Source organism: Triturus cristatus, chromosome 10 (assembly GCF_964204655.1).
Source record: "Triturus cristatus chromosome 10, aTriCri1.1, whole genome shotgun sequence".
Classification (NCBI taxonomy): domain Eukaryota; kingdom Metazoa; phylum Chordata; class Amphibia; order Caudata; family Salamandridae; genus Triturus; species Triturus cristatus.
The window spans coordinates 471,890,938-471,963,026 of NC_140593.1; positions in this window are offsets into that span (position 1 = coordinate 471,890,938).

A 72,089-nucleotide genomic window follows, 5' to 3' on the forward strand; every position below is an offset into this window, starting at 1 on the left:
ACTCAACTGATGCATAAACATAAATAGATCAGGAAGACAGGCATTCTCTTACAAAGTTCTTAAAGCATGGAATGGCCTCCAACTTTACATCAGAGCATCCATCTCTCTTCTTGAATTCTGCAAGAAGCTGTAAACCTGGCTTTTCAATTAACAAACCTACCATAGGGAGGGCTAGGCACGCAAACCTGTTCATTGTCAGGGTACCCTCGTGGGTGATAGTGTGCTTTGCAGATGCACACAACATAGTATAACAATATACACCTGCCGTCTTCCCTTGGCTGTGTTAACAATCTTACATGTGTTCTTCTATGCTGAGCTTGAGGTGTTACTTTAGTAGCTAGCATCCCTGAGAGATAGAATGGGACCTATTATTTTTTATTTCTGTCTGAGGGCTGATTTTCATTACAGCTGCATTGCATTGTTAGATGTTGCCTTTTGCCACCTGTTAAGTTTTGCTCTAGTGCTTTGAATAGCACTCTCCCCAACAAATGCCACACAGAAAACCTTCATGAAAAAAATGGTTCGGATATATCATACAGATTTGTATCATTGTGGCTCCAACAGCATATCTTGATGTCTCACTCAGATGCGTCCGAAATATCCCAACGTTTAGAGAACCACCGACTGCTGCACATCATTTATTTTCGTCCAAACCTAAGGTATGCTTTCCAGTCAGAAAAGGCATCAAACAACACCTCTCCGACCCTAAAATCATACACACTCAGCTTCATGAGTTAGAACTTGCCACCCAACACAGAGACGAATCAGGGTACACAAAAGCCAGAAGAAACCTTTATAGGGCATCTCAGGCACAGGTGTGCAATGGATGGGAACTTCGCAATCGTGTGGAAGGCACAACATACAGCCATACGAATGACACAGTGCACCCTACACAAACACTTTTGATATAAAAATATTTAAAACAGAAGATAGGCTCTGTTATTTTTTTCTCATATTTAGCTGAATACCCAAATGCATCCTTTAATCAGTTAACTGTTTTACGAGCATTTCAGTCATTTGATTTCTCTTATTTATCTTTAGTCACGTGTTACAGATTACAGAAAAATACAAATTAAAGTCAGATATATGCATATTAAACTCTGAAGAATACCAGAATTGAGACTGTTCAATTTTGACACCACAAATCAATGCAAACAGTGGGCCTCATTCATGAGGATTAGGCATAGGGCAGCACCACAAGTCTTCTTGCTGTGTTACCCTACGCCAATGTGAAAGGGCATGAATGCACCAGATTTATGAAATATGGTGCATTCCTGTCCTTCCCCCCTGCGCTAGCGCACAATTTGCTGCTTAGCGCCAATATAGGCACCATTGTACAAGGGTGCCTTCGTTTTAGGCAGGATGGTTTGTGTGCTGGAAGGGGCACCTTCATGCACAAAAACAATCCTGAGAGGTGTTTCCGTCAATCTATGTGCGCTGCAGAATGCAGCACACGTGGAAGAGGAAAAAACGAGGTTAAATGAAAACATTTCTCCTCATTACGCCTGGTCTGGGGAATCGTAAGGTTTTGGCGATGCCCCAGGTTTACCTGATTTTGTAAATCGGGGGCAGTGTCAAAATCCATGGTAACACTCACCGCAACACCCATGGATTGCATCCTTGACACACAGGCAAGGGAGTGATTTGCGCTGCCTTACTCCATATCGCTGAGGTCACGCAGGGTGGCTTTGCGTTGCCTCATAGATATGATTGAGAAACTTGCGCCACGGAGCATCAAAAAACAGTGACGCTTTGGTGGAGCAGGCCTCTTGTAAATATGCGCCAGTGTTTCGAAAGGACGCTGACTGACAGACTGCGAAATGCACATTTTGACATTTTGCAACAGCATCTTTGTGTAAAGTCAATCCTGCTACAGTTCTAACATGCACAGTTGAATAATATACGTAAGATTCCTAGAATACCACAACTGGCTAAAGAGAAATTCTTGTGGATAAGTAACTCATCACAATCAGGGCTGTCAGTTTATTTTAAAGCGGATTATTTTGGAATGCTGAAATTGTGAAGACCTCTACGCCAAAGGTCTATGTGTAGATATAGGTCGTAAACCCTTTGCAAATGGCAGATACATGAAAGAGTTTTGAGAGCATGACTCATTGCTAACATTCCACCTAAAAGTACAGGAACATGTATAAACATTTTGATAGGGTTCAACAGTGTAGTTAGTACCTTTTACATAGTTTCTTATTAACTACAAAAATGTAGCAAGATCGGAACTTTTTATCTTAGCTGTTGATACACCAGAGTGCGTCATACACAGGCCAGCACAGGAGAATCCAGAAGCCAGGCTGCAGGGCTGTGCACTGGGGAATTCACTTCAGTAGGAGGTTGTTTTCGAGAGATGGATGTCGTAAGAAAACAAACATGGTACAAGCTGGCTTCAGTTCTTACTCTCGTCTGTAATAAAATACCGAGCCTCAATGACACACACACAGAGGTCCAGCGGCCGGGACCAAATGCAATGCCAGAAATCTCCTCTCAAATGTCCAAAGAAAGAGGTTACTGTGGCCGAAGTCAATCCAGGGCTTGTGGGAATCAGTGAAACGTTTTCATGAGAGATAAATTTCCCGATCACCTTGAAATGGCCCTACAGAGAGGAATATTAAATACAAAGATGAATGGAATGTTAGTGAAAGTAATGTGTTTAACGTGGACTCTCCCTGTTGACATGGGATCAACCTTTTAGAATTTTTGGAACTTCCCTGCAATGATACAAATTAATTAATAAAGCAACTTCTATCCCAAGCTTAATTACCATTGGCTCAGATTGATTCATGCATTTCATTTTATCGCATTTGTGCTGTCTTAGAACTCAGTTGCAGCCATGCGTTAACACAAAATAGAGAATGGCTTCTGCTTTTATCAGGGTTTGCCGTAGTATTCTGAGAAGTTAATTCTCTATATGGACTCTCCAAAGATATGCCTTATTTCCAGGGCTTTGAATTTCCACTGCTGATGCTTCCTCTGTGGACTCTATCAAGCACCGGGCAGAAGCATGTCTAAGAAACATCTGTGCTGTGATAGTTTTCACTCTGTATGCTACATACAGCCTATTTTTCCTACATCACAGAGTATCACTTGGGCGCACACAAACCTTTCCACTTGGTTATTGTACGGAATTGGGTTGCTGTTTGAGGGAGGTGAAACCCTACTCAAGTAGTAACCACAATACTTGTCAGGATGAAGACACAAGCAAACCCTAAATTAACCTGTGCTCAACCCTTGGGTAGCTTGGCAAAGAGCAGTCAGGCTTAGCTCAGAGTCAATGTCGAATGTATTTGTGCAACACTTCAAACAGTAACACAGTGAAAACACACCCTAAAAAGGATCCCACACAAGATTAGAAAAAATAGAATGCATTTTTTATCAAATCAAACATGTCCAAAATGACAAAAGTCAAATCAGTGGAACCGGAGATATGCAGGTTTAAAGATTTAAGTGAAAATAGAAACAAAAAGCACAAAGTGCCAACTGTGGATATCTAATCGTGCCAGACCAGAAGAAAATGAGGCACGCTGAACAGGAGCACTTTAAATCCTCGTTACGGAGCATTGCGAAGTCCTTCGTCAATGATGCATCGCACAGTTTAGGCGAGGAGCAGAAAGGCTGCAATGTAAGTCCTGCGTCACTGTTGAGGATCCTGTTAATGGTTGCTTGCGATGCAAAGTCTGACACAGAGAATACCTCATACAGCTGAGACGATGCATCAGTTCAGAGGAGTTGCGAGGCTGCGATGAGAGGTCCTGCATCATCGTCGAGGATCTCATTGACTTGGGCTTGTGATGCAAAGTCTGGAGTCAAGGATGTGCTGCACAGTCGAAGCTATGCGTCAGTTCCAAGGGACTGCAAGGCTGTGATGCGGAGTCCTGGCGCTGGGAAAAATCCATACAGTAGAGGCAATGTGTTGGTTCTGCTCGGCGTTGTACCGCGCAGCAGAGGAGATGTGTAGGCATGCCTGGATCCACAGGCGGGCTGAGAGAGCAGCTTAAGGCCCACTTCTAAGGGTCCAGGCCTGGGGTGGCACTGCTTGGCAGTCTAAGTCTCACAGTTGCAGAGTCCAGGTGCTTGTTACAAGAGACTTTGCCCTTGGAGTCACTCTGGTGGTCCTGGTTACAGTTTTCAGGTCCAGTCCTTCTCACCCAGGCAGGAGGGCAGCAGGTCAGCACAGCAGGGCAGGCAGTCCTTCAGCGAAGCATTCCAGCAGCAGAGAGCCAGTCCTTGCAGTAGCACTTCTTTCTAGCAGAGTCTTACTTAGCTCCAGAAGTATACTGAGAAGTCGGATCTAAGGGTCCAACATTTATGCCTGGTGCCTACTTTGAATTGGAGGAAGCTTCTAGAGGTTTTCACCCCCTGGAGTGTCAGGCATCCTTTTTCTCCCTGTCCTGGCCACAGCTTGTCAGGGGTCACAAAGGACAGGTGGCAAACCTGTTGTGAGGTATTCAGGCAGAGCTTTTGTGATGTGCAACTGTGGCAGGTGACAGCACTTCCCGCTTGTTAACTCAGAATGTATGATCCTGGCAAACCCTATTTTCCCTTTGCCTCACTGTCACCAACTGCCAACTACACCTAGTCATGCGACCCAGGATCAGGTTACATGCACCAAATGGGTAGGACAAGAAAATGCCAACTTAACAAAAGTGGCATTTTCAGAACTGTGATAAAAATTCTACTTTACCATTAAAAAAGGCTGTTAATCACAATTCTCTAGACACCAAACTAGATCGGTCTGCCTGCTCCCAAATAGAAATTACAGCTTGCTAAGTGTAATTACGTAACTCCAATGTTATCCTATTGAAAAGGTAGGTCTTACAGTTGTGACAAACAAGTTTAGGACTTTTTCACTACCTGGACATGTAAACTTTATGAGTACATGTCCTGCTTTTTAAGTACACTGTACCCTGCCCTTTATGCTGCTCAGTCCTACCCTAGGGGTGACTTATATGTATTAAAAGGGAAGGTTTAGGCCTGATAAAAAGTTCAGTTCGTCAGATTGAAATGGCAGTGTAAAACAGGCTACAATGGCAGGCCTGAGAAATGTGTAATGAGCAACTTAAGTGGATGCCTCAATCACTGCTGCTGTTCCACTAGTAGCATTTAAGTTACAGGCTGGGTACATGCAGTACCACTTTCCTAGGGACTCACAAGTAAATTAAATGTGCCAATTGGGTGTAAGCCAATGCTATCATGTTTTAAGGAGAGAGTATAAGCACTTTAGCACTGGCTAGCAGTGGTAAAGTGCACAGAACTTGTAAATGCCAACAAAAGCGGGTTCAGAAAACTGGAGTATGAAGGCAAAACATTTGGGATGACCCTGCAGGAAGAGTCAAGTCCAACAGTTACTATTGAAAACCTGATACAATTAATGTCTAATATTCCTTTTTACAGTTTAAGGCTGATTGCCTTTTCGTATGGGTTGGCAGGGCATCTCACTGTAAGTTATGGTATTAAAATTAGAAGGCTGACATCTCACCAGGGATAGTGCTATTGAAAATTCCTTTTCTAATTCAGAAGGTCTTTGGAACTGGCCTAAAGAAACTAGTGAACCAACTGGCTGAAGATAGTAAGATAACCTTTCCCTTCAGGTTAAGAGAGACCTGCTGGCCTATGCTAGAGGAAGCTGACAACCAAAATCCCTTTGGCCTATGCTGGAGGAAGCTGTTGCCTAATATATCGCTCTCCCTTTATCTTCACTCACGTGAGCTAGACTAAAATATTAGGAGAAGAATAGAGATTTGGTCCAGTGGTGGCTAGTAAATTCTGTAAGTGGTGAAGCAGAACCCTTACATTGGAGCGATGCAGAATGGAAGAGGTGCAAAAATATTCTTTAAATTGTGTGCTCTTATAGGGCAATTTATAGCATAAATTTGTAGAAAATGTTCAACATTTTAAAAACAAAGAATCAAATAGTTCATTTAGAGCAACAACGACAAAAATTCTCTTTAGATTAAAGCCAAATGAAACCCCACGCACAGTATCTAACTGGCCTGTTTGCAAAATGCGTTACAACCCCCAGGCCAAGTGCAAATCCATCCAAACAGACACAAAGACTAATTCCTACTTCTCTGTCTCCTTACTGCACCAGGTGATCAAGGTCAAGACTAGTGGCCTTGTTCCTGGTGGTCATCTACAGGGTTTCTTACATGTCTTTAGGGCACTATTACCTCTGCTGTATTTTACATGGACAGTGTGACCAAACAACCCAAAATGTCCAATCACATTTCCATTGCAGCTATTTATTTCACCAAAGCGTGGGTGCACAAGCCAATGGCACTTATGTGCACATTTTTAGTGAGGAAAGCAGGATCTATAACTTCACTTTACCAATCAGCTCTGAATAGTCAAGTCAACCCCCTCCTTCATCCCTCTTCAGTCGACGTATACTTTACATACAGTTTCACGGGACACTTCTACCCTGGTAAGCCCCATAAATACAAACTGTTATTTACAGTGCCCCTGTTATTTACAGTGCCCAAAGCCACAGAAATAAGGCATGGACCACCATCGGGAAATTCCACCAATTAGATAGCATTTCAGGCAACACTTCTGCTAAGTCCTGTACATAACATCTGTTATTTCCTAAATACGCTACTTGATGTACCTCTGTTGGTAAAATGGCAGAATGACAACTCAATAGAGCCAACACAAAATACGACCCAGATTCATACAAGCAGACTATAGACAATAAGCACATAACATATTTAATAGGGAGAATGGGCTAATGGATACTAATAGCCCAATTTAGAAAAGCTTATTACACTTCTTTTTTTGACTCCATTAATGCCAGTTTTTGTAAAAAGCATCATAGAACACTTTATTTTCAGTAACATATTAAATTTGGAACTATATCGTTAGAACCCTTTTTTGATATTGTTTATTAAATAAGGAGCAGATATTATTTAAATGTGATTCTTTTCAAAATGGTATGCTACATCAAAATATATTTTACATCGCTTCATGTCGTACTTAGTATGACGTGTTCTTGATGGTGCTTAGAACAGTAAAAATTTGGCATGATCAGCTGTACTACTGATTATCTATCCCCAGAATATTGTGTGTCGAGGAACAAAATGGAAACATAAGTGCACATAGGGAAGTATAGATTTACTATTCCTAACTCCACATCTACATTCCTTGAAGCTTTTTATAATGCATAGGTACACGTATGTGGAGTTAGGTGTGGAAAATCTAGATTTAATTACCAGTTGATATTTTATTTTCAATATTCTGTCCTCCACATTATATTGCATCAATATTTTGGTTTCGATTTCATGGTGCACACCACTAAAATGCACATCCTATTATAGAACTCCCATGAGGAGCATGGAGATGGGGGGTTTGGGAGCTATAGCCAAGTGAAGAGACCCATAGGTGACAGAAGAAAGGTAGGAGAGGCAAGGAGCTGAGAGAAGACCAGAGACACCAGTACAGTAGGGAGGAGGTAGAAAATGGACATAACACTAGACATTTACTGATAGGCTAATGTTGTAGCCGGTTGTACCCATAATCAGCAGTCTAGGTGATTCCGTGGAAAAAAAAGCCAGACCACAGCAGCAGTGAGTGGCAGGGGTCAGAAAATGGGCACTCTGGCAGAAGGTTGAAAACATGCAGTGGGAATGTCAGACTTAAGCATTGCCCCCTGCATTGCTTAGTAGGCTAAGATATCTATTTTCTAGTTTTCTCCCACTGTGCCTGTATTGTACTCCATTCCACTGACTGCTGATGACACCAGGCAAAAGAGAAGCCAAGCTGCAGCAGCAGTAGTAGTGGAGGCTAGATCTAAACCATGAAACTGGCAATAGATGGATGACTAAGAGGGAGACAGGAGCTGACAATATTTGGGCATGGTAAGGAGACAGAAAATGAGTGCTATGTAGAACATGTGATTGGTGCATGGAGGTTCGCATGACAGTAGGAGACCCCCATTCAAGCACTAGGGAGAGGAGGGCACACATGACCACCTGGAAGAACATCAACCTGGAAAAAGTGCTGGAGAGACACAAAGTGGCATGAATGGACAAGAAAACAGGCCACACCAGGAGAAGACTGGAAAAGAAAATTAACAAGACTAACGGTTGAGTTTGACACTGCACTTGCTATAAGTCCTGCTGCCTATTACCCAATCCTCTCCTGCTTTGCGTGTTTACTGCTTTATGTCCCTGGCGGCTGCTGCAGCATGGCCTCTCTTCTGCCCCATTCCAAATCACAGTGACAGAGGGGTCCCAAGTACAAAGGAGAGTCCAGGCTGAAGCAAAAGTAGTGGTGGGATAGAGGCCTGCATTAGACTGCGTGCAGATGGTGACTACAGAAATTAGTGTTTCGGGATGTAGGAAAAAGTAGAGTGAGGGGCTGAAGGCTGCTAACTGCAGTAGTCCTCCGGCATTCTAGGTCCACAAGACCTGACAGCACCATGGAGAAAACTATAAAGGGCAAACCTATTGATCAGAATGGAAGGAGCACCACTAGTGGACTGGAGCACGCAGTCCAGCCATACTTGCGTCTCTGCAGCATACTTGCATGTAGCACTCATATGGTGAACAGCAGTCTGTGAGTCATCCTAGAGGTGGCTTCTGTGAGCTCCTCCCCTCCTTCACCTACTTCAGCATTCAGCCTATTTTTCTGCTGGCAAACTGTAATGATGACTCTGCCCAGGGATATAGCCATCAGCGTCCCATAGCAAACATATCCAGCCCATCCACAAAAGGCCATATCCACTGTTCCGACATCACTGTGCGAGTAAAACCTCACCCAGCACATGCACAGTTGGTCTCCTGCCTCCCCCCCCCAAAAAAAGAATATTTGATTTCATCACCTAGATAGAAAACAGTTAAGAGTTGTTTTGGGTGAATTCCTTCTCCTTCCTCCTCCCCATGAATGTACTGTGGCAACAAATGAAGGATGGAATGCTGAATGAATCAAACATTCACCCCCAGTCAAAAGATCTGGGTTGAAACCATCATTGTTTGCTCACTACGTCACCCCAGTACGGACCCAGCCATATGCAAATCAGTCTTGACCCTGCTCCCCTTTGGGAACAGTCCAGCCTGAACTGCCAAGCCAGGTCCGCCCTGGACCAGAAACAAGCATCCTGGGACTGGTTTTGGGGTAGCACTATCTTGAATCCAGTGGCACAGCGAGCAAGGGACCCATGTCAGGGCATTCCCATCCCACTTAGGGCGAAAAATGCTGGGGCAACAAATGATGGATGGAATGCTGAATGAATCAAACATTCACCTCCAGTCAGGAGATCTGGGTTGAATCCATCATTCTTTTGCTCACAACGCCGACCCATTCATATGCAAATCAGTCTTGAACCTGCTCCATATGGGAACAGTCCAGTCCGAATTGCCAAGTCGGGTCCTCCCTGGACTAGAAACAAGCATCCTGGGACTGGTTTCAAGGTAACACCCCTCATCAGACAGGCTAGCTTGAATCCAGTGGCATAGCGAGCAAAGGACCAACGTCTGGGCATGCCCATACCCACGTCTGGTGTACCCATTGGGTAGGCCAGATGTGGGTCCCATGCTCTCCATGGAACTGGAGTGAAGCTAGCCTGGCTGATGAGGGGTGAAACCCCAAAAACAATTCCAGGATGCTTGCTTCTGTTCCAGGGAGGACCTGGCTTAGCAGTTTCGGCTGAACTGTTCTCATGGCGACCATGTTCAAGACTGATTTGCATATGGCTGAGTTTAAACTGAAAAGACATGGGGAGCAAATAAACAATGGGTTTAGGGCCAGATCGTTGCACTGGGGTGAATGTTTGACATTCTTCATTATTCTGTCCATCAATTGTTCTTTTGTTTGTTCTTTTTGCATTTTCACCTTGAGTGGGACGGGTATGCCAAGACGTGGCTCAAGTGCTCTCCATGCTACTAGAGTCAAGCTAGTCTGGCTGAAAAGGGGTGAAACCCCGAAACCGGTCCTAGGGACGACCTGGCCTTGCAGTTCAACAGCAGCTGCTCAACCTTAGGGGGCACCAATGCGGTGCCCCCCTCACAGAACACTCACCTCCTCCAAATACTTGCTCGATGTCTTTCAGCTTTTTACAGGTAGAAAAAAGCATCTTATTGATCATCTGTTTTCATGTAAAAAGCTGCTACATCATGTTAGCATCAGAGGGGCTCCATTGTGCCTATTGCTGCTGTGCATACGTGAGGGCTTTGGCTCTTACAGCCTAGCTTCATGCATTCACATCCCATAGCTGAAATGCTTCACAAAGCTCGGGCTGTGCAGCTTGTCAGCTAATGGAGCTTTGGTGGGGGTTGTCTCTCTTATGCCCTATCAGAAGCCGGGCTAGAGAAGGAGGGTCGACCTCCAACCCTATCCTGGCTTCTGATCGAGCAGAGAGCATATGAATAAAAAAACTGAAGCTTGCTTTCAGTTTCCAGGTTGTCTTACTTTGTTGGATAGCTTCCAAAGCAGGTAGCATGAAATTCAGGCCTGCCAGCCAAGCAGGAGTTGCAACTTGGTGCACGTCAGAGGAGGTAAGTTCCAATGTATGTATCTTTATTTGCAGGTGTGGTGTGTATCTGAGAGTATGCCTGTGAGTGGATTTACAAGTCTGTAGTTTGTAGTTTCTTTGTTAATAGAACAAAAACAAATGTGAGTGCATTATTATTCATACACATTTTTAAGCGAGCCCTGAAATGTTTGCCATATAAATCATACAACAAAACATCACGTAAATATGATAACATGTTCTCAAAATTCAAAAAAGTTTATGTCTTTAACATGTGGAAGCATTGTCATCATTAATACATCTCATTATAGGACTACACAGAGAAACACTTATTAAAAGTTTTTAAACATGAAACATGAACTATTAGTGAACTTAGAGGGAAGACAGTAGTCATGTATATCCTGTACCTGGTCCAGATAATTATTATAGTCTATTAAATCAAGCACAATAGGTTTTTGTATAACTGATATTCAGAACTCACATATTTTAAAATGTTTGCATACGTGAAAATGAAGAAAAACAAGTTTTGGTGAAATAAATTACGTGCCTAAGATCACACAATTTAAGCAAAGAAGCCGTGATTTATCCAGGTTTTGTAGTTTCACTGAGTACAAATCTGTCACTCAATGTGTACCACCTATTTGCTGTTCTTTTTTTATGTTAACACTTTGTTTTTACCTTTTTGTGCCTTTTCTTTGTAGTTTTTATATAGCACAAACTTAACTCGAGGGTATTGGAGTGCTTTAGTGAGCACCACTTACAACACACAAGTTCACATTAATGTTTTAAGGATACATGGAGATTCAGGGTCAGATTACTGGCATTTGAGGCAGTGCAACACAACAAGGCAACTTGCTGAGCTGCATCAAATTGATAGGTCAGAAATGCACTGTACCTAGGAAAATATGGGGCATTTATGCTCTCTCTCCGCTCTGCCACACTACTGGCTGCCAAGTGCCAATGCAGGCACCCTTGCACCGTTGTGCAAGGGTGCCGGTGTTGTAGGCCAGATTGTTTTTGTGCACAAAGGGACACCTTCCTGCACAAAAACAATCTTCTGAGGCTTTTTCCTTTTTTTATGTGTTCTGCAGAATGCAGCGCATGTAAAAAAAGGAAAAAATGAGGAGGAGAAAACATATTACTCCTTATTATCTCTCCCCTGGGAAGGGATTGCATTGTGATACATTTCTAGGATTTATATCGTTAGTAAATCTGAGAATACACCAAAAACCATGGGTGGATGCATGGGAACCCCCATGCTCGACCCATGGAACACCTTCCCAGGGCAGAGTAACGCAATACTGCAACTTACACTGTCTTGCATTACTCCAGTTTTTATACCACGCAGAGTTAATCAAGGTGGTTAGGCATGGCATTGTAAATCTCACTTAAGTGCATGCAGTGCCCATCCATTACCTTTCGTGATGCAAGGGCAATGCAAGCACTTAGTAAATCGTGACAAAGTGATTTGCCATAATGTTACATCCTTGGCAGACGGAGAGTGGCAGATAGGATCCAATTCAATCCCCTTGAAACCTTGGCTTGTCATGGGCTTAAGTTTTCAACAGGACCTCAAGTTAAGCCAGGCTTCAGACTCTAACTTTCAGTTGAGATGTATTCTATCTATCATGATGTTCACTTCTTCTCGCAATCCAACATCCAAACAAACCCATTGGTTTCAACCAATAGAGGGGTCTTCCTACTTTCTAATCCTGCATGGTGCTATGATAGTCATATGGATGTGATAAACAAACCTGTGCATCAGCCTTTAATGTTGTCATGGTTAAATATCAAGAAAGGTTGAAAGAAACAGGGTACAGGTCTAAGTTTGTTTGCAGCTGTGAGACCACGATTTCTGTCACCATGCACTGGCTCTTAAGCACTGATAATTGTTTTGAGGATGTTTCTGAACCTTGGGCATCTTCCCAAAGTAACTGAAAATACATTCCACTGCTGACTGTTGTTTACAATGATTTGATTTTGTTTTATTGTTGCACTGGGAATGTTTGAATTTGCCTGCAGTCGATTTTACCTGCATTTGTGTTACTGTTGACTTCAAGGTGTGCTTCTGTGAGTGCTAGCTCCAGCTATTCTGGCTAAGCCTTTCCAAGCAGAAATTAATTCATGCATAGGACCACGATTCGCTTTGTTAAGAAAAAGATGGAAAAATGTGTATTTTAATAAATGAGGGGTCTTATCATATGGCGTTGCCATTTGTAACTCCCTGTATTATATATAGAGCTCTTTACCTAGTTTTTAAGGAAAAACCTACTATTTTACCTCAATTGTTTCACAGTTGTCTTAGGGAAGTTGATCAGCAAAACCCTGGAAGGGAGTAGTTGTTGCCTGCAACCCATAAAAAGCACTGGGATATTTCATTCAGCACCTTTGGATTCTTAACCAATTTACATCAAATTTGTACAGTAAAATACCCCATTTGGCATTGTATTTTTGATATGTTCTTACAGGATAGAATCCGCACCTGAACCCTTACTTAGAATGTCAGCCTTGCTTGCTTGCTCGGATTCCAGGTACATATGTACGCTTCACCTCTTTCAAAGTTCACATGCCGCCACTGCAGTTCAGACTGGACAATTCCCATGGGGAGCTGGGTCAAGACTGATTTGCATATGACTGGGTTTAAACTGGAATGCCATGGGGAGCACAAAAACAATGGATTTAAGCCCAGATCTCTGTACTGGGGTGAATGTTTGACATTGTTCAGCATTCTTTCCATCAATTGCTCTTTTTGCATTTGTTACCCCCAGTCTGATGTGTATGCCCAGACATGGGTCCAGTGCTCTCCATGTCACTGGAGTCAAGCTAGCCTGGTTGATGAGGGGTGAAACCACAAAACGGGTCCCAGGATGCTAGTTTCTGGTCCAGAGAGGACCTAGCCTGGCAGTTCGGGCCTGAATGTTCCCAAAGGGAGCAGGGTCAAGAATGATTTGCATATGGCTTGGTTTAGCCTAGAATGGCATGGGGAACCAAAAAAAGATGGATTTAGACCCAGATCTCTGTGCTGGGGTGAACATTTGGCATTGTTCAGGATTCTGTCCATCAATTGTTATTTTTGCACTCCCCCATGAATGACATGGCAACACCTCTAACATCTGTTGGCACCAACTGCCCCTGTTACACCCAGCCTGCCTGCAAAATGATATTCTTCTCACTCATCTGCTACAGCAGTCCCCTGTGAATACATAAATCCCACTCCTTTTTTCATGCAAGCAGATATTTTTTGGTTTGGGACTGGTTATTTCCTCTAGGTCTAAGAAAAGGACGTGTGTGATTAATGTTTCATAGATTATGTTCAAGTCATATTTATATTATTTTCATTTGGGTTTCAGAAGGATCTGACATATATTTCACTACATGGCTGAATGACCCTTTGCATATCAGGTGGTCACGCTGGGCATTTATGATCTTCTGGAGAATGGTGTTATCATCTCTATTGCAAGAAGGTAGTAGGGCATGGCTCTTCTCAATAGTGTTTTTGGTTTTCCCTTCTGGTGAACTTGGCCCCAGTATAGCGCTCTAACTTGTCAACAAGTATGTTGAGACTGCTCCTTTAAGGATATTGACCCTGCTGGGCATCAGTCTTCAGTAATATAATGAATGTTTTTGACTTGTCCTTATAGGTGCTTGTTAGACCTGTCATCCTTAGGGTGGTGGTCTTTCCCCCAACCTTTTGCCTTTTGCCTCCCAGTTTTGCTGATGATTTTTGTTGACCTTAGGACCCTGAGCACTTTACCACTGCTAACTAATGCTATAGTGCAGGTGCTTCTCCCCTAAATATGATGACATTGGTGTATATCTGATTGGCATATTTTTTGTACGGGTAAGTCCCTAGTAAAGTGATATGCCATATACTCAGGGCCTGTACTTGAAATGCTACTAGTAGGCTACAGCACTGACTGTGCCACTCACAGAAATAGCCTTTCAAACCTATCTCAGGCCTGCCACTGTAGTGCCCATATGTGTAGTGTACTGCCACTATGACTTTCCATTTAAAACTACTTGCCAATCTTAAACTCCCCTGTTATTACATATAAGTCACCCCCAAGGTACGCTCTAAGTAACCGTAAGGGCAGGGTGTTATGTAAGTAAATGGTAGGACATGTACTTGTATGTCTTGCATGTCCTGGTACTAACACCCTATTTTGTTTTTCAGTATTGTGAGGCCTACCCCTCATAGGCCAGCATTGGGAATTCCTTAATACACTTTGAATCTGTAATTCTTGATCAGAAAGGAGTCGTTTTTTTCATGTTTGATATGTTTGGAATGGGAATGATAAATCCTCCTTAATGGTGAAGTTGGATTTCACATTACTGTTATAGAAATGCTGCTTTCAGAAAGTGAACTGTACTTACTGCTCTTTGTGTCTGACAGCCTGTCTCCAGTACACATCTGGTTTGGGTGAGAGCTACACTTTGTGCATTCCCTTTAGACAGCCATAAACCCAGGAAAGTAAGACTCACCTACATTCTGAGCACTCATCTGCATTCTGATGGGTCTTCCTGGGCAGGAAGGGGGAGAGGTGGCTCACACCTACAGATGAATAGGCTGTGTCCTGTCCTCACACAAAGCATTGATGTGCCCCCAGGGTTAGCCTGGCAGACAGTACTGGGCTGAAAGAGATCATTGTGCACTTCAAAGAGTTGTTTTGCAGCTAACTCCTACATCAAAGGCATTTTTGAGTATAAGTACATGGTCTCTGACCCCCATGAATCAGACACTTCTGTATCTTGAACTGATACTCTGTCAGAAGGTCTGCTGTTCTGCTTAAAGGACTCAACTGGACTGCTTTTCTGAAAGGACTGCTTTTCTGCTTGTTACCCTGTTGCCTGTTGCTCCCTGACTCTGCTGGAAGGAGAGCCGGACTCTGCCTTCCCAAGTGATCTCCAAGGGCTTGCTGGCTTGCCTCCTGTTTTCTGAAGTCTCAGGGACAGTAAAGATTTCCTACAATTTTGCTAGTTCTACTGGACTTTGTCTTCTGTGAGTCCCACCCTTGCCTGAGGTGCCTTCTCCAAGCTCTTGCCCTTCAGAAGTGTGTTCTGCAGCTGCCATCATCACCTACAGCTCCAGGGCCCCCGAAATAAAGCTTTGTAGGTCTTAATGACTGTGAATTGTCCCGTTTGCACTAGAACTGTGCCGCTTGCAGAATCAGCATGAGCTGCCACAGCATAGTGTACTCGCACAGCAAGCATTGCTGCTCATGTAAGCGAAGCCCCTTCTGCAATGCCTGGCTGACTCTTTGCACTAGCCGGATCTTCACTAGCGATGCTCTACTTTCTCCTGGTGACCGTCACCACTGCGAACAGGGCAGCTCTCTCAGCTTGAGAAGGTAAAATTTCAGCCGGACCTGTTTGAATCTGTATCCGACCTGCACTTCATCACGGTCAGCCTAAACTGTGGATTTACCCCGGTGTAGCGTGACATGAGGGTACCCTTTTAGCGCAATTGACTTCTAAGCACTGTTTTTGGTTTATTGTTTAAACATTCATAACTTCGGTTCTACTTATTGGAGTTTAGTTGTGGACTTGTTTTATTCATAAAAATATAATCTTTGTTTTAAACCTGTGTGAGATCTTTGTTGTTTATTCATTGCATTGCTGTGTGTGTGTGCTGCACAACTACTTTACACATTGCCTTTGTAGATAAGCATGATTGCTTTGTGCCAAGCTATTAGCGGGTGAGCACAGGTTATATTAATGTGTATCTAGCTTACTCTGACTAGAGTGGTGGTTCCTGCCTGACCTGGGTGCCCACCTCAGGCAACCAGGGATACCATCCCTAACAGTGCAACTTTTCACACCCCTAGCATCCAAGCACACTAAAAATGTGGTTTTCTGTCTCTGGTAGTAAGGTCCAGTTCAGGGTACACCCTCCAAGTTAATATCTGCCCAAAAATTATTTACCAAAGGTTATGTCCCTCTCGTTCGATCTCCTTTACACAGTAGGTGTCATTTCCACCTCTACATTGTCAATTGACAAATAAATGGAGTCACAGAGTCTCCAATTTATTTCAAAGTCACGGGCTGCTTAATCTCTAGGTACAACCTTTTGGCATCTATTTAAATACAAGACATCGTCAGTACCCGTTTTTTCACTGCATGTTCAAGGAATACCTTTTATCTTCCTTGGGAATGGAGACATCACACTTGTCTCTGTACTCTACTGTGAGGATATGCTCTGCTCTGGGCTATCTTCAGGACCAGTGGGACTTAGCCATCCATTTATTCCTAGCACCAAAGGGCAGGATGAACATAAACTCACTTGTCACGTATTGCCTGTTTTGTGGTGTTTTTATTATCTGGAACTTGATCAAATGAAACCTCTGTACTTATTAAACTCTAACATCTTTAACATCTGGAGGTTGGGCTGGTAATGGATAATCTCTCCAGAGAGATAGACCTTGCCAACTTTTAGCCTCCGTAGATGATGACAAATGCTATCATAAAAAGTGAAGAGCAACTGTACAGTCATCCATTTCAAAGGGGTTTCTGGTCTCCAATAGCTATGAAAAAAGTGGTACAAACTCATGCCCCTTTCTAGGAAACAGTGATTGTTTCTGAAGTCCTAAAGGGGCAAACACTGTTGGTAAAAATGTAATATGAGGTTGAAGGCAGATGAGAACTCCTTAGGGAGGGAGAGAGGAACTTTGTTCAGCGCCCTGGTGGAGGCCATCCACTATTTGTCTGGGTAGATGTCAACCTCCACTCAATCTGTGTATCCTACTCCGTGCAGTTGGAGAATGTTCTTGTGGCCACTCTGAGCAGGTTTTATTTCTTCCTTTCTTGATACTTTCCTGTTGATGGATTATTTGCTCAGAATTTGGCAGAGTATCAAAATACCTTCGTTGGACATTTTTATATCCAGGGAGAATGATCTCCTTCCAGCCTAATTTTGTAGGCCTTCAGATACTTGGCAAAGGAGAATGGATGCTTAGTCTCCCTTTTTGGCTAACATGCCTCTTTTCATATTGACCAATTGACCATAATTGTAACTCTCCTCTGCAAGTTAAAGTAATAGAATTTGATGATTTGGATAGTGTTCTTTTTGGTCAAGAAGTTGTGCTTGCCACTACTCTAAGAGATGCGAATGGGAAAAAATGGATCCTAGCTCTACAAGTGGGTGTTTTGCTGGCTGAACAATTCTATCATCTTAGAAAATCCTCTGCCAGAGGATAAAATGGTTCATTCAGGTAGTTGAAGCCTTATAGCAGGCAAAGTAGTGAACTAAATATGTGATCAGATTCTCATCACATAATGGTGTTTTCCTGCTGGCGACAGGTCAAATGCTCCCCTCTTTAATGTTATGTCCTGCAATGTTTAATTTGCTTGAGGAGTTGGTTCCAGTGTGGCTCTCCTCACCTGCTCTGATGGGGGTCGAGTGGCTGTGATCAGAGCCTTCATAGTGAACGGAGCCAGGACAACCTCTCTCAGATATTATGCAAATCACCACTTGTAGAAATTTGACCTTGCCAAGACCAAGACTAAAGAGAGATGGCTTCCACAGGAAAGTTTTCTCAAATTATCTAATCATTACAGGAGTTATTTTGGCATGACGTTTGTAGGAATTTTATGCCTTGCTGCATCCATACCTCTATTTGTATCTCTATAGGGCAAATGCTCTACAACTCTGTTGTATGCATGCAGATGATCTGAAAGCCTTTTGCCTAACCCAGGATATCATCTTGTCCTCTTTCTGCCAGGACTTGGTAACTTTCACTGCAGTTCATGTTTGGTAGGAGGGTAAATACATGTATTTACCCTATTTTTTCTACTTCTTTTTGGCAGTCTATTTCCAGCCATGAGCACTTGCTACAACTGTAACAATTTGTGCTGACATATAGGCAGATACAGACAATACCAGCTACTGCAGTCAAGTAGAGCTCTTGGGTCCCCCAAAAATTAATTTGAGGTTTTGAATCTGATATGGGTGACCCTTCTACCACCTATAGTATAATAGTCCTTAATTTGGACAGGATATCTTTCATTGAACTCTCTGTATGTCAACATGTTGTCGGGCTCCTCAACTCCTAAGTATCAGAACGATGTTCATTAATGGTCCACCTCTCAATAGCTTCAAGTCTGAGTGCTGTAATAGCGCAGAACAGTGAAGCGATCAAGCGAGGGAAGAAAAGGGAGGGAACAGCAGGGAAGGAGACCTGAAACGAAACAAAAGCAAAGCACACAATCAATATCCCTGGACATACTCTGTTCTTCCCCCCCTGTAGAAGGGCATAGTGGTACAACAAGTAACTACCTGTAAAGAAAAAGAAAGACGTGCGTTTTCCTAGTTGATCCAGCTCAACTTGTGCCTCTCCAAGAACAGGAGGCCGGTAAGAGCCCTACAGAGAAGAAAATAACACACTATTTAGGTACATAAGGTTTGCGTATTTTCCTCTCTATATGTAACATATTTTCATATCTACCAAACTTGAAGGGACACGTACCCAGAATCCCCTCTGGCCTCGTTTCACAGAGGTGTATGAGACCTAACTTGGCTCATCCACAAGCCCCTGCTAAATGGATACAAAATAAAAAAAACAAAGTTAGAGAAAAAACTCAAAGCCTTAAGTTTTAACCGGTATTTTCTTAAGGGTATGGTCTATTAGATTTGAATGTACACTCTCACCCAACCTGACTACGTGGCACCAGGTAACAGTCCTTTGTAAACATAAAAGTTTGTTGATCACCACAGAAGTGCTCCTCCACTTGGATCACAGGAAGCCATGGACTCCCCGACGCGAAGGAAAAGCACTCTACCACTCCTGGTGGTACTCTCAACATGTATTAACAACCTGTCTGTAGGATAATAGTATCGCTCCTAATATACACTCCAGCACGGGTATCCCTTCTACTCGCAAGAGACCACAAACGTATGTCTCACCAACGAGGAGGAACACCTAGTGCCATGGGATGTTACTGCAATTCAAGCAAGACGCTTCTCCAAAGCGCAGAATTTAAGGGATGTTAGTCCTGACATGAATTCCCCAAATATCAATATGCACACTCTCTCTCTCACACTATTAGGGCAGGTATCAGTGGTGGTACAGCAGCACCCTTACCGGACTCGCACTTGTGTCTGCTCTTTGTTGTCCAGGACCGGTTCCCTCACCGGGGCTCTGACAGTGGAGCTCCTCAAACAGCAGTTCCCAAAGGCGGCTCTGCTCCGAGGCGCCAGCCGCTGGGCTCCCCGTACAAATCAAGAACCAAGAGAAAAAAGCACCAGAGCCCCAAAAGCAGCATCTTCGTGCTCCGAACATAGAATACTCGGCAACGCCGCAGGGGTGGAAATGCACTCATATGCCTTCCGCTGCTCTGCGTGCAGGCTGCCGCCAGTGCTCATGGGACTTGAAGTCTTTTGAGCAGTTTCAGCGCCGATCCACGCAAAACAGGACAGGGCTCATTACGAGACCTGACAGTACAACCCCTTTACGAGGAGCCCTGTCATGTTTTCTACTGCGGATGTTTTCTGTGGAATGCGGCAAGCTACAGAGGAGCATGTATGCCACTTGCGGGTTCCCACCAGTTTTCTTCTGGCCCGTATCCCTTCCAGGCAATCAAATACCACCTTTTACTGCCTCTCGTTTTGGTGTCTAGGATTTTTGCGACTTCATATTTTTTCTCACTGTTAACCCATATAGGACTAGGTCTTTTCTTGACAGGTGTAATGGAGGGTTTCAGTAACGACACTTGGAACACAGGATGTATACGCAAGGAGGCTGGCAGGGCTAATTTCACGGCCACGGGATTGATACGTTTAATGATTTTATAGGGTTCGATGTATTTGAGGTTGAACACTGAGTTTCTTTTGAACTGGATATTCTTGGTGGACAACCACACTACATCCCCTATCTTGTAAGCAGGGCCTGATCTATGTTTTTTGTCTGCCCCTCGTTTGTATCTTTCTTTTGCTATTTGTAACTGTTTTTGTGTTTCCTTTAATGTCTCCTGAATGTGCGTAACTATATTATTTACTTCCGGTAAGTTTATCTCTGCACAAGGATGCAAAAAGGGAAGAAATCTGGGATGAAACCCATACGTGTTGTAGAAGGGTGCAATTCCTATGGAACTGTGTTTGGCGTTGTTAAACCATTTCCGCTAAACATAAGTGATCCACCCATGCCTCCGTATTGGAATCAACATAACAGCGCAAATACTGCTTAAGTGTTTGGTTGACTCTTTCGGTCTGCCCATCAGTTTGAGGGTGGAGGCTCGTAGAAAGAGCCACCTGGATCTTTAGAGCAGAACACCACACCTTCCAAAACTGTGCAGTGAATTGAGTGCACCTGTTGGACACGATTTTTCTCGGGAGGCCATGCAACCTGACTACATGGAGCAATAACAATCTTGCTAGTTTACCTGCTGTGGGTATTTGGTGACATGTGATGAAATGCCCCAGCTTAGTAAGGTAATCGACCACTACCATGACTGTGGTACAACCCTGATCTTTGGGGAGTCCTACAATGAAATGTATGGAAATGTTCTCCCATGGGACTGTGGGTGTAGGTAAAGGCTGAAGCAACCGTTGTGGTTTAGCATGGTTCGTTTTCATTTGCATGCAGATTTTGCATGCTTTAATCCATCTGGTGATGTCTTTCCTGATGCTAGGCCACCAAAACTGTCTTTCAGCCCGTTCCAAGGTTTTATCTAGTCCATTGTGCCCAGCGCTGGGTATTTCATGACACCAAATGATAACCTGCTTCTGTAAGATTTCCGAGGGTATCAACATCATATGTCCCTTGACAAAAATGCCCTGTTTGCTTTTCCATTCTCTGTGATATTTTAGACAAGTTCTCCATTTGCAGGTCCGCATTCCGTTCGCGACTTTCTGTAAGAAGTAACTTGTTTGTATGGCACATACAACTTTCTGCAGAGGAATGATGGCATGTTCCTGATGTTCTTCTTCCTCTCTGATAGACTCCTGTCTGGTGAGCGCGTCCGCCTTTTTATTCTCCTTGTCTGGTCTGAAAGTTACGATGAAATCGAATTCTTCAAAAAACAGCATCCAGCATAGTTGACTAGGTGTAAGGTGCCTGTCTGCTGAGCGCATAAACTGTAAATTCGGATGATCAGTGTATACAGTCACCGTTTCTTTGGCTCCTCGCAGGAAATGATGCCACTCGGAAAAAGTCGCTTTGAAAACCAGCAACTCCTTTTCGGGTATGGTGTAATTCTTCTCCGCTTCGTTCAGCTTCCGAGACATAAAGGCAGTGCTTAATTTGTGCAGGTGCTTTCCGGTGCTCAGCACTGGCACTTAATTGCCAGCGCCGGGGCTAATGACTGTCTGCTACATGGTAGTGGTGTCTGCCAATTCAGGTACGTGAACAACAACTTCTGTTTATTATTTCAATTGAAGTTGCAATTATTAGTATTTGCCTCCAAAGCCATTCTCATAGCTTTGGGGGCCTGTAATAGTATGAATTTTTACACTTTTAAGAGTGTGATGATTAGTAGTGTGTTGGTCCTGTCACTGGCAATGCTGCCAGGGGCAACGGATGGTGCATGCTCTAGACTGTCCTCCTGTCGAGAGCCCCAGCACTACGATTTTTACAAATTAAGCACTGCATAAAGGCTATAGGATGCATTTGTCCTGTGATTTCGTTTCTTTGAGACAAAACAGCCACGATGGCCACTTCAGAGGCATCTGCCTCAACTATGTAGGGTTTGTCGGGATTGGGGTGTACCAATACCGGAGCAGTTATGAAGGCGTTCTTTAATTCTTCAAAAGCGAGTTGGGCCTCTTCCGACCAGAAGAACTTATTCTTTTCACGTAACGGCTTGGTAATAGGGCTCACTGTTTTTGAAAATTGGTTGATAAATCTTCTGTAGAAATTTGCGAACCCCAAAAAACATTGAAGGTCTCGTACATTCTGAGGTTCTGGCCATTCCATCACGGCTTGGACATTCCTTTCTGCCATCACCTGCCCTCTAGGCGTGAGCATAACTCCCAAAACTCGACAATATCGACATGAAATTCACAGTTGCTCAGCTTGCAGTATAAGCTGTTGTTTCTCAATGCCTGTGCTGACGTGATGTATATGTTGTTCTTCCGAGGACGAATAGACCAATATATCTTCTATATAGACGAACACATATTTGTCCATGAATTCACGTAACACTTCATTGAGAAAGAACTGAAACGCCGCGGGGGCGGTACAGAGGCCAAAAGGTATCACCAGGTATTCATACAGCCCATATCTAATCTTGAAGGCTGTTTTCCATTTGTCTCCTGTTCTCATCCTTACCAGATGATATGCCCCCTTGAGATCAAGCTTGGTGTATATCACCGCCTTCTTTACTTGTTCCAATAGTACTGGTATCAATGGAAGAGGGTATCGGTTCTTAACCGTGATGTCGTTTAATGCCCTGAAGTCGATACAAGAACGGAGCTCCCAGTTAGCCTTCGGAATGAAAAACAGATGGGAAGCTGCAGGTGACTTCGAGGTATGAACCCCAGCTCCAAGTATTTGTCCAAGTATTGCCAGAGGTGTTCATTCTCTCTTTCGGTAAGAGCGTAAATCCTTCCACAAGGCACCATGGCTCCTGGGATGAGGTCTATTTGACAATCGTTTTGTCGATGAGGTGGCAAGGTCTCAGCCTGTACTTCGTTAAAAACATCCTGATATTTGGAGTATTGGTCAGGTAACACTATGTCTTTCTCAGCAGTGGTGGCAATCAAATGCCGTGAAGATAAAGCTTGTGAGGGTAGCTCAGGCTGGCCAAAACAATGGGTACTGCAATATTCAGAGTCGAAACGTAGCGTCTTGTTTCTCCCGTCTATCTGCGGGTTATGCTTTTGTAGCCCCGGGAGACCCAAAATAATCCCATGTTGAGGTGAATGGATGACGTTGAATTCCATGAACTCCCAATGATTCTGGTTATGCCGGACTTCCAACTGGTCGGATACATAATGAATAGGTCCGGAATCCAAAGCACAGCCATCCACTGCTAGTACGGTTTCGGGAACGGCTTTCTTGAGTAGCTCCATTCCCATCGTCTTGGCTACTATTTCATCGATGAAGGTACCCGTCGCTCCAGAATCAACCAAAGCCTGGGACTCCTTCCACTCTCCTCCGATCTTTATCATGATAGAGATATAAAAGAAGCGTTTCTTATCTACAGCACTTAAGGAGGGGTAGAAAGGTGTTGCTTGAGGGTTCCCCTCCGATTGCTCTCGAGCCTCCTAGTTTTCCGTATCCTTTTTAATGGGGTTGCTCACCCCTTTTCTGAATCCTGCTCTGGTGGTTTGGGGATTTTGTAAGCAGTCTCTAACAAAATGTCCCCTTTTTCCACAATAGAGACATAGCCCGTTCTTCTTCTGCATTTCTCTCTCTTCGGAAGTCAGTGTCGCTCTCACCCTCCCAATCTCCATTGGTTCCGGATTGGTTTGCAGGGTTTCCCCTGTACATGAGCGTTCGAACCTTGGGGGTAACCACTCTTTCCTCCGGATATCACTTTTCCTGTCGCTCACCCGATGTTACAATCTCAACGTCAGATTGATGAGCTCGGTACAAGAAGTCGGTTGTGGATCAATTTGTGCTATAATATCCTTTAGCTCATCTCTCAGCCCCTGATAATATATCGCAAACTGCTTTTCCTCAGGCCATTTGGTTTCTGCTATCAACCGTCTGAAAGTGGTGAGGTATACCACCAGTTCTTTATTCCCTTGCCGAAGCTCAAGTAATTCACGGTCTGCGGAAAGGGTGTAGGATCTACGATCAAAGATGTTCTCAAATTCTTCCCGGAATGAGTACCAATCGTAAATGAGAGGATCATCTTTCTGCACTAACGGGACTGCCCACAGAGCTGCATCCCCCGCCAGATAAGAAATGAGGAACACCACCCGTGCCTGATTAGTGGTGAATGCCTTGGCCTTGCAATTAAAGTGCCACATGACTTGCGTAAGAAACACTTGTATCTTATTTGAATCGCCATAATTCCTTTCAGGGGGTGCTAAAGTGATAGGAGTGGGTACTTCTACCGTAACAGGGTGAGATTGGTAAAGTGAGGCCCCCCCGATATCGAGTGGGTTTCTCTGTAGACGATCCACCTTAGCTTGTAAGTTCGCGGTTTCTAATCTAGAGGCGGACAATTCTTGTTGAACCACCTGTAGTGTGGCCAACACATCCTCAAGGGTAGCCATGTCCGAGCAGAGACTTCGATCAGGAGGAGTTAAATCCGTGGGCCGATTATTCTGTCGAGCTCCTCAACTCCTCAGGATCGGAACAATGCTCATTAATGGTCCACCTCTCGATAGCTTCAAGTCTGAGTGCTGTTATAGCGCAGAACAATGAAGCGATCAAGCGAGGGAAGGAAAAAGAGGGAACAGCAGGGAAGGAGACCTGAAACAACATGAAAACAAAGCACACAATCAACATCCCTGGACAAACTCTGTTCTTCCCCCCTGTAGAAGGGTTGGTACAACAAGTAACTACCTGTAAAGAAAAAGAAAGACGTGTGTCGTCCTAGTTGATCCAGCACAACTTGTGCCTCTCCAAGAACAGGAGGCCGGTAAGAGCACTACAGAGAAGAAAACAACACACTATTTTGGTACATAAGGTTTGCGTGTTCTCCTCTCTATATGCAAAATATTTTCATATCTACCAAACGTTTCACAGAGGTGTATGAGACCTAACTTGGCTCATCCACAATCCACTGCTAAATGGATACACAATATAAAAACAAAGTTAGAGAAAAGACTCAAAGCCTTAAGTTTTTAACAGTATTTTCTTAAGGGTATGGTCTATTAGATTCGAATGTACACTCTCACCCAGCATGACTAAGTGGCGCCAGGTAACAGTCCTTTGTAAACATAAAAGTTTGTTGATCAACACAGACGTGCTCCTCCACTTGGATCACAGGAAGCCATGGACTCCCCGACGCGAAGAAAAAGCACTCTACCACTCCTGGTGGTACTATCAACATGTATTAACAATCAGTCTGTAGGATAATGGTATCACTCCTACCATGCACCCCAGCACGGGTATCCCTTCTACTCACAAGAGACCACAAACGTGTGTCTCACCAACGAGGAGGAACACCTAGTGCCATGGCATTTCAAGCAAGACGCTTCTCCAAAGTGCAGAATTTAAGGGATGTTAGTCCTGACATGAATTCCCCAAATATCAATATGCACACTCTCTCTCACTCTCACACTATTACGGCCGGTTTCAGTGGTGGTGCAGCAGCACCCTTACCGGACCCACACTTGTGTCTGCTCTTTGTTGTCCAGGACCGGTACCCTCACCGGGGCTCTGACAGCAAATCCCAAAGTCGGCTCTGCTCCGAGGTGCCAGCCACTGGGCTCCCCGTAGAAATCAAGAACCAAGAGAAAAAAAGCACCAATGCCCCAAAAAGCAGCCTCTTCGTGCTCCGAACGTAGGATACTCGGCAACGCCGCAGGGGCGAAAGTGCGCTCATATGCCTTCCGTTGCTCTGCGTGCGTGGCGCGCTGCTGCCAGTGCTCATGGGACTTAAAGTCTTGTGAGTAGTTTCACCGCCGATCCACGCCAAACAGGACAGGGCTCGTTACGACACCTGACACATGTAGAGGAGCTGCAGCATTTAGACTCAGTGACAACAATCATCAGAATGGCTGTTTCTGCTTTCTACATCCAGAAGGTACTCAGACTTTGATGAGGAAGATGGACAGTATTGGAATGTCCTGAATGTCCCCTTCACCGGTGCCATTTTGACAGCCTAGCGCCGATGAAGGCACCTTTGAACCATGGTGCCAGGGTGTCTGCAGAGTAAGGAGAATTTTTTTTTTAGCAGGATGGGGAACCTTTCTGCACAAAAAACAGCTCCCTGAGGCGTTTTCCTCTTTCTACATGTGCTGCTGATTCAGCACACATAGGAAGCGGAAAAAACGAAGAGGGATAAACATATTTATCCTTGTTCCACCTCACCTGCGGAGGCATAGGTTTTTGGCGCATTCCTAGGTCTCCCACTTCTGGTAAATCTGGGAATGCGTCAAAATCCATGGATGTTGCATGGATAAACCCATGCAATGACCAGGGAAATGTCTCCCTGGCACAGAGCAATGCAACACATTGATTTGCGCTGCATTACATTACATGAGATTTATGAAGTCACTCAGGGCCACGTAGCCTGCCTTAAGTGGCCACATTGCGTGGTGCAAGAGAGTCACAAAGGGGCTTGTTAACATGTTCCTAAGAATAGTGCAGAATACTTCCATTGGCTGACAAATTAACAAGGCGTGCTGGCTGGTAATCAACACATAATTGTGCCTCTGCTGCAACCTTCAGTATTCCCCACGCAGTGGATGGCCATATAAATAGTTGATGCTGAGAAACATCAAATTGAGGACAAGCCTGCATTACCTCAGATACAATCTATTCAATTGCACTCAGATTGAAATCAACAGTTCAACCTATAGTAATGTAAGGTTTCCATTTATATCAGTATTCGAAAGATTATCTGTTAGCCTGATCTTTGTGCACTGCAAAAATACTGAAGTACAATTAAATGGAATTTTGTCTACTGATCTATAAAATCATTAGGAGATAGAGAAGAAACTGATATTAACATGGCGTACAGTTTTGCTAAGAAGGCATCGGTGATAATCAGGCTTCTTTTATGGATTTCTGTCGCTTTTTACATTAGAACTTGAGTGTTTGGCAATCATACAGACACCTTTATGTGGGATTAGTGTGGGTAGTGACTGCTGTTTCCTTCAAACTAATTTGTGGAAACCCATTTGTTGGACAGCTATTCAGGAATCATCTCTGCAACTACCCTTTACAAAAGTGAAATGAAAATGAGTTATTAACTTATGGAAGATGCCAGGAAACAAAACAGTTGTGTGAATTGAGTGACTATTCAAATGTTTATTTAATGGACAAATTAAAACTATGTCTTTGAAGATAAGCAGCAGTCCTAAAAATGACAAGTTTTGTAATGCTTGAAACGATGTTTACAAAGTGCATTTTCATTCTTTCCCCCATGCAATTGCCACAGAATTGTTTGTGCAAAGAACCAGCTGTTAGCCTGACAACAGATAAAATATTCTTTACTTTGCATAATACAGTAGCTTTCCAACCAACTAGCACAGTTCAAGCAGCATAATAAAACTTTAAACTTTAAATGGTTTGGAAGAAAATATATGCAATGTGGGCAGTCTGTGCTGTTGGATCATCTTAATTGGACTTGGCCCGTTCTGCAGGGTCATCCCCAAAACTTTGCCTTCAGCCTCCTATTTTTCTGAATTCGTTTTTTCTGGCATTGGTACTCTGTGTACTCTACCACTGCAAACTAGTGATGAAGTGCTTGTGCTCACTCCCTAAAAGATAGTAAAATTGGCTCACATCTGACTGGCATATTTAATTTACTTATAATCCTTAGTAAAGTATTATACCATATACCCAGGGCCTGTAAACTAAATGCTACTATTGGGCCTGCAGAACGTATTGTGCCACCCATTTAAGCAGTCTTTTAAAACATGCCCAGGTCAGCCATTGCAGCCTGTATGCAGTTCTAATTTGCCATTTCGACTTGGCAATATAACCCCCATGCCAAGTCTTAAACTCACTTTTTATTACATACACATTACCCCAAGATAGGCCCTAGGCAGCTCATAGGGCTGGGCGCACTGCAATTAAAAGGCTGGACATGACCGTTTAACTTTTTCATGTCCTGGTGGTGAACAACTCATGAAATAAAGTTTTTCACTAGTGTGAGGCCTACCTCTCCCATTGGCTTACATTGGGCAGCCGCATTGTATTTAATAAGTGCTAAAGTATGATTGGGAACAGGTAGGAAAGTAATATTTGGTGACTGAGTAATTGTCATTTAAAACTCTCTTTAATGCTAAAAGCAGATTTTAAGTTACAGTTTTGAAAATACCACTTTTAGAAAGTTGGCACCACAAATAAGCCACCCTGGGTCGGACTAGTAACAACGGAGTGCAAGGTGGTCCCTTTTTAAAGGTCGAATTCCCTCACCCACCTGCGGGTGGTATGCTTCATCATCCTCCCACTGTGAACCTGGTCACGGGCTACAACCCCCTCACTGTGAGGGAGGAGCTCATGGATGTTTTTGTTTGTGATGGTAAGGTGGTATACTACAACTTTCAGATGAGCTAGGCGAGGATGGAGTGTGTGAAGAGAGTAACAGTGCAAATAAAACTGACTCCCTGGTGTGTTAAAGATTACTTTTAATGGGGTACCCAGGGGTCATGATTAAAAACTATGAATGTGGGCTATGGCAGAAAAATTCAACCTAACTTGGTCTCTAAGTGGTCAGATGGTCAACATGTTTCAGCCTCAATGCTCTCTGCAGAGGTGCTGTGGCAATCTTCAGGACCAGGTGAAATGTGAGACAGTGTGAGTGTGTAAGTCTAGCCACCAATCCAAGTGTGGTGGTGGAAAAAAGGATACGACCAACTGATGGGTTGGTGCATTAATCGAAGGATACTGCTGTTCAGAGTCGTCCCTGTAAAGAGACAAGTGTTGTAAACAAAGATTTAGTACACGTATCTATACACACTCCTTAGAAATTGTGCCACATGTAATTGTAATGTTGTAACACTATGGTGTGGCAATATAGTCTACTCCGCCTTCTCTGTCCCCCCCCCCCCTTTTTTTACTTAGGTTTTGGAGGCCACCTCGAGGGCATGCGCTGAGGGTGAGTTAGCCATTTGCACTCCCGACAATGCGGGTAAGCACCTAAATGATGATCTGTTTGTCATTCTATATTGAATAAAGGTTGAATTTTCCTGCCATGGCCCACATTCATAGTTTTTAATCCTGAGTTTTAAACCCTCAGAGACCTGCCCTGCTGCTTAAGCCCTGTTCAACTTCTTAAACCCAGGACTACCAGAGCATGAGAAGTATATGGTGCTCACTTATGTAGATGTAAAAAACAACAGTTGATGGACAGAATGCAGAACAATGTCATACATTCACCCCTGTACAGAGATCTGGGCCTAAATCCATCGTTTTTGTGCTCACCATGCCATTCCAATTTGAACCCAGCTATATGCAAATCAGTCTTGACCCTGTGCCTCATTGGAACAGTCCAGACCGAACTGCCAAGCCATGTCCTCCCTGGGCTGGAAACAAGCATCAATTGTGTGTCTTTCACTTATGTAAGTGTTGCACGCTGTACTAATCTAGACAACCCTTATGGTGATGTTAGTGTTCTTAGACAACCTTAGAAAGTTATCTAAGTGGTAGCTGTGGAGAACAGCCTTCAGGCTCAGTCCAGAAGGAGTGTAAAGCTGCTTGTTTTACCATTACTTAATCTTATGGTATAGGTTAAGTGAAAAAGAATCACACAGTGTAGTTATAAAAATAGGTATTTTATTACAAACACTCACTAACACATTGTATTATCTCCTACCCAGGGATACAAACACAATACACACAACACTTAGGAAATAGAGCACGTAAGTAGCACAAATACACAAAGGTCTCGAGGGGGAGACCAAACCATATACTAAAATAGTGGAATGCAAGTCACGACTCAAGACAAGAGTGGACCCATAAGACATAGAAGAGCTGGGATCCAAGGAACCACCCAAGGTGAGTAGCTAGGAACCCCGCAGAGGTTTGTGCAGCGTGGGAACCCAACAGTGTGCTCAAAGTTAGTCAATGAGTAAGTTGTGGTTGCAGTTTTAAAGGAAAAGAACCCTTCCCAGTGGATCCTGAAGACACCCCGTGGAAGATGGAAGGTTGGAGAGTGGCCCTACCCTTGGATACCCCAGGTACCATGATACCTACACCAGGGAAGCCGGGTGCATGGGTGTGAAGTAATGCCAGAAACGGCCATAGACCTCAATGGAGGACTTCAGGAAAGATGCTGCTGGAGACGTTTTTTGTCTGCCCCTCGTTTGTATCTTTCTTTTGCTATTTGTAACTGTTTTTGTGTTTCCTTTAATGTCTCCTGAATGTGCGTAACTATATTATTTACTTCCGGTAAGTTAACCTCTGCACAAGGATGCAAAAAGGGAAGAAATCTGGGATGAAACCCATACGTGTTGTAGAAGGGTGCAATTCCTATGGAACTGTGTTTGGCGTTGTTAAACCATTTCCACTAAACATAAGTGATCCACCCATGCCTCCGTATTGGAATCAACATAACAGCGCAAATACTGCTTAAGTGTTTGGTTGACTCTTTCGGTCTGCCCATCAGTTTGAGGGTGGAGGCTCGTAGAAAGAGCCAGCTGGATCTTTAGAGCAGAACACCACACCTTCCAAAACTGTGCAGTGAATTGAGTGCCCCTGTTGGACACGATTTTTCTCGGGAGGCCATGCAACCTGACTACATGGAGCAATAACAATCTTGCTAGTAGACCTGCTGTGGGTATTTGGTGACATGTGATGAAATGCCCCAGCTTAGTAAGGTAATCGACCACTACCATGACTGTGGTACAACCCTGATCTTTGGGGAGTCCTACAATGAAATCTATGGAAATGTTCTCCCATGGGACTGTGGGTGTAGGTAAAGGCTGAAGCAACCGTTGTGGTTTAGCATGGTTCGTTTTCATTTGCATGCAGATTTTGCACGCTTTAATCCATCTGGTGATGTCTTTCCTGATGCTAGGCCACCAAAACTGTCTTTCAGCCCGTTCCAAGGTTTTATCTAGTCCATTGTGCCCAGCGCTGGGTATTTCATGACACCAACTGATAACCTGCTTCTGTAAGATTTCCGAGGGTATCAACATCATATGTCCCTTGACAAAAATGCCCTGTTTGCTTTTCCATTCTCTGTGATATTTTAGACAAGTTCTCCATTTGCAGGTCCGCATTCCGTTCGCGACTTTCTGTAAGAAGTCACTTGTTTGTATGGCACATACAACTTTCTGCAGAGGAATGATGGCATGTTCCTGATGTTCTTCTTCCTCTCTGATAGACTCCTGTCTGGTGAGCGCGTCCGCCTTTTTATTCTCCTTGTCTGGTCTGAAAGTTACGATGAAATCGAATTCTTCAAAAAACAGCATCCAGCGTAGTTGTCTAGGTGTAAGGTGCCTGTCTGCTGAGCGCATAAACTGTAAATTCGGATGATCAGTGTATACAGTCACCGTTTCTTTGGCTCCTAGCAGGAAATGATGCCACTCGGAAAAAGTCGCTTTGAAAACCAGCAACTCCTTTTCGGGTATGGTGTAATTCTTCTCCGCTTCGTTCAGCTTCAGAGACATCAAGGCAGTGCTTAATTTGTGCAGGTGCTTTCCGGTGCTCAGCACTGGCACTTAATTGCCAGCGCCGGGGCTAATGACTGTCTGCTACATGGTAGTGGTGTCTGCCAATTCAGGTACGTGCACAACAACTTCTGTTTATTATTTCAATTGAATTTGCAATTATTAGTATTTGCCTCCAAAGCCATTCTCATAGCTTTGGGGGCCTGTAATAGTATGAATTTTTACACTTTTAAGAGTGTGATGATTAGTAGTGTGTTGGTCCTGTCACTGGCAATGCTGCCAGGGGCAACGGATGGTGCATGCTCTAGACTGTCCTCCTGTCGAGAGCCCCAGCACTACGATTTTTACAAATTAAGCATTGCATAAAGGCTATAGGATGCATTTGTCCTGTGATTTCGTTTCTTTGAGACAAAACAGCCACGATGGCCACTTCAGAGGCATCTGCCTCAACTATGTAGGGTTTGTCGGGATTGGGGTGTACCAATACCGGAGCAGTTATGAAGGCGTTCTTTAATTCTTCAAAAGCGAGTTGGGCCTCTTCCGACCAGAAGAACTTATTCTATTCACGTAACGGCTTGGTAATAGGGCTCACTGTTTTTGAAAATTGGTTGATAAATCTTCTGTAGAAATTTGCGAACCCCAAAAAACATTGAACGTCTCGTACATTCTGAGGTTCTGGCCATTCCATCACGGCTGGACATTCCTTTCTGCCATCACCTGCCCTCTAGGCGTGAGCATAACTCCCAAAACTCGACAATATCGACATGAAATTCACAGTTGCTCAGCTTTCAGTATAAGCTGTTGTTTCTCAATGCCTGTGCTGACGTGATGTATATGTTGTTCTTCCGAGGACGAATAGACCAATATATCTTCTATATAGACGAACACATATTTGTCCATGAATTCACGTAACACTTCATTGAGAAAGAACTGAAACGCCGCGGGGGCGGTACAGAGGCCAAAAGGTATCACCAGGTATTCATACAGCCCATATCTAATCTTGAAGGCTGCTTTCCATTTGTCTCCTGTTCTCATCCTTACCAGATGATATGCCCCCTTGAGATCAAGCTTGGTGTATATCACCGCCTTCTTTACTTGCTCCAATAGTACTGGTATCAATGGAAGAGGGTATCGGTTCTTAACCGTGATGTTGTTTAATGCCCTGAAGTCGATACAAGAACGGAGCTCCCAGTTAGCCTTCGGAATGAAAAACAGATGGGAAGCAGCAGGTGACTTCGAGGTATGAACCCCAGCTCCAAGTATTTGTCCAAGTATTGCCAGAGGTGTTCATTCTCTCTTTCGGTAAGAGCGTAAATCCTTCCACAAGGCACCATGGCTCCTGGGATGAGGTCTATTTGACAATCGTTTTGTCGATGAGGTGGCAAGGTCTCAGCCTGTACTTCGTTAAAAACATCCTGATATTTGGAGTATTAGTCAGGTAACACTATGTCTTTCTCAGCAGTGGTGGCAATCAAATGCCGTGAAGATAAAGCTTGTGAGGGTAGCTCAGGCTGGCCAAAACAATGGGTACTGCAATATTCAGAGTCGAAACGTAGCGTCTTGTTTCTCCCGTCTGTCTGCGGGTTATGCTTTTGTAGCCACGGGAGACCCAAAATAATCCCATGTTGAGGTGAATGGATGACGTTGAATTCCATGAACGCCCAATGATTCTGGTTATGCCGGACTTCCAACTGGTCGGATACATAATGAATAGGTCCGGAATCCAAAGCACAGCCATCCACTGCTAGTACGGTTTCGGGAACGGCTTTCTTGAGTAGCTCCATTCCCATCGTCTTGGCTACTATTTCATCGATGAAGGTACCCGTCGCTCCAGAATCAACCAAAGCCTGGGACTCCTTCCACTCTCCTCCGATCTTTATCATGATAGAGATATAAAAGAAGCGTTTCTTATCTACAGCACTTAAGGAGGGGTAGAAAGGTGTTGCTCGAGGGTTCCCCTCCGATTGCTCTCGAGCCTCCTAGTTTTCCGTATCCTTTTTAATGGGGTTGCTCACCCCTTTTCTGAATCCTGCTCTGGTGGTTTGGGGATTTTGTAAGCAGTCTCTAACAAAATGTCCCCTTTTTCCACAATAGAGACATAGCCCGTTCTTCTTCTGCATTTCTCTCTCTTCGGAAGTCAGTGTCGCTCTCACCCTCCCAATCTCCATTGGTTCCGGATTGGTTTGCAGGGTTTCCCCTGTACATGAGCGTTCGAACCTTGGGGGTAACCACTCTTTCCTCCGGATATCACTTTTCCTGTCGCTCACCCGATGTTACAATCTCAACGTCAGATTGATGAGCTCGGTACAAGAAGTCGGTTGTGGATCAATTTGTGCTATAATATCCTTTAGCTCATCTCTCAGCCCCTGATAATATATCGCAAACTGCTTTTCCTCAGGCCATTTGGTTTCTGCTATCAACCGTCTGAAAGTGGTGAGGTATACCACCAGTTCTTTATTCCCTTGCCGAAGCTCAAGTAATTCACGGTCTGCGGAAAGGGTGTAGGATCTACGATCAAAGATGTTCTCAAATTCTTCCCGGAATGAGTACCAATCGTAAATGAGAGGATCATCTTTCTGCACTAACGGGACTGCCCACAGAGCTGCATCCCCCGCCAGATAAGAAATGAGGAACACCACCCGTGCCTGATTAGTGGTGAATGCCTTGGCCTTGCAATTAAAGTGCCACATGACTTGCGTAAGAAACACTTGTATCTTATTTGAATCGCCATAATTCCTTTCAGGGGGTGCTAAAGGGATAGGAGTGGGTACTTCTACCGTAATGGGGTGAGATTTGTAAAGTGAGGCCCCCCCGATATCGAGTGGGTTTCTCTGTAGACGATCCACCTTAGCTTGTAAGTTCGCGGTTTCTAATCTAGAGGCGGACAATTCTTGTTGAACCACCTGTAGTGTGGCCAACACATCCTCAAGGGTAGCCATGTCCGAGCAGAGACTTCAATCAGGAGGAGTTAAATCCGTGGGCCGATTATTCTGTCGAGCTCCTCAACTCCTCAGGATCGGAACAATGCTCATTAATGGTCCACCTCTCGATAGCTTCAAGTCTGAGTGCTGTTATAGCGCAGAACAATGAAGCGATCAAGCGAGGGAAGGAAAAAGAGGGAACAGCAGGGAAGGAGACCTGAAACAACATGAAAACAAAGCACACAATCAACATCCCTGGACAAACTCTGTTCTTCCCCCCTGTAGAAGGGTTGGTACAACAAGTAACTACCTGTAAAGAAAAAGAAAGACGTGTGTCGTCCTAGTTGATCCAGCACAACTTGTGCCTCTCCAAGAACAGGAGGCCGGTAAGAGCACTACAGAGAAGAAAACAACACACTATTTTGGTACATAAGGTTTGCGTGTTCTCCTCTCTATATGCAAAATATTTTCATATCTACCAAACGTTTCACAGAGGTGTATGAGACCTAACTTGGCTCATCCACAATGCACTACTAAATGGATACACAATATAAAAACAACGTTAGAGAAAAAACTCAAAGCCTTAAGTTTTTAACAGTATTTTCTTAAGGGTATGGTCTATTAGATTCGAATGTACACTCTCACCCAGCCTGACTAAGTGGCGCCAGGTAACAGTCCTTTGTAAACATAAAAGTTTGTTGATCAACACAGAAGTGCTCCTCCACTTGGATCACAGGAAGCCATGGACTCCCCGACGCGAAGAAAAAGCACTCTACCACTCCTGGTGGTACTATCAACATGTATTAACAATCAGTCTGTAGGATAATGGTATCACTCCTACCATGCACCCCAGCATGGGTATCCCTTCTACTCGCAAGAGACCACAAACGTGTGTCTCACCAACGAGGAGGAACACCTAGTGCCATGGCATTTCAATCAAGACGCTTCTCCAAAGTGCAGAATTTAAGGGATGTTAGTCCCGACATGAATTCCCCAAATATCAATATGCACACTCTCTCTCTCTCTCACACTATTACGGCCGGTATCAGTGGTGGTGCAGCAGCACCCTTACCGGACCCACACTCGTGTCTGCTCTTTGTTGTCCAGGACCGGTACCCTCACCGGGGCTCTGACAGCAAATCCCAAAGTCGGCTCTGCTCCGAGGTGCCAGCCACTGGGCTCCCCGTAGAAATCAAGAACCAAGAGAAAAAAAGCACCAACGCCCCAAAAGCAGCCTCTTCGTGCTCCGAACGTAGGATACTCGGCAACGCCGCAGGGGCGAAAGTGCGCTCATATGCCTTCCTTTGCTCTGCGTGCGTGGCGCGCTGCCGCCAGTGCTCATGGGACTTAAAGTCTTGTGAGTAGTTTCACCGCCGATCCACGCCAAACAGGACAGGGCTCGTTACGACACCTGACACATGTAGAGGAGCTGCAGCATTTAGACTCAGTGACAACAATCATCAGAATGGCTGTTTCTGCTTTCTACATCCAGAAGGTACTCAGACTTTGATGAGGAAGATGGACAGTATTGGAATGTCCTGAATGTCCCCTTCACCGGTGCCATTTTGACTGCCTAGCGCCGATGAAGGCACCTTTGAACCATGGTGCCAGGGTGTCTGCAGAGTAAGGAGAATTTTTTTTTAGCAGGATGGGGAACCTTTCTGCACAAAAAACAGCTCCCTGAGGCGTTTTCCTCTTTCTACATGTGCTGCTGATTCAGCACACATAGGAAGCGGAAAAAACATATTCATCCTTGTTCCACCTCACCTGCGGAGGCATAGGTTTTTGGCGCATTCCTAGGTCTCCCACTTCTGGTAAATCTGGGAATGCGTCAAAATCCATGGATGTTGCATGGATAAACCCATGCAATGACCAGGGAAATGTCTCCCTGGCGCAGAGCAATGCAACACATTGATTTGCGCTGCATTACATTACATGAGATTTATGAAGTCACTCAGGGCCACGTAGCCTGCCTTAAGTGGCCACATTGCGTGGTGCAAGAGAGTCACAAAGGGGCTTGTTAACATGTTCCTAAGAATAGTGCAGAATACTTCCATTGGCTGACAAATTAACAAGGCGTGCTGGCTGGTAATCAACACATAATTGTGCCTCTGCTGCAACCTTCAGTATTCCCCACGCAGTGGATGGCCATATAAATAGTTGATGCTGAGAAACATCAAATTGAGGACAAGCCTGCATTACCTCAGATACTATCTATTCAATTGCACTCAGATTGAAATCAACAGTTCACCCTATAGTAATGTAAGGTTTCCATTTATATCATTATTCGAAAGATTATCTGTTAGCCTGATCTTCGTGCACTGCAAAAATACTGAAGTACAATTAAATGGAATTTTGTCTACTGATCTATAAAATCATTAGGAGATAGAGAAGAAACTGATATTAACATGGCGTACAGTTTTGCTAAGAAGGCAGGGGTGATAATCAGGCTTCTTTTATGGATTTCTGTCGCTTTTTACATTAGAACTTGAGTGTTTGGCAATCATACAGGCACCTTTATGTGGGATTAGTGTGGGTAGTGACTGCTGTTTCCTTCAAACTAATTTGTGGAAACCCAGTTGTTGGACAGCTATTCAGGAATCATCTCTGCAACTACCCTTTACAAAAGTGAAATGAAAATGAGTTATTAACTTATGGAAGCTGCCAGGAAACAAAACAGTTGTGTGAAATGAGTGACTATTCAAATGTTTATTTAATGGACAAATTAAAACTATGTCTTTGAAGATAAGCAGCAGTCCTAAAAATGACAAGTTTTGTAATGCTTGAAACGATGTTTACAAAGTGCATTTTCATTCTTTCCCCCATGCAATTGTCACAGAATTGTTTGTGCAAAGAACCTGCTGTTAGCCTGACAATAGACAAAATATTCTTTACTTTGCATAATACAGTAGCTTTCCAACCAACTAGCACAGTTCAAGCAGCATAATAAAACTTTAAACTTTAAATGGTTTGGAAGAAAATATATGCAATGTGGGCAGTCTGTGCTGTTGGATCATCTTAATTGGACTTGGCCCGTTCTGCAGGGTCATCCCCAAAACTTTGCCTTCAGCCTCCTATTTTTCTGAATTCGTTTTTTCTGGCCTTGGTACTCTGTGTACTCTACCACTGCAAACCAGTGATGAAGTGCTTGTGCTCACTCCCTAAAAGATAGTAAAATTGGCTCACATCTGACTGGCATATTTAATTTACTTATAAGTCCTTAGTAAAGTATTATACCATATACGCAGGGCCTGTAAACTAAATGCTACTATTGGGCCTGCAGAAAGTATTGTGCCACCCATTTAAGAAGTCCTTTAAAACATGCCTAGGGCAGCCATTGCAGCCTGTATGCAGTTCTAATTTGTCATTTCGACTCGGCACTATAACCCCCATGCCAAGTCTTAAACTCACTTTTTATTACATACACATAACCCCAAGATAGGCCCTAGGGAGTTCATAGGGCTGGGTGCACTGCAATTAAAAGGCTGGACATGTACGTTTATCTTTTTCATGTCCTGGTAGTGAACAACTCATGAAATAGATAGTTTTTCACTAGTGTGAGGCCTACCTCTCCCATTGGCTAACAGTGGGCAACCGTATTGTATTTAATAAGTGCTAAAGTATGATTGGGAACAGGTAGGAAAGAAATATTTGGTGACTGAGTAATTGTCATTTAAAACTCTATTTAATGCTAAAAGCAGATTTTAAGATACAGTTTAGAAAATGCCACTTTTAGAAAGTTGACAACACAAACAAGCCACCCTGGGTCAGACTAGTAACAACTGAGTGCAAGAGGGTCCCTTTTTAAAGGATGAATTCCCTCACTTACCTGCGGGTGGTATGCTTCGTCATCGGGAATCTCCTCGCACTGTGAACCTGGTCACAGGCTACAACACCCTCACTGTGAGGGAGGAGCTCCGGGATGTTTTTGCTTGTGATGGTAAGGAGGTATACTACAACTTTCAGATGAGCTAGGCGAGGATGGAGTGTATGAAGAGAGTAACAGTGCAAATAAATCTGACTCCCTGGTGTGTTAAAGATTACTTTTAATGGGGCACCCAGGGGTCAGGATTAAATACTATGAATGTGGGCTATAGCAGGAAAATTCAACCTAACTTGGTCTCTAAGTGGTCAGTTGGTCGACATGTTTCAGCCTCAATGCTCTCTGCAGAGGTGCCGTGGCTTTCTTCAGGACCAGGTGAAATGTCAGACAATGTGAGTTTGTAAGTCTAGCCACCAATCCAAGTGTGGTGGTGGAAAAAAGGATACAACCAACTGATGGGTTGGTGCATCAATTGAAGGATACTGCTGTTCAAAGTCGTCCCTGTAAAGAGACAAGTGTTGTAAACAAAGATTTAGTACACGTATCTACATACACTCCTTAGAAAGTGTGCTTCATGTAATTGTAATGTTGTAACACTATGGTGTGGCAATATAGTCTACTCCGCCTTCTCTGTCCCCCCTCTTTTTTACTTTGTTGGAAGCCACCTGGAGTGCGTGCGCCGAGGGTGAGTTAGCCATTTGCACTCCCGACAATGCGGGTAAGCACCTAAATGATGATCTGTTTGTCATTCTATATTTCATATAGGTTGAATTTTCCTGCCATTCATAGCTTTTAATCCTGAGTTTTAAACCCTCAGAGACCTGCCCTGCTTCTTGAGCCCTGTTCTACTTCTTGAACCCAGGACTACCAGAGCGTGAGAGGCTGGCTTAGTATATGGTGCTCACTTATGTAAGTGTAACCAAAGGGGATGATGGACATAGTGTTGAACATTGCAAGCACTCACCCCCAGTCAACTGATCTAGGTTTAATCCATCATCATTCTTTAGCTCACTCCGCCACCCCAGTTCAGACATGGCCATATGCAAATTAGTCTGACCCTGTGCCTCATGGGAACAGTCCAGCCCGAACTGCCAAGCCATGTCTTCCCTGGACCAGAAACAAGAATCCTGGGACCGGAGTCTGGCTAATCAGCCCCCATGAGCCAGGCTAGCTTGAATCCAGTGGCAAAGTGAGCAAGGGACCCACGTCTGGGCATACCCTGCCAACTTAGGGCAAACAAAGCAAAACCAAAGGGGATGATGGACGGAGTGTTGAACATTGCAAGCACATGGAAATTGCAAGCAATCACCCCCAGTCAACTGATCTGTGTTTAATCCATGTGCTTGCAATGTTCAACATTCCGTCCATCATCCCCTTTGGTTTTACTTTGTTTGCCCTAAGTTGGTAAGATATGTCCAGAGGTGGGTCCCTAGCTCACTGGAAATAGAGCACGTAAGTAGCACACATACAGACAGGTCTCCAGGGGGAGACCAAACCATATACTTAAATAGTGGAATGCAAGCCACGGCTCAAGACAAGAGTTGACCCACAAGACATAGAAGAGCTGGGACCCAAGGAACCACCCAAGGTGAGTATCTAGGAACCCCACAGAGGTCTGTGCAGAGTGGGAACACAAAAGCAGGCTCAATGTTAGTCAATGGGTAAATTGCAGTTGCAGTTTTAAAGGAAAAGAACCCTTCCCAGCGGATCCTGAAGACACCCCTTGGAAGATGGAAGTTTAGAGAGTGGCCCCACCCGTGGATACCCCTGGAACCATGATACCTACACCAGGGAAGCCAGGTGCATGGGTGTCAAGTGATGCCGAAAACGGCCATAGACCTCAATGGAGGACTTCAGGAAAGATGCTGCTGGAGAAGAAGACTAAGGAGTCCGGTGGAACCCAAAGGTGGATTCAAGATGAGAAGAACCTGCAAGCAAAGAGGACAGAGTCTGTGCCACTCAGGAGTGACCAGGAGGCACATGAGATTAATGCCCACTGATGTCGAGGATACAGGAGAGGTTGACGGTGCCCTTGAAGTTGCAGCTGTGCGGACCAGGCGACACTGTGGAAGACCAGGAGCCATTTATGTGCTCTCCCATGTTGGATGCTGAGAGCCAGGGGGTCAGTGTCCGGCACGGGCACCAACAAGCCTTGTCAAGCAGCAAAAAACATAGTCGACAAACAGGTGCAGGGTCGGGACCAGCAAGGTCCAAGTGACTCACCATGAACAGGTAAGTCAAAGCAGGCCCTGAGCAAGTCGCAAGAGGATGCCAAAGTCACTGAGAAGATTGTCAGCACCCAGCTGACCAACTTCATCAAAGGGAACTCCATCCTCGACCCCTCCCAATCCGGCTTCCACAGCAATCACAGCACTGAGACTGCCCTCCTCGCCGCAACTGATGACATCCACACGTTTCTCAACCAAGGCCACACTGCAGCCCTCATCCTACTTGACCTCACCGCAGCCTTCAACATCATCTCATTCCGCACCCTTGCAGCCAGACTCCACGGCGCCGGAATACAGAGAAATGCCCTCAACTCGCTCCACTCCTTCCTCGCCAGCAGAATCCAAAGGATCAGACTGCGGCTGTTTCTCTCCGAACCCACAGAGATCAACTGCGGAGTACCACAAGGATCTTCTCTCAGTCCCACGCTCTTCAACATCTACATGGCCCCCCTCACCACCATATTTAGACAGCATGGACTCAGCATTGTATCCTACACCGATGACACCCAGCTCATCCTCTCCCTCACGAAGAACCCCGAAACCACCAGACTCAGCTTCCATGAAGCAATGAAAGATGTTGCAGCTTGGCTGAGCAGCAGCTGTCTGAAACTCAATTCGGAGAAGACAGAAGACCTAGTCCTCAGACCCTCCCCTTCCACGTGGGACAACTCCTGGTGGCCCTCTGCCCTCAGCTTCCCCCACCCCCATGGACTATGCCCGAAACCTCTGCATCATACTTAACTCCTCCCTCACCATGACCCGACAGATCAACGCAGTTGCCTTCACCTGATTCTACGCCCACAGCATCCTCTGCAAGACCTTCAAGTGGATCCCCCCAAGGCCAGAAAGGCTATCAGCCATGCACTCATTAAAAACAGACTGGACCACGGAAACACCATCTATGCCGGAATCAACAAATCCCTGCTATGCAAACTCCAGACCATCCAGAACACAGTGGCCAGACTCGTCCTTGGCATCCCACGACATGAGCACATCACCCAACACATGTGAGACCTCCACTGACTCCCCGTCGAGGAGAGAGTAACCTTCAAGCTACTCACCCATGCCTACAAAGCCCTCGACAACAGCAGACCCAAATTCCTCATCGAAAGAGTCCCCTTCCACATACCCAAACAGAACCTCAGCTCTGCCGACCTCGCTCTAGCAGAAACCCTGCGCATCTGCAGAACCAGAGCAGGTGGAAGAGCCTTCTCCTACATCGCAGCCGCTCCCCCACTCTACACACCTTCAGGAGGAGCCTCATGACCTGGCTCTTCAGCTGATACAGAGCTGCACCCCCAGCGCCTTGAAAACCTCACAAGTGAGTAGCGCGCTTTAAACCCCCTGATTGATAGATTGACTGACCTTGAGCGGCTCACCAATGAAGAAGGCCCACGCTGCAGAGGATGTGGTAAGGGAAAACATCTTGGCTGCAGGAGTTGCTTGAAGTTGGAGCTTCTTGGAGCCCGAAGATCTCTGGAAGAGTCAACAAGCCATGGCAACGGCAAGTCAATGCGATGCACAAGGGTTCTGTTCCAGCAGTTCCGAAGAGGGATAGTGGCATCAAACTCAGTATGAAGACAGTGCAGGCCTTGGGGAAGTTGCAGAACCACCACCGGTGTTGCTGAGCCTTTCGGGGTCAGTGGGAGCCCAGGATCAGCGGACCAATCAGCTGTGTTGCAGTGCCTGCAGATGCAGGGGAGTGACTCCTTCACTCCAAGAGAGATTCCTTCAGGTGTTTTGGATGTCCACAGGCCTGGTGAAGAACCTGTATGGAGCACGGGCACAGACATTGCAGAAGACCATCAGGACGACAAGACCAGGAGCAGCAGGAATTTTCCCCATTGCAGTCTCGGTTCCCAAAGTGAAATCCAGAGTGTCCAGATGATCGAAGTTGAAGTGGTGTATGATCTGAATCTTGTCCCATGATGAATCTAGTGACCCACCCACTGGTAAGCCCTTAAGTACTCTTAGGAAAGGGTTGGGACGAGTCAGGGGTCCCTCCTAGAGGAGGGGCTGGACAGTGGGGAGGATACTCTCATGTCCTTTGTCCAGTTTTGTGTCAGAGCGGGAGCCAACGGCTCCCTGAACTGGTTTGAACTGGAGTATGCAAGGAGCGTACCAATGTGCCCTTCAAGCAGACTCACTGGCACTGGCAAGCACCCACAACCTGCCCCAATACACTAAAACCTGTCTGGGAGGTGGTCACACCTCCCTGTGACAGAATATATTTTGTTCTGCCTTCTCCTGCTCGAGCTCGGGTCAGCAGCAGGAGGGCAGAAACATGTCTCTGGTCGGCAGCAGCCCTAGCTTGCTGTCTGGTTCTGGAGGACTGGTACCGGGAGCACTGACAGCCTCCCGGAGGAGCTTGAAAGTACATGGAATCATACCTCCCACACCGTTTACAGTGTGGGAGTATGATTCCAACATAATGACGCATTGCCACTCTATATGTCATAATAGCTGATGCACTTACCACCCGGGAGAATGGATGCCAAAGGTTGTGGTGGTGGCCTGCTCATGCAGGGACACCCTCCCACTTAGGACCCAGCACCCTGCCTCCAGGATTGAAAAGCCTACTTTATGGGTGGTTTTAAGTGTAGTGACCTCAGATATAGGGAAACCTATATCTGTCGTAAGTGGTGCTTGCAACAGCTTACAGAGGCTGCAATGGCAGGCCTGGAGCCACAATTTGTGTGGTCTCCCATGGGTGGCATAATACATGGTTCAGCCCATGGGAGACCCCTGGTGTACCTATGCCTTGGGTACCTTAGTACCATATACTAGGGACTTACAGGGGTACACCAGTAGCCAATCTGGAGTGTACTTAAGTACTTGCAATGCCCATTTTAGGGAGGAAGCACAGAGACTGGGGACTGGATTAGCAGGATCTCAGTCAGACTAGTCAAAAAATCATAATGACACCAGCAAAAAGTGGGGGTGACCATTGAAAGCAGATCCTACTTTCCTACGCAGAGTGACTCCAAGGGCTAGTTGGCTGGCCTTCTGATCAGAGCCTCAGCAACAGAAAAGGCTCTGACCCTCTTGAACCCACCCCATGAGCAAGCCTGAGTTAGTCCGAACCCTCCAAGCTCTCTCTAGTCCTGGACCATTGGAAGTTTTGCTAAAGGAGTCCAGCTAGACAAAATCCCAAACTTGGGAATTAAACACATATTGGCTAAAAAGTGCTCCGATACAGAGATGAGACATGGTCCTATCTGTTCATCGATCCGCTCAAGGTGCATCGCCGGTCAACCTGACTTTGCAGCAGCTCGGGCTACGTCCTTTTAAGCAGCACCAAATCCTGTTCGTCGGTCGTTCGCAGAACGAGTATGTGGTCTCGTGGAGTTCTCACCAGCTACAGCATACAGCTTCATCCCGCTGGAGATTTTCGACTTCCCAAAAAGAGACTAAGTCCAAACATAGAAATCTTCACCATGACTTTGCCCTGCTGTTCCCCGATGATGACGCCTCCTCCTCAGACACTGCCTGCAGTCTTACCCTGCTGAAATTTTCCTTCTCAGACATTTTCCTCAGAAATTTCTTATAAGTCCAAAAGTAAGTGCCAAATGGTTTATGTGCTACATGAATACATTACGCATTGCCATTAAGATAATCCTGCCTGCTTTTGTGCCCAGTTACCAGAGAGTTAAATACAGGTTAATTTAGTGAATTTTGTGGTTCACCCTGGTAATTCAGTGGGTTCTGTACTCCTCAAATCTGATTGTTCAAAAGCCGAAATGCCTCAATTGTTAGCACTGGTATCTGAAACTTCATTGATGTAACCACCAGGGACCTTCTTCTCTCTTTCCAGCTCTGGGAGTGTGTTGGAGTCAGATCCTGAAAATCTTGAGAAGGCCGGTCTGGCTGCACCTATGACCCTGTCTTAAAATCATCATTCAGGAGGTCGGGAAACCCTGAAAGGAAAAGGTCACGAGGTGACTGATCCTTGTACTTTGGCCTGAATATTAAGGATCTCCTCACCAAAGTCTTTGCGAGGGGATCATTGGATCCTGAGATAACAACAGAGGAAGAATTATTGTGGGGACCCGATGGCCTTGAACGTACTCCAACTAATCCTTTTCCTCCATCTACAGATCTCACTTATTTACTTGCACCGGGGAGTACTGGAGGCCCACTCAGCACCTCATCCTTCCGCCTTCTTATTCACCTGTGGGGCCCCCTTAGAATCCCCTACTTTGGTCGCCATCTATAATCTTCTATTGCACAATGGGAAGACTACCGCAAAGATTCATTGGCACATAAAAACCCTCACTTAAAGACTCAAGTGGTCCTGAGAAAGCTATCAAGGACTATGCATTCTCTCAACTCATGACTCTGGAAAGTCAAGAAGGTGCTGGGAAGCCTCCCAATGACTGCTGGAGCACTCAAAACCCAGATCACACACAGGAAGTTCAGATGATCAAGCTCTCAGTTAGATTTGAAGACCTTGATAATTGGTCCCATCAGAATAATCTTAGGGTATTGGGGATCCTGAAGGGGGCGGAGTCGGACGATCTCAGAGGATATGTAGTTCATCTGTTCAGGGAAGCCTCTGCCACCTTGGAGGACTGGGACATGGACTGCATGATCCAAAGAGCCCATGGCTATCCTTTTCGGCCTCCTCATGAGTGATCACATCCTCACTATTTACGGACAATCTAGATAAATGTGAGGGACTTCCTGCTTCGATAGGAGATATACAGAGCTGTTTGTTCAAGGTTATCAGTGCAAGTGGCTGTAGTGGATTTCTTTGTTTTATCTGATTTCTCTCACAAGACTGCGGTTCAGCATTGGCATCTGACAGACCACCTCCGGGACCTTCAAAAGCCTGGAGCTTTGATTTAATTACTGTAGCCCGAAATTTTGTTCATGTGTTGATGCTCCAAAGGTTGAGGAGCTCTTGACCAAGAGGCAGAGGGGAAATAAGGAGTCTAACGGATCTGGTTAATTTAGCCATGCTTTATTATTTTCTCTCTTCATCCTTATAGGAAGCAATAGAGTGGTTCATTTAGTCTTTCTGGACTGCCTTTCTTTTGTCTTTTCTTACCTTTTGTTGCTTATTTCTCTTTCCTCTATCTTGTAAAGTTTGGGGAAATCTGGGATCTTTTGGGCAGTTTTAGCTCCATCATTCTTGTTTTGCTTTTTTTCTATGTTTTGTAAGAATTTTTTTCTACAATCTTGCCCTCGGTCTGGGGGTCTCGAGAGAGGGCTTTGGCACTTATGACTACTGCAGTGCTAGTGATCTTTCTTTGACCGGGGTGGTAGTTAGCCCGTCCTTCGGTATGGGAGGGATGGATTTGGTCAGAGATCTGTGGTGAGTGGCCATATGTTATGCTTTGTGCTTAGAAAAGCTGGGACCAAGAAAGATTCTGTGAGACTGGTGTCTATTAGGTTGTGCTGGATGTCCAGTTATGAATGTCAAGTTTTAGCCAGGTGGGTGGTCTTGACCAGTGCATCCATATTCCTGTTGGAATGTAAATGGACTGAAGGCATCCCAAAAACCCAAGATCAGAAAAGAGGATCTATATAATCTTAATCTCCATTTAGTTGGCCTACATGAGGCTCTTCTCCTGATTACACAGACCTCTCTTCTTGATGTTCTGGGCAATCAAGTTCTGGTTTCAGCCTGCTTTTCTTCATCCCAGAGAGGGATTTCTCTATTGGCTCAAGACAAGAGCTGGGTACTCATTGATTATTGCATAGATTGGGCCGACAATGGCTCATCGCTACGGTTAAGAGGGGCCATCTCCAAATTGAGTTATGCATACTTTCTGGGGTCAACACAGATGATCCTGTAGTCTTTAATGGTCTTCAATGCTACTCTTAATCCACAGAATGACTCCCACCATGGTCGGGGCTAAACCCCTATCCAGTAACTACATGTAGCTCAAAGAAATGGGCCACGGCGGCTCTGCTGCAACTGATTGAATTCTATGCTTTGTGGATGTTTAGTGGCATTCTCGGATGAGAGAACACTGCTTTACTTACTTCTCTACTTCTCATAAATCTTTCTCTTTAATAGATATGTTTCTTGCACTCCTAGCTCCTGTGTCTTAGCTTAGCATCTCCCTGAACCCTAGGATAATATCAGATCACCACTCCTTGCCTCTTTTCCTTCGGGTTGAGGGTTCCCTATTAAATTTAAAATCACGTCCTTGGACATTCGGCTGGCAACTTCTCTTAGAGGATGCTTTTATTCATTCTATGGACAAAGAACAAAGCTTTTTTTGGAGTGAAACTTGGGTTTGGCATCTATGCTTATTGTTTGGGATGTTTTCAAAGCTTTTTGTAGGGGTCACGCTATAGTTCCTTTCATAGGAAGAAAACTGCTCAGGTTGATGCTAATGCTTGGCTTACTCTTAATCATCTAGACTCTCTTATGGTTAGATCTGCAATTGCTCAAGACTGGGGATCCTTTGCTTCCTTGATGGATCAGTTCATATTTGCCCAAGCCTGCCTTAATAAACATATTCTTGATAACATTATCAAAAAGGCTTGGGCAAAACAAATAAAATAACTTTTAAATAGCGAAAAAATGGGCCACGTTATATCTTTCCGGGTTCTCGACAGAGCCATGCTTTGGCTCTCTCTGGCATTAAGAACCCTCAAGGGGATATAGTGACCGATCCTGCCCTCAGCCACAATGAGTTTAACTGTTTTTACCAGAAACTATATGAGGAGAAATTGGTCTCCTCCATGAATCAAACTGTTCAGTTTCTTTGGAATTACCATCATCAGAAATTGTCTGTGGCATAACAGTATAGGCTAGAAGCTCAAATATTGACTTTGGAGGTTGAAGCCGCTATTGACCAGTTGGCACGAGGTAAGGCTTGTGGCCCCGATCAACTTCCACCGGAATTTTATGCTAGACTGTTGCATCTCAGAAACCAATATTGTTATCTTCCCTAAGAAAGGGAAAGATCACCCTCATTGTGGCTCATATAGGCCCAGCTCGTTGATCAATGTTAACTCTGAGATTTATAATCATATTTTAGCAAACAGGCTTGCAATGGTCATCCCTGATTTAGTCGACGAGAATCAACATGGCTTTGCTCCAGTGCAGGATACTACAGCCCACGTTAATACAGTTATCACTGCTCTAGAAGCGGGTTGTGCTCAGGGAAAACCGGTTGGAGTAATAATGTTTGACTCTGAAACTGCCTTCGACTGGGTTTTATGGCCTTTTCTCTGGGCCAATATGGTCACTTCAGGACTTGGACCGTGTTTTATTACTTGGGTTCAGCAGCTATACAAGAATCTTAAGGCTAGAGTTCTGTCTTCAGGTTCTTCCACTGACCATATTCAGATTAATTGTGGCACCCAACAGGAATGTCCACTTTCACCTTTGTTCTTTGCACTTTACATAGATTCCTACATTCAAGCACTCAAGTGTTTAAGGGACATCGCTTTGTTGCGGATCCACCCAAAGTGCTCGCCTATGCAAATGATATTCCTCTTGACCTCTTCCCCGAAGGATTACCTAGCTGCTACTGAAAGAATGGAGTACTAGGCTCTGTCTGGGTATAAACTTAACCTTAATAAGACCTTAAGTTTAGCTAATACTGCTTCTTTTGGGGATTATAGATGTTGGGTCAAATCGGCAACTTACTTGGGGGTTGAAATTTCCCTGAAAAATGAGGATGTAATTGAACTAAACTATGGCGCACTAAACAGTAGAACTCAGGAGATTTTCAGTAAATGGCATAGTTAACATATTGGTCTAATAAGGCGATGCAACTTAATTAAATGATCATTCTTCCTCGCAATTTACACCTCTTTCGATGTATACCCTTGTATCTTGTTAAAGGTTTTTTGTACCGATAAATCAGTCTGGCAAAATTAATTTGGGCGTATAAGAAGCTGAGGGCAAACATATGGATATTGCAGAGGCCACGTATGGTGGGTGGACTTTCGCTACTAGATCTATGGGCCTTCTTTTTAGCAGCATTCATGTCCCAACTCAGCAAAGTACTAGGGTGTTAACCTTGGGGCCTAGGAGAGCTGTTCTCAGAACAGCTCCCTTTGGAGCCTGATATCACCCCACATTCCAGTATTATCAATACTGTCCATTTCAAGCGGAATTGATTAAAGACAGTTAATTTCTTTGATTCTATTTGGGCCTTTCTGAAGATGCAGATTTCGGGGATTACATTATTTAACGCATATTCTTTTGTAGGTTATAATCACAATTTTTCCTGTCAAATCCATGAGAGCTTCATTAACTGTTGGCAGGCATCTAACTTATTTAATTTGGGCTCTTTCTTTGACTGCGATTGTCTTCTCTTGTTTGAGATATTATCCTAGCGATTCTCTCTTCCTCAATTGAGTTTTTCCGCTATCTTCAAATCCGGCATTTCATAAAGGGTTTGAAAGCGGAAGACATTGATTGCTCTTCCAATGCCTTTCTTGAATATCTGTGGCGGGGCTCACATAAAAAGGGCATCAGTCAAGGTTATCGGATGATTCTGGTGGCGAAGAGCCAACATCAGCCTGATATTTTCCAGACTTTAGTGGAAAAATTGAGCCAACAACTCGGGATCAAGTAAATCCGGCCGAAATTATACATACAAATGTCTTTTCATACACAGTCTTGAATGTCTCCCGGGTTAAAACCCATCAGTCAAAATTCATCAAAGATTTTTATTATTCTTCACATCACTTATTTATCATGAATCTGAGGGAGGACTCTATGGGGCATATTTTCAATCCCCTTTCACCACCGGTGCATCACTTTTTTGACGCTCCAGTAGCATAGTGCCATTTCACATATTTACAAGGTGGGGCTAAGCCACATAATGTGATTTAACGCCACCTTGTAAATATGCCCTTTCAACCGCAGTCCTCTGTAGCAAAGGAGTGTGCAATGGGTATTGCAGTGGGTGTTCCACCGCAACACCCATTACTTTTTAACACTGCCTCAGATTCAAAAGGCAGAGGCAGCTCCAAAAACGTATGCCTGGTCTTAGTATGGTGATATGAGGAGAATTTATTAATTTCTCTTCATACTTTGCTCTTTCCAATTGCACTGCATTCTGCAGCACACATGGAAAGAGCAAATCGCTTTCAATTATTGTTTATGTGCAGGAAGATGTCCCTTCCTCCGCATAAATAACCGCCCCTGCAGCGCAGGCACCATTGCAACATGGCGGCAAGGTGCCTGCGCCAGCGCTAGGCAGCTTTTTAAGCACCAGCGCTAGGGAAAACTCAGGGGTGTGCCATATTCTTGTGAATATGGAGCATCCCTGCATTTTAATAATTTTGAAGCGTGGCATAGCCAAATTTAGCATAACACTGCACTCTTTAGTAAATATGCCCCCAAGTGTTTTTCGATGCTCCGCCAACCGGGCTGATTCAGTTCATATTTTTACACCTGATCTGCCATTTTCCACTATTGGCAGACAGTATTCGGTAAGTAAAAATATGCTCTGTCCAGCTATTGAATGGTGGGACCCTACATTAATTGTAATGGGCCATTTACCTGTTATACCCGTTCATTTAGGTGGAATTTTTTCTGTGCTATCGCCCTAGCTTGACTTATTTTGGTTCGACATTGGTTATTGGCTTAGGCTCCCAATACTATGCCTGGTGGCATGAATTTATCAGTATAGGCCTGTTGGAGCGCCTGATTTTAATGATCAGCGGGCTCGGTTTAGGAAGATATAGGCACAATGTGTGAGCTGCTTTGATGCAACTGCAGTCTGGTCATGACCACTTATTTTCATAGTCCTCTATTTCTGCTTTTTTCTTCTTCCTAGATGTACTATTCTTTGTTTTCTTTTTTTATGCATTCAGATCCACCCTGTTAGTGATTGCTTGACTGTAATATCTTACTCTTTTAGCACTGCTAATTGATGGAATTTGTTTTGCTTCATAAATTTGATAGTGTGTCATGTATGACCTCAATAAAAAATATTAACCAAAAAAGAAAATATACTTGCAGCTTCGCCTGTGGGAAGGACATTGTATGCACAACCGGCAACCCCTTCAAGAATTCTGTTTGGTCAGACATTGCATCAGACTCTAGATGCTATTATGCAATACCAGTTACCACCCACAGCTCGTTACAGCACAGATCTTTGTGGTCGAAATAAAGTTATGATGATGAAAGGAATTACCTAATCTTACCCGTGTTAAAAGAGGGGCTGCAAGCGAGGCACAGAAGGCACTAAAAACTACCAACACTTAGATTCACCGGAATATCCATTTTTTAGTTGTGAGCTGTGAAATGTGAATGCACTCGTAGACTTCGGTGACCTCTACTTTACCACTGAGCACCCCCATAACTAGGCAGTTGGGTAAAAGAGGGCATTCAGCATGGTGAATGTGAATGGTTGCCCTGAATCACTGGGAGTATCACCAGTGGTGACTCCTATGCTGAGGTGGAGAAGCGTCGCCCCACTGCTCAACAAGCAGTGAAAAAAGGCGAAACAAATGATAATAATGTGACATTATTATCATTTTCTTTTTCCTACTGCAGTGGCTCCATTCTTTCCTGGGGTCGGGCTGGGCCCTGTGATGCCAGAGCACTGCATGGGGAGGAATGGTGACACTCCAAGTGTGCATGACATTTTGACTGGTCTTTTCGGGCCACCCAAAACAGTCATGCGCACTTGCCATGTTCTCCATCCAAGCTGCATTACAGCCTGAGTGGAGAACATGCCCCAGGCTCCCAAGTTTAGTCTGAATGCCAAAATACAGCGCTCAGACCAATCACAACGCTGCATTGCAGCGTTGTGATTGGTAAGGGGAGCTTGAGATCCAGGGTGCTTCCTGCTGCCGGACTCCAGACTGGAAGAAGACAAGAAGATGGAGTGGATTAGAGGAGAGTCGACGGCCACACCGGGCGTAGCCAGGTAAGTGTTATTTTTTAATTTTAACTTTTTAATTTCCCGAATCCCACCCCCCTCCCCACCACCTGAGTCCGGTAGCAGCCTCTACTGAGTAAGACTGGCATGAAATTGAGACTTTATGCACATAAGTTGTCTCGGGTACCCCACAATTTGCCCATAATTTTAAGTACAGCAGGACATACATTGTTCTGCATGTATTTCACAGCTTCATGGTCGAGGTTGATCCCTGCTAAAGAATTACAACCTTAAATAGCTAACTCCTACAACAGAAACCATTGGATCCATTGGACCCTAACAACAATGGTAAAAAAACTCATAACAGATAGTATTCAAAAATTAGCAAAACACTGTGGATAGTACCAAAAAATATGGGGTATTAATGGTGGTATCTGTGTAGGGAAAACTCTGTCATGGGCAAGGTAAATTAGCACTCAAAATAGAAATGCCCACAAAAAAACATGAAACATGGAAATTAGTAACCCAAAAACAACAGAGGGGAGGAGGGTAGCAAGAAAACCAGCTACCCCCTCCACAAGAGTAATATGAGTTACATTGGGCAAGGGTAGTAGAAGTAAATGTTTTCATTCAAAGGGGCAAAACAACAATTCATAAAAGTAGCTGTGTGACTGGTAGAACTAAAAGGAATGTATTGAAGTCTTTAAACTCATCTCCTCTTGTAAAATCAATAAAAGACTTTGTTGGAAACCAATTCAAGGATAAAAGGAGCCAATTACCAAATAAAGTATTTCCCCAAAAAGTAAATGGAATATGAGAAGATTCAGTTAAGCATGATACTCCACCAAAACCATGTTCAGACGAAGCCAAACCAGTGCTCAATTTGAGCCGGTGGTTTCCGGTGCATAGCAACAGCACTTAATCATCAACACCGGCACTTGAGCACCTATTAAGAACACATACATTTTTAGCGGGCACAGGGAGATTAGGTGATTCGCCCAGAATCACAGGATGTTGAGCTGACGCTGAGACTCGAACATGGTTCCCCAGCTCTGAGGTCCTCAGCTCTGGCTATTATGCAACATCCTCTCCCCACTTGTAGGGTCTGTAGGTTCTGTGTTAGGCAGCACTAACAGCTGGCCGAATCTGGCTCCTAACGAGAGCCCCGGCACATCTTTTTTCACAAATGAACCACTGAGCCAAACACTGATGTATGTAATAGATGTGGGAGAGATTTAGGTGGATTTCCTGAACTGACACTCTCCTCACCACCATGATTATCTAGACAATCCTGAGGCTGTCATATACCAAAAGTGGAAGTCAAAGAGATAATGGGTGGCATGAATGGAAACACAGAACAATCTGTAAACAGACAATCTAAAACAAAGGATACTCCCATAACTTCTACTCCTTTGACTGCAAACAAGGTTGGTAAATGTTAATAAAATTAAGCATCCCAAAAGGTCTGCTGTTAATCCTTTAAGAGATGCATAGAGAGAACTTAGCGGGGGTAGATATTGATATGGAGGGAACATTCTAGCGTAAAATACGTATCAAAGAAAGTGTTTTTCGCACCTTTCTTGTTTTTGAACTTTATGGCAGATTTACCAGCTGAGCTAGCAAAAACAAAGAGTTTCTGTCCCAAAATGGATGGCTCGCATATCCTGTGTCTCCTCTAACCAGAGGATCTAGTTATTATGGATCAGAAGCAAATAGGTCTTCATAGGATATAAATGGAGCTGGACAAGTACTATATCAAGAAAAAACTGACAATAAATTTGGATAAAACCAAAGTGAAGACGTTTGGAAAAGGAATATCAAACTATATATGGTACCTTGGTAATAAAAATTGGAAATAGTGAGCAAGTATAAATACCTATTGATGTGGGTCTGCAAAAATCTGCAGTGGAATGACCACATAGTATCCTTAAATTCAAGAGCACTTTCCAACATATGTGGCCTTAAAAGCATTTAACAAAGAATATGGTGGGCCACACTTATGACCAGTTTTATCAGCGTATTCAGCTATGTCAAGTCCAACATATCAATATGGTGCAGAGTTATTATGGCTGAGTGATAAATATGAATGGGATTATTTGGAAGAAAGATGCCTGAAGAATAAGATGCCCCTACCTAAATCCACAAAGTTCAGCCCATAAGAATACAAGCAGACCTAACAACTTGGACTTAATTAATTTGCTCCAATCTGATAAGATTTTGGACATGGATGCAAAATTGTGCGAGGCCACAAAATTGTCTCTTTGTCATAAAGAGATTGTAAATAGTGAATTGAAGTTGGCTCTAGAAGTTAGAAAGATATAAATGATATATCAAGGAGATGATGGATGGAGTGCTGAAACTTTTCAGACACTCCCACCTAGTCACAGATCTTGGTTGAACACATCATCATTCTTTAGCTCACATCACCACCCCAGTTCAGACCACGCCCTCTGCAAATCAGTCTTGGCCCGGTTCGAGATCTGTGACTGAGGGTGAGTGTCTGAAAAGTTTCAGCGCTCCCTCCATTATCTCCTTGTATTTGTTTTGTTCTCCCAAAGTTGGCAGGGTATGCATGGACGTGGGTTCCTTGCTCACTTTGCCACTGGATTCAAGCTAGCCTGGCTGATGAGGGGTGTTACCTCAAAACCGGTCCCTGGATGCTTGTTTCTGGTCCAGGGAAGGCCTGTCTTGGAAGTTCATAATGGACTATTCCCATAAAGAATAGGATCAAGACTGGACAGAAGTTTCTACAGCAACTTCAACAAGCAGAACCTAGACACCGACCCTACTCCTCCAACCGACATCACAACCCTGCCTACCATCACTGCCTGGATCCCTGTCACCACAGAAGACACTGCCAAGACCATAGGAAGTATACAATCAAACAGAAAAGCATGGTTGGGCATTCAATGCGCTGTGTTACTAACTGTGTCAATGACATTGAGAATAGATTTCTGATTAGAGGATATGATAAATAGGTGCTTACCAAAGCTAAAAAGAGGGTGGTTAAACTGCCTAGGAGTCACACTCTACAATCGAAAAATAGGACCATAGACAGAATGGCATCACCTGTTAGACTGATTACTGGTTATCATCCTTGGTCCTCTAAGATATATGATATCCTCAAAAAGTATTGGTTCTTGCTTACATCTGACTCGAACCTAGAACCATATGTTAAGAGTTATCCGACTGTTACATACCGTAAAGGAAGGTCAATCAAGAACATTCTGAGCCCTAGTTATCCTAGGCCCCACACACAGAAATTGAATTGGTTACATAGAGTCAATATTGGATCATTCAAATGTGGAAACTGTAGCATGTAGAAATGCTCCTTCAAAACAGGCACATTCCTCAATTACTGGAAACACGCTGAGGTCAAGCCCCTCCTCAAGAAGCCCACCATAGACCCGACAGACCTCAAGAACTACCGACCCATATCTCTCCTCCCCTTCGAAGCCAAAGTCACCAAGAAGATTGTCAACATCCAGCTCACTAACCTCATAGAAGCCAACCTGATCCTCGATTCTTCCCATTCCGGATTCCGCAGCAACCACAGCACCAAGACTGCCCTCCTAGCCACCACCGATGACATGTGAACCCTCCTCGACCAGGGCCGCATGGCCACCCTCATCTTACTAGACCTCTCAGCAGCCTTCGACACTGTCTCCTACCGCACACTAACCACTAGACTCCATGACGCTGACATGTGGGGAACTGCCCTCAAATGGATCTGCTCCTTCCTCACCAGCTGAACCCAAAGATTCAGACTTCCGCCCTTCTCTGAACCCAGACAGATCAGCTGGGGAGTACACCAAGGATCTTCACTCGGCCCCAAGCTCCAACACCTACATGGCCCCTCTCGTCACCATCATCAGAAAAGACGGACTGCGCATAGTATCCTGCGCTGATGGCACCCAGCTCATCCTCTCCCTCACCAATGAGCCAGACATCATCAGACTCAGTTTCTAGGAAGGTATGAAAGACATTGCCTCCTGGATGAGCAACAGCTGCTTAAAGCTCAACTCAATGAAAAGGGAAGTCCTCATTGTCGGATCCCCTCCATCTGCATGGGACAACACCTGGTGATGTCATCAGTGATGTCACTGACCATGTCATGAGTGATGTAACATGTGCCGTCATCAGCAGCATTGCGGGGGCGCGAGTTATAGTTAGCTGAACTAACTATAATGGGGGAATTTCTCTGGTTTTGTACAAGTGAAATGTCCAACTAACTATAACTTTCCCTAAAACCTATGGTTTTTTGCAGTGAACTTCAAAGGTTTTTTAAATGCTTATTTCTAACTATATCATGCCTGAAACCTATGGTTTTTGCAGTGAATTTCAATGGTTTTTTAAATGCTAATTTTTAACTATAACGTGCCTGAAACCTATGTTTTTTTCAGTGCATTTCAAAGGTTTTTCAAATGCTAGTTTCTAACGATGCCTACAGAGCTAGGACATGTGAAGAAAGAAGAAATAACGCACAGAAAGAAGCAAAAGAAATGCAGAAAGAAGCAACAGAAGTCCACAAAGATGAAGAAAAGTGCAGGAAGAAGCAAGACATGTGCATAAAGCACCAACAGAGGAGCAGAAAGAGGCCTTGTTGCAAAATCATCCTGTGCCCACAACTTTTTTCAGACGGGTACTGGTGGTAACTGACTCTGACTAACCAGGCCTAGAGCCGGTGCTATGCTAAAAGACACTTAGAATACAGTGAAAACACCTACATACACTAGGGAACACTATGCGTTGGGGTACCCATGTGATTAGCATGACCTCCTCTGTAAGGCCCTAGTACTTAATAGGGCAGGGGGGTTAAAACTACCTCTTAAAACATGCAACGGGCGTGTTTGCACAGTGGTGAAGGGAGGTGGGGGCCTGAGGTGACATGTGTGCAAACATGCCCTGTGGCCGTTTTAAGTTGGGAGATTAAGTCCCCTTGAATCCTGATGGTCACTGGGGTCCAACTAGCCAACCAGGTACCTCCAGTAAGTGCCACAGAGCTGCGCTGCGTAAAAGGTGTAAAAAAGGGCTTGGCCTGGCCCACCTCTCTGCAACGCAGCGCAGTGGCACTTACTGGAGGTACCTGGTGTGGTTGTTGGCCCCCAGGGACCCTCAGGATTGAAGACAAATTAATTCCCCAACTTAAAATGTACCACAGGGCGTGTTTGCCCACATGTCACCTCAGGCCACGCCCCCTCCTTTCACCACTGTGCAAACGCGCCCCATGGCGCATTTTAAGTTGGGGGATTATGTCCCCTTGAATCCTGAGGGTCCCTGGGGTCCAACTAGCCCACCAGGTACCTCCAGTAAGCGCCACAGAGCTGTGCTGCAGAGAGGTGTAAAAAGTGGCATGACCTGGACCACCTCTCTGCAATGCAGCGCAGTGGCGCTTACTGGAAGCACCTGGTGGGCTAGTTGGCCCCCAGGGGCCCTCAGGATTGAAAGGGAATTAATTCCCCAACTTTAAACGTGCCACAGGGCGTGTTTGCACACATGTCACCTCAGGCCCCACCCCCTCCCTTCACCACTGTGCAAACGCGCCCCGTGGCGCATTCTAAGTTGGGAGATTAGGTCCCCTTGAATCCTGAGGGTCCCTGGGATCCAACTAGCCCACCAGGTACCTCCAGTAAGCGCCACTGCACTGCGTTGCAGAGAGGTGGCCACACCCCTTTTTACACCACTCTGCAACGCAGCTCTGTGGCACTTAGTGGAGGTATGTGGTGGGCTAGTTGGACCCTAGGGACCGTCAGGATTGAAGAGGAATTAATTCCCCAACTTAAAACGCGCCACAGGGAGTGTTTGCACACATGTCAACTCAGGCCCCCCCCTCCCTTCACCATTGTGCAAACGCACCCCGTGGTGCGTTTTAAGTTGGGGGATTAAGTCCCCTTGAATCCTGACGGTCCCTAGGGTCCAACTAGCCCACCAGTAAACACCACAGAGCTGCGTTGTAAAAAGGGGTGTGGCCTGGACCACCTCTCTGCAACGCAGCCCTGTGGCGCTTACTGGAGTTACCTGGTGGGCTAGTTGGCCCCCAGGGACCCCCAGTATTGAAGAGGAATAAATTCCCCAACTTAAAACGCGCCACAGGGTGCGTTTGCAGAGTGTTGTTGGGAGGGGGCGGGGCCTCAGGCACAATCGCGTCTTATTTTTGTTTTTGTTTTTTTAAGAAGGGGGACTGTGTGGCCCCCCTTCCTTACATATTTTATGGGCCCTGGGGACCCCATCCCCCAGGGCCTGGCCTCTATTTTTTTTTTTTAAATGAACGGGGCCGCGTGGCCCCACCTTCCGAGGACATATTCGGCCCCGGGGACCCCATCCTCCGGGGGCCTACCTTTGTTTTTAAAAATAATTTTATTATGGGGAAGGGGGGCCGCGTGGCCCCCCTCCCTGAGGCCGAGTTTTGCCCAGGGACCCCATCCCCCAGGGCTTGGCCATATATATATATTTTTTAATTTAGAAAGGAGGAGGGCCACGTGGAGCCCCTCCTGAGGCCTCTGTTAGCCCTGGGGACCCCATCCCCCGGGGCTCTGCCTCGTTTAAAAAAAATATATATTTACATTTTTTTGGGGGAGGGGGCTGCGTGGCCCTCCTCCCAGGCCACTCCTGGCCCCGGGGACTCCATCCCCCGGGGCCTGGTCTTTCCGTTGGGGACCGTGGGGGGGTCTCCAATTCCCCCACAGTCCCACCGGCTCCCCTCCTCCTGCGGGAGCCAGCATTGCTTTTCCACATGGGGAGCTGCTGACATGCAGCTCCCCATGTGGAAAATCAATCTGGTTTGGTTTTGGGAGGTTCCCTGCTCTCTCTTCCAAAAACCAAATCAGAGGTTACTATGACAGGGCGGGAGCTGCAAGGCTCCCACCCAGCCATAGCATACTGCAGTGTCCCGGGGTGGGCACACCGGGACACTGCAGGAGCCGGCCCTGGGGGGTGGTGGTCCCCAGGGCCATCACTGGCTCCAGGAGGCGGGCCACGCGGCCCCATCCCAACATTGGCAAACCCTGGGGGTTGTTAGTCCCTGGGGCTCGGGGGTCTGTTATGGACCGCCGCATTTAAATATTAGTGCCCCGGGGAGGTAGCTGTCCCTGGGGCATGTGGGGGGGCTTGTGCCCCACACACAGGTATATTTATTTTTAAAAAATAAGCCCCAGGGGGTGGCGCTTCCCAGGGCTGCGGGGGGGCAGTGTGCCCCTGCAAATAATTAATGAAAGCCCTGGGGGGTGGTGGTCCCTGGTGCTTGGGGGGTCTTGGAGGCCCCCCAAACCTTTAACAAGCCCCTGGGGTGGCTGTCCCCGTGGCTGCGGGGGGGCCATGTGCCCCCCGCAAATATTTTATCAATGCCCCAGGGGCTGGTGGTCCCCGGGGCTGCGGGGGTCCCCCTGGGCCCCAGCAATTTTATTTCTGTATGCCCCCGGGACTTGGCCCACCCGGGGGCTTAATTAAACGAAGCGTGGGAGTCCGCGCTTCATTTTTATTTTTTTCGGCCGGATTCGCGCACCCAGCGCGAATTCGGCTGATTTCTTTTTTTTTTTAAATGGTTTTTTTTTGGGCCCTGGGGGTCCTTGTGGGCAGGCCTAGGGGTTCAGGGTGTTTCTACCCTGCCCCCTTTTCTTGTTTTTTGCGCTAGTTTTACTGTTTTCTTGTGCCTTGATTCTACCGAGGCACAAGTTGCCTGCCAACACTTCCTAGTTTGGAGTGTTGACAGCCAATTAGAAAGCAGCTCATGATCGTGAGGGTGCGCGGATCCACCGTGCCTCTATATATTGAAACTTTTATTTTTTGATTTTCTCAGCAACTACAGAACGGATTTACACCATTTTGAAAAAAAGGTCTCTTTCTGAAGCAAGGGCTACCTTTTTGCCAAATTTGGTGTAATTCCGTTCAGCAATTTTGGCTGTAACCATGTCTAAAGTTTCCTATGGGAAATTGATTTTTTGACCTCTATTTTTTGAATTTCTCTGGAACTACTGAACGGATTTACACCATTTAAAAAAAGGTATCTTTCTGAACCAAGAGCTACCTTTTTGCAAAATTTGGTGTAATTCCGTTCAGCAGTTCGGGCTGTAGCCGTGTCTAAACTTTCCTATAGGAGATAACATGGAGAAAACACGTTTTGGGACCCCCGTTTTTCTCAGCCCCCGCTTGGCGAATCACCCCGAAACTTTCAGGATAGGAGCTGACCGGAACGGGCCATACGTTTTGAAAATTTTGCGAAGCTTTGTCAACTGGCGCCAAAGTTATTGGGAAAACAAAAAATGAGTTTCCTATGGAAACTAGGTCTTAAGTATAACTATCTACTGGCGACCGCCAGTAGATAATATATATGTATATATATATATATATATATATATATATATATACATATATAGATAGATAGATAGATTGATAGATAGATAGATAGATAGATAGATAGATAGATAGATAGATAGATAGATAGATAGATAGATAGATAGATAGATAGATAGATAGATAGATAGATAGATAGATATGGATAGAGAGAGATATGGATAGAGAGAGAGAGAGAGATAGATATTCACTGAAAAAAACAAAGGTTTCAGGGACATTATAGTTAGAAATTAGCATTTAAAAAACCTTAGAAATTCACTGAAAAAAACACAGGTTTCAGGGACGTTATCATTAGTTGGACATTTCACTCATACAAAACCAACTCAGCCGTTATAGTTAGTAGAGCTAACTATGATTCGTGCCACGGCAATACAATGCTGATGACGTCACATATTACATCACTCATGACATGGTCAATGACATCACTGATGACATCTCAAATGACATCACTGATGACATCATCCAGTGTATGTGAGTTTCTGTAAACTTTAAATATGTTTTATATATATATATATATATATATATATATATATATATATATGCCAAGGTGTATTGAAGAAGGAGTGGGTGTATAAGTGTCTGAATGGATGATTTAGTAGGTGCGTGACTGATTGTGTAAGTGACTGATTAAGCGTATCTTACTGAATACATGGGTTAGTGAGTAAACTGTAAATGTATGTATCAGTCTGTCAGTTGGTGTATAAGTGGTTGCATGGGTTGGTGAGTAGCTACATGACTGTCTATATGGGTTATTTTTTGGTTGTCTGAGTATCTGCATGGATGCCTGAGATGTGTGAGTGGGTGATTCACTGCGTGTATGGGTTCAAGGGTGTATCTGTGAAGGTCTGTATGGGTGGGTGAGTGTGTGTATGGGTGTGTTGGTGAGTGAATGGATGTCTTAGTGGTATATGTGTGAGTAACTACATATGGGAAATGTATATGTGAGTGTTGGAGTTTATAAATGACTATACATGAGAGTGCGTGATTGTGAGAGTGGCTGTATGGATGAGTGTGTGCTTGTATCAGTGATTATATAAAAGAGTAAGTATGTGTTAGTATTTGTATAAATAAGTGCGGTGGTCTCTGTATAACTGTATAGGTGAGTAAATTGGTGTGATTGATTCTTTGCATGACTGAGGAAGTGTGTGAGTAAGTCTACGGATGAGTGGCAGTGTGTGATTGTATGTATAGGTGTATGAGTGCATATGATAGTGCTTTATTGATGAATGACTGCATGTATGAGTTACTGTATTCGGTGAATGAGTGGATGTGTGCGTGTAGACCTAGGAATCACTGAGCAGGTATGTACTTACTGCTATTGGTTTCTCTATGGTTTTGATATTGGTAGTCTGTATAATAGAGTGGGTGTTTAAAAGGTTTTATTAGGGTGTGAGGAGGTGCATCAGATTATCACATGGATGATGACAACAGTGATGTCATTTGAGATGCCATCAGTGATGTCACTGACCATATCATGAGTGATGTAATATGTGACGTCATCAGCAGTGCATTGCGGTGCGCGAGTTATAGTTAGCTCTACTAACGCAAATGGCTGAATTTCTCTGGTTTTGTATGAGTGAAATGTCCAACTAACTATAACGTCCCTGAAACCTGTGTTTTTTTTCAGTGAATTTCTAAGGTTTTTTAAATGCTAATTTCTAACTATAACATCCCTGAAACCTGTGTTTTTTTCAGTGAATTTCAAAGGTTTTTTAAATGCTAATTTCGAACTATAACGTCCCTTAAACCTTTGTTTTTTTTCAGTGAATTTCAAAGGTTTTTAAAATTATGTTTTGTAACTGTTATAAGTTAAAACAAATTGTACATTGGTTTTTATTTGTTGTAAAAAAAATATAATGTTTTTATTTTCTAAAACTAATATATATATTTTTTTTTGTGCAAAAAAGTGGAGTCCCGTACCGATCGTGTACCTACCTCAGTGTGTGCGCGGATTCAAGCTGGCATATTGGTAAAGTCATAGAGGATGCGCGTTTGATATGCGACGGGTGTGCGGTGTCCAGCCCCGCGTAAAGTCAGGTACGTATGAGGTTGCGCCGGGTGCACGACTCCCGTAAAATGTTTTTATTTTGAAAGTATATGTATATAACTTTAAGATGTGTTTTAAATCAAGAGATTATATAAACAAATTTCAAGAAGCATATACTAGTAATTTTATTAAAGATATATTAGTGTTAAGTATATTTTTCAAACTTTGCGATGGATGAACATGTGGTATGCAACGGGTGCACGGTGTCCAGCCCTGTGTAACCTCACGTACGTATGTGGTCACACCGGGTGCGTAACTCCCATAAAATGTTTATGTTTTAAAAGTATATGTATATGTCTTTAGTATGTGTTTCAAAGGAAGAGATTATCTAAAGTAATTATAAAATTGATATATTTCTATTGGAATAAACATATATTATTGTTAAATACATTTTTCATAAGTCGAGACCGGGTGCGCGCCGGGTGCGTGAACCCCATGTGATTTCAAAAGAAAGGATTTCATTGGTTTACTTGGTTTTGTTTCTAGAATGTGAAGGACCCCCTCCCTTTCTTTTCATTCCTTTGACTGTATCCTAGCAGACACACCTGTTGTGGTTTTTTCCTAGTTTGAATATGTTTTGGGTGTTTTTCTAACTCAAAAATGGCTTATTCATCTTTACCAGTCAATTTGGCAACAGAAGAAGAAGAGTTGGAGGAACCAGTAAAGAAGAGGAAGGAGTCTGTGGTATGGGCCTTCTTTACGATTCCTGAGGGGGAAAAGAAGGTTAATGCTAGGAAAGTTCCCATGTGAAATGTCCCAGGGTCCTTTCACATGGAAGTGAAAAGAAGTATTCATGAGGCAATTCCAGTATGATGAAGTACCTGCAGACATTGCATCCTCATCATCTGGCCTGCGAACAACATCGTCGCACCCAGGAAGCACAGCAGCATGATGACCAAACTGCTGGACCAAGCACTTCGGTTCCACTTTTACCCCAAAGAGAATCACGGGGAAATACAAACCCGCTGTCAAACCTACCGGTGGTAAATCCAAATGTTGGCTCAAACTTAAATACATGTACCCACACCCTACTACAATCAATGCCTACCAACTCTACATATGCGGAGACCTTTGACTCCACTGATGATGAAACAGACATGGCTAGGGTTCCCCACAGACTTGACATATCAGATAACATCAACGTCAATACAGCCCTCCAGGGAATCATTACGATTGACTCCACTGCCTTGAACAGAAGATCCCTTGACCCCATTTTGAATCCTTCAGATTATACTCTGACTGTGGCCAAGAATAATATCCTAGCTAAGGGTCTTTCATTTGTCCCCACCAAGCCTCCGGATACTTTCAACACCAAGCTAAAGCTCTTGCAGTTCTTGAGGAAGATAAGATTAAAATATTTCTTTGCTGAACGAGATTCCATCTCCAATAGAACTGCTGCAACACCTTTTAAATCTCCCTCTAGCTTCACACCACCGACATACCTCATGAGTCAAAAAATCATTGCTTATGAGCAAATAGTAATGAAAGAGATAATAATGAGTGTAGTCGCACACAAGTACATCAAATACAACACCACTTTGGAAGAAAAACGAGCTCTGGAATCCCTGAAAAAAATCCCAGCATCGTCATTTAAATCAGCGGACAAAGGTGGAGCAGTAGTGGTGCAAAATAAGGATGACTACATTGATGAGATATTTCAACAACTGAGCGATGTTAATAGTTATCAACGCATTCCCAAAGACCCCACACTAGACATAAAGAGACTTATACAAGATCTGACTAGAAAAGGATTGGAAGATGGTTTCCTCAGCAAGCCCAAATTTGACTTCTTGAACCAAAAACACCCCAGAATTCCCACGTTATACACCTTGCCCAAGGTACATAAAAACCTTGAAAAACCACTGGGCAGACCAATAGTGTCTGGATGTGGGTCCATTCTGGAGTCCTTGAACCAATACATAGACTATTTTCTCCAACCATGGGTTAAACAAACCAAATCATACTTAAGAGATACCATGCACATGATTCAAACTGTGCAAAACCAACCCTTTGATACATCAACTCAGATCATGGCCACACTTGATGTCTCCTCCCTCTACACAAGCATCCCGCAATCCATCTCTTTGGAGATAATAAGATCAACACTTGCCAAACGTGAAGCCCCACAATGGGTCCCTACAGACTTCCTGGTAGCCTTACTCAAAATACCAATGTCCAAAAACTATTTCGTATTTCTGAACCAATACTACCTACAGTGCAAGGGCGTGGCTATGAGGGCAGACTTCGCCCCTAGCTTGGCTAATCTGTTCATGGACACCTATGAAGAAGAACATCTTTACAGTATCGATAATCCCTTCCTGGACAACATCAGTGTATGGAAGAGATACATCGATGATGTTTTTATGATCTGGTCTGGCAGCCATGCCACATTGTATGACTTCTTCATCTGGTTTAATCAGAGATCCAGTGACATTCAGTTCACCATGGCATCCAGCAGATCTTCCACCAGCTTTTTGGACCTCACCTTACAAGTAGAAGAGGGAGTGGTATTTACCAGCCTTTACCGAAAGCCAACTGAGTGGAATAAGTTGTTCAAATACAATTCCAACCATCCCAGGAGTCTCCAGGACAATTTACCATATGGCCAATTTTTACGCTTACGTCGTAACTGCTCACACAGATCCGTTTATTTCAAAGAGTCGGAAACACTGATACAGCGACTAAAAGACAGAGGCTACCCGCTAGGTCTTTTGAAACGTGCCAAGAAGAGAGCCTGGTATTGCCCCCATGAGTCATTATTTGAGGTCAAACCCAAAATAGCCCAAAGAGACATGATTGTGTGTGTTACTACTTACAATCCGAAAAGCCAAGAAATCAAGAGGATAATCAAGAAATATTGCGGCTTGGTCTCCACAGAGATTGGGATCACCGAAGATCCAGTTTTTGCCTTCAAACGTGGTAGAAACATCAGAGACTCTGTGGTCGGTGCTTATTTGGAAATGCCCATAACACCAGACCTAAGAACACAACTCAACTTACCCCCATTGACTGGCCATCACAAATGTGGACATTGCAAGAGTTGCCTCCTTACCATCGAGGGACATAGCTTCTCACATAACAACCACACATACATGTTGTCGCACTTCACTGATTGCAACAGCACCAATTTGATCGATGTCATAAAATGCCCCTGCGACAAACTGTACGTGGGACAAACAACACAAAAGATCAAGTGTCAAATCCTACAACACATCAGTCGGATTAGATGCCACACACAAGGGGCACCTCTAGTTGACCACTTTGTCAATTCCGACATCAACCAAAAAGCCTTAGATGGACAGTACTTGAGAAGGCACAGTTCCACCCTAGGGGGGGCAATCTTTCAACTTCCCTTAACCTGAAGGAATGTAAGTGGATCCATTTATTAAACACTGTCTCGTTCGGTTTGAACGCATTGGAGGAGACCCATAAACAGATGGGCCAACTTAGGCATAGATGACATGCTCTGTACTGCATCTCCTGTCAGTCAGGTGCCAAATGTTGAAGATAAACAATACTTCTGCTCCTTGATATGGATGGGTTAAATTCCATCCAGAAGATTCATGTTGTTACACCAACACACCAGGTGCATTATACATGGACCCTCGTCACATGACATACCATGCTTCCACACATAGCAATCTATCAGCATAGCACTGAAGAAATAGGAATGTTTCTATTTACTGTGTTTCCTTGTAAAATGACAACCTATGTGAAATAATTTAATTTTCCTCTGTTGACAGTAGCAGGAATTTGTGTTTTTTTCTAATAGGTATCAATTATGAATGAATGGATTTATTTTCGCCCCAATGTAATGTCTATAGAAACAATTTTCTTGAGATTTGAATTCTTTCACCTCAACTTGTATTGTGAAATGTTAATTTTCCAATGTACAACAAGGACTTTGAAAAACAATTTGCGTTAACATTCACACATGAATTGAGTAAAGCTTGTCTTTGCCGAGTGTGCGATGACAATAGCAATGCTCACCTTAATGGTATTTAATTTATACTATCTCAGTTTGTTTTACCAATAAATTTGATCAGGGTTCCTTTTATACATCTACCACACTTCACTGCAAGGTTCCATACACACTTAGTATATTTTACTTTTCCAACCTGACCCCAAGTTAATTTTCACATGATGGACTGGGAAGTCTGTTGTCTCTACCACTCCCGGTATTCTGCCGAGCATAGCTGCTGCACGCACAGCGTGCACGCAGAACATGGCATTTAAACACTTGCGGTCCCGCGGCCCCGGAGACACACAACGAATTCCGTCCGTGAACCAGCAGCTAGTAGGTAGGTGCCCTCATTCACCCCGGCAACCCTCTGTTCCATTATCCTCATCACATACTAAAACCCGAATTTTCATTTGATACAGCGACTAAAGAGTCCTGAGCCTTCACGACGCTGTGCTTGGCACGATTCAAACGCCAACGCTTCTGTGCTAGGAACTAGATTCATCATTTTCCATGCTGTGCTTGGCACGATTGACTCGCCAATGCTTCTCTTCTAAGAACAAGATTCATTTTCTCCAGGTATGCCCTCTACTGATTTTGCCATTTGGGTTTTGGCCCCCCTAACCATATCGCCGATTAAAGATCTATTCCATTACTCCACCAGGGCATCCAATAAACAGCGAATTCCACTCATCTCCTGGACCCTGACCTGTTGAATATTAAGGAATTCTTTTGACTTCTTTTCATCAGGAACAATTTCACCAATTTGCATGCACACTGTAAATCACCTATAAACCCCTGTTTCTCAACAAAGGGACCTATATCATAGGTCCTCCAGTAACTTATCCTTCGTGATCACTTTAGGTCACCAAGCTCCACTACTAGTTGGACCAGACCCCTGGTACACTCTCCCCAAGGCTTTGGAAATGAGCTTTTTGCGTACATCCCAAGAAATTCGGACGTACTGGTGAGTGCTGTGCGCACACACCAGATGTATTAACATGAATCCTGTACTTGAACACACACTTACCCTGGTTATCTTCCCACAGGCTGTCCATCGTGTTCCTTTGTCCTGAAGAAGAGCCACGTTGACATTGTTAATTTATGCAGATTGGAGGGTCGAAACATCGACGGTTCTTTTGGTCCATGGTTTAGGCCCCCTAGCACATCAGCTTATGTAATTTATTGACTACGCTAGGCTGACCGCCATTATTTAATATGTTATTGGACCAGCTTTTTCAATATTCCTATAAAATAGCGCTGCTCTTGGTTACTGGCCGCTACTGTGATGTTGTAATGCTGGCGGAGGTACTACCTATCATTCTAGTATACTGTGTCACTTGCTCTGGAATAACTGCATATTTTGCACATTGCTTTTAAAAACTTTTAACATATTTGACACTTACTGTCTTTTTAAACTTCTTCTCCGGTTGATAGCAGCCTCTGACCCCAGTCCGTCACGGCGTGTGCCGATTGAACGGAGGGTCACTTGGGGCTTGCACTGCTTCCGGTGTGCAACCGGAAGCTCTAGGTTAGCGCTCCAGCCTTTTTCGTCCCTCCTCTATTTATTTGGGTGAAGGGCGCGGACGCGCGCAGCGCTGCTCTTGGTTACTGGCCTCTGCTGTGATGTTGTAATGCTGGCGGAGGTACTACCTAACATTCTAGTATACTGTGTCACTTGTTCTGGAATAACTGCATATTTTGCACATAGCTTTTAAAAACTTTTAACATATTTGACACTTACTGTCTTTTTAAACTTCTTCTCTGGTTGATAGCAGCCTCTGACCCCGGTCCGTCTCAGCGTGTGCCGATTGAACAGAGGGTCGCTTGGGGCTTGCACTGCTTCCGGTGTGCAACCGGAAGCTCTAGGTTAGCGCTCCAGCCTTTTTTGTCCCTCCTCTATTTATTTGGGCAAAGGGCGAGGACGCGCGCAGCGGCGCACCAAAGGCAAGCCCGTCTGCGCCCGTCCGCGCCTGACCGTAGCCAGAAGCCAGGACCCCTGTATATTTGTCTTTTGCCCCTGTCTTGGACCTAGTGTTTCCTATCTTCTTACCATATTCCACTTGACATTGTTTTGTCTGCCCGAGAAACCATGGGCTTCATCCAATACACGAGTCAAGAAATCAAAGATTTAAACACTTCTTCGGAAAAATTTACAGGCGTATGGGAAACTGACTTATCGAGGGTCGCAGACATTAGGTGTTCTTTTGTTCCAACTGACCTTAAAGCGCCTAACCGCTCCTCATGCCCCAGCCAACAAAATACGCCTCCTGGAACTCTCAGAGCGATTTATTTCAATGCACGCTCCATCTCCAAACATCCTATTGAGATATGGAGCGTATTAGATCAAACTGATCCCGATATATGTTTTGTTACGGAAACTTGGCTTCAGGAACACGCCTCTCCGGATGTACACATCGCCTTCCCTTCACAATATAAAATCATCCGAATTGACCGGAAAGAGAAAAGAGGGGGCGGCTTGTTAATTGCTTACAAATGTGCCTTAGCGGTTACTGTTTTGGAAAATATAATGCACAGTCAAATAGAAATATGTACCTTTAAGATCACTGGCCTCTTCAATGGTTCTTGGAGAGGGGCACTGGTTTACCGACCCCCGGTATAAAAGGAGATTTCTCAAATCAGCTATTAGAAATTATTGCGCCCCATGTCTTAGCTTCTGACAATTTTTTCCTGACTGGAGATTTTAATCACTATGCAGAAATGCTATTAAACCCAGACACTGACAAACTAATCTCTAATATGAGTACCCTTGGTCTTGCTCAGTTGGTGGTCAGTTGCACCCACTGCGCTGGCCACACACTGGATCTCCTATTTACGAATGCCTCCGACATGATTATGGAACCCACTGAACCGTTGGTATGGACTGACCATTACCTATTGAAATTCGCCATTCCAACTGTTTTAAAAGAAAAAATTAACTTAGATAGCAAAGTCGTGTTGCGCAGATCTTGGCGCAAAGTAACTCCTTCCCTTTTTCCAAAATGTTTTTGCCCTGACCCGATAGACCCAGCAGCAGTAGCGTCCCGTGGTGGGAGTGCTGCTGGGCGCTGACGTGGGGCGGGGAGGGGCAGGGTGGGGGGTAGTAAAGTACGGATTATGGCTGATTAGAGGTAAGTAAACATATAAATAAATAAAACGAATTTCGTTGCGCGTGCTGCATCGCCAAATACGATGCAGCGCACACAACGAAATTCGTTTTATTTATTTATATGTTTACTTACCTCTAATCAGCCATAATCCGTAGTTTACTACCCCTCCCCTGCCCCTCCCCCGCCCCACGTCAGCGCCCAGCAGCACTCCCACCACGGGCGGCTACTGCCCAGCAGCAAGTGTCAACCATATGGAATTACAATTTAACAAAGCCATTTTGACCACTCTAGACATAATTGCCCCGTTACATAATGTTTAGACTAAGACTAGAGTCGCCCCCTGGTTTACTGATCAACTAAAAACCACTAAATGTCTGTGCAGAACTGCCGAAAGATTATGGCGAAAAAGTAGAAACCCTGCTAACCGTGAAAGCTATAAGAAACAGCATCATATCTGCATGAACGAAATAAAATTGGCAAAAAAATCCTTTTTGATTAATCGGATAAAAATGGCAGAAAACTCCTCCAGGGAACTTTATCATATTTTAAAAGAATTTACTGTTCCTACAAATCTGCCTACTGTGTCTGCTTCCCAAAACTGGATCGACTCTTTATCTGAATTCTTTGAAGAAAAAATTATTAATATTCATTGGACTTTTTTACCCATATATAACTGCACCCATTTCGAAGAACTGCCCTGTTTTTTACCTGACCCCCCCCCCCCCCGGCATTTTAAATGAGTTTACAGAATGTGACCATAAGTCTGTCACTTTGGCTATGCTTAAGATAAAATCAGGCTCCCCCGCTGACCCTTTTCCCTCAAAATTATTTTCTATTATGGCACCTACAGTCTTAGATGGATTGATTAATCTTTTCAACAAATCCTTTTCTGAAGCTGATTTTCCTTCTGTCTGGAAGGTAACCAGAATTAGACCTATCTTAAAGAAGCCGACAGCCGACCCCAACGTGCTTCTAAACTAATGACCCATTTCACCACTTCCCTATTTTGGGAAAATGCTGGAGTCCCTTGTGAATCAACAGCTGGTAAACCATCTTGAGAGCCATGGACTTTTAGACCCCTCTCAGTCCGGCTTTAGAACGGCGCACAGTACGGAGACAGCACTGATTGAGGTCACTGATAATATGAGACTAGTTCTAGATAAACATCAATCGGTTATCCTCGTCCTGCTCGATCTGTCTGCTGCCTTTGACACTATCTCCCATAAGATCCTTGAACAAAGGCTCTGGGAGGTTGGTGTCAGGGGGAATGCTCTTAAATGGGTTATCAGCTATTTATCAGAACGTACAACTACCGTCCAGATGGGAAATATTATTTCTTGTGAAAGACCGGTAAAGATGGGAGTCCCACAGGGCTCTATTTTGAGCCCTACTCTTTTTAATCTTTATATGACCCCTTTGGCTGAGGTGATCAGATCACATGGTTTTGATGTCAAATCCTACGCTGATGACACACAGATTCTGATCACCTTATGCCCCGACCCTAATGACACTAAGCAACGTTTTAAAAACTGTCTTACCCATACATATCTCCTTCTGTAGCATGTTTAAACACTCTTCACTGGCTCCCGGTGAAAAAACGAGCCCTTTTTAAAACACTATGTCTTACTCATAAGCATATGTATGGAACTGGTCCAAAATACTGGCTGACAAAGTTACATTGGTATCACCCTTCCAGGATGCTACGCTCCAGCGATGCGGCATTGCTGACCCCATTAAGAATCAACACCGTCAGGCAAGGAGGCCGTTCGTTCTCCTTTTTGGCACCATCGTCATGGAATAAAATGCCTTTCTACCTTCGTAGCATTCCAGAACACAGTAAATTCCGTAAAGAGCTGAAGACTTGGCTTTTTGGAAATTAGATCTGGTCCGTTTATCAGAGCCGTCTGCAAGCGCCATAAGACTCGTGTGAGTGATATGTGCGTGATACAAATGTTCCTGACTTGAATTGACTTGACTTGATTCCTCTATGCAATCATTTGTACATTATTGATCCACCTTGTTGCATAATACACAAATCCAGTCACTTTGTCACTTCTCTCACCCTGTCACAATAATCATGGCCCACATGCTCCGCTTTTTAATTGGTTTATCGGACAGCTTCTATGTCATATTTCTTGACATTATATGAAAATTTACAAATATGAAGTAAAATATTTCTCTTTTAATAAGATTAATTTTTTTATTATGTGTTGTGTTCATGTTGTTCGTACTTAATTAAGCACGTTGTTTTCATTGAATATCAGAGACGGCACAGAAATTGTTTGACTCGACAGAACCGATTGTTACTTGGACCAAGCACTTCTGCAGCAAAACGTGGACTCGACATCCGTCCTGAGTTCGCAAACTTAGAACAGCACTGCATGAAGTGCAAGACTGTAGTTTGTTATAGAGAGCAGTCTGTGGATGCTGTGGTTTCTGCTGAAAGAAACCACTCTTGATAAAAAAAAATGTTGTTGCATTTTTTCTTGCAATGATAGTTTAATTGCAAAGTTGGGCAGTTTGTTTTGTTGTTTTCCCTTTTTTTTTTTAACCCTTTCGATGCGCATGACGGAGCGGTTCAGTCATGCGCATCGGTCGCGCTGTGCGTATGACGGAACCGCTCCGTCACGGCCCCGCCCGCGCAATGAACCTTCAGCATGGCGCGGTAATCCGCGCCGCGCTGAAGGGGTTAAAAAAAAACAAAAGAATTTACAAAATAGTTTAAAAAAACACAAAAAAAAATAATATTGAAAAACGAAAAAAAAAACGGTTCTATTTAGAACCACCTACTCTCTTGAAAAAAGAGCAATAAGTGTATGGTAATGCCTGGATGATTGCATGAGTACATATGTAGAGCTTGAGTGATTGAAAGAGTGCATGGGTGGTGCATAAGTTATTGCATGAGTGCATCACTCCTGCCTGTGTGATTGAATGAGTGAAATGGTAGTACCTGGCTGATTGCATGAGTGCTTTGGTAGTGCCTGAGTGATTGGATGAGTGCATTGGTAGTTCCTGTGTGACTGGACGAGTGTATGGGTAATACCTGAGTAGTTACATAAGTGCATGAGTAGTGCCTGTATATTAGGACATGTGGATGGGTAATGCCTGGATTATTGCATAAGTGCATGGGCAATGTTTGGGTGTTTGCATTAGTGTATAAGTGGTGCCTGGGTGATTCCAATACTGTATCAGT